This window comes from Medicago sativa, chromosome 7 (assembly GCF_051527215.1).
Source record: "Medicago sativa cultivar Bolivia chromosome 7, Bolivia_mono, whole genome shotgun sequence".
In the NCBI taxonomy this organism is placed as follows: Eukaryota; Viridiplantae; Streptophyta; class Magnoliopsida; order Fabales; family Fabaceae; genus Medicago; species Medicago sativa.
The window spans coordinates 76,975,852-77,046,976 of NC_140755.1; the positions used below are offsets into that span (position 1 = coordinate 76,975,852).

The 71,125-nt window shown below is 33.5% G+C and overlaps 6 protein-coding genes and 1 pseudogene across 52 annotated transcripts; 3 read left to right on the forward strand and 4 right to left on the reverse strand.

The window, feature by feature from the left end:
- The first annotated feature begins 5,335 nt into the window (after nt 1–5,335).
- Nucleotides 5,336–10,498, forward strand: LOC146908699 (gibberellin 20-oxidase-like protein). Of its 2 annotated transcripts, XM_085730272.1 has the most exons (3): nt 5,336–5,482; nt 6,254–9,139; nt 9,498–10,498. In XM_085730272.1, the coding sequence occupies exons 2-3, from the start codon at nt 8,781–8,783 to the stop codon at nt 10,105–10,107; spliced, it is 969 nt and encodes a 322-aa protein (XP_085586398.1). In that variant the 5' UTR covers nt 5,336–5,482; nt 6,254–8,780; the 3' UTR covers nt 10,108–10,498. The 2 variants fall into 2 exon arrangements, with proteins under 2 accessions (XP_085586398.1, XP_085586397.1); XM_085730271.1 differs by lacking the exon at nt 9,498–10,498 and having other exon boundaries at nt 5,344–5,482; nt 6,254–7,723.
- A 4,031-nt stretch (nt 10,499–14,529) lies between these two features.
- Nucleotides 14,530–17,489, forward strand: LOC146908700 (rop guanine nucleotide exchange factor 3-like). Of its 2 annotated transcripts, XM_085730276.1 has the most exons (8): nt 14,530–14,989; nt 15,182–15,301; nt 15,380–15,534; nt 15,690–15,764; nt 15,855–16,145; nt 16,263–16,418; nt 16,637–16,981; nt 17,138–17,489. In XM_085730276.1, exons 1-8 carry the CDS (start codon nt 14,656–14,658, stop codon nt 17,258–17,260), a joined length of 1,599 nt encoding a protein of 532 aa, XP_085586402.1. In that variant the 5' UTR covers nt 14,530–14,655; the 3' UTR covers nt 17,261–17,489. The 2 variants fall into 2 exon arrangements, with proteins under 2 accessions (XP_085586402.1, XP_085586403.1); XM_085730277.1 differs by lacking the exon at nt 16,263–16,418.
- A 679-nt stretch (nt 17,490–18,168) lies between these two features.
- Nucleotides 18,169–30,855, reverse strand: LOC146908701 (mediator of RNA polymerase II transcription subunit 12-like). 2 transcript variants are annotated; one of them, XM_085730275.1, is made up of 14 exons: nt 30,772–30,855; nt 30,473–30,533; nt 29,740–29,951; nt 28,301–28,363; nt 27,966–28,071; nt 27,648–27,716; nt 27,452–27,505; nt 26,999–27,106; nt 26,343–26,489; nt 25,911–26,255; nt 23,395–25,790; nt 20,274–22,886; nt 19,734–20,046; nt 18,169–19,130 (listed from the first exon to the last, which is right to left on the reverse strand). In XM_085730275.1, exons 3-14 carry the CDS (start codon nt 29,865–29,867, stop codon nt 18,702–18,704), a joined length of 6,771 nt encoding a protein of 2,256 aa, XP_085586401.1. In that variant the 5' UTR covers nt 29,868–29,951; nt 30,473–30,533; nt 30,772–30,855; the 3' UTR covers nt 18,169–18,701. The 2 variants fall into 2 exon arrangements, with proteins under 2 accessions (XP_085586401.1, XP_085586400.1); XM_085730274.1 differs by lacking the exon at nt 30,473–30,533.
- Nucleotides 30,856–32,415: 1,560 nt separating this feature from the next.
- On the forward strand, nt 32,416–35,277 carry LOC146908702 (uncharacterized). 2 transcript variants are annotated; one of them, XM_085724760.1, is made up of 4 exons: nt 32,416–32,570; nt 33,329–33,412; nt 34,472–34,551; nt 34,654–35,277. In XM_085724760.1, the coding sequence occupies exons 2-4, from the start codon at nt 33,341–33,343 to the stop codon at nt 34,913–34,915; spliced, it is 414 nt and encodes a 137-aa protein (XP_085580886.1). In that variant the 5' UTR covers nt 32,416–32,570; nt 33,329–33,340; the 3' UTR covers nt 34,916–35,277. The 2 variants fall into 2 exon arrangements, with proteins under 2 accessions (XP_085580886.1, XP_085580885.1); XM_085724759.1 differs by lacking the exon at nt 32,416–32,570 and having other exon boundaries at nt 33,323–33,412.
- Nucleotides 35,278–36,552: 1,275 nt separating this feature from the next.
- On the reverse strand, nt 36,553–40,331 carry LOC146908703 (PKS-NRPS hybrid synthetase cheA-like; annotated as a pseudogene).
- Nucleotides 40,332–49,372: 9,041 nt separating this feature from the next.
- LOC146908704 (uncharacterized) lies at nt 49,373–57,767 on the reverse strand. Of its 42 annotated transcripts, none has more exons than XR_015017942.1 (6): nt 57,476–57,767; nt 57,309–57,371; nt 53,564–53,665; nt 52,158–52,245; nt 50,139–50,271; nt 49,373–50,072 (listed from the first exon to the last, which is right to left on the reverse strand). XR_015017942.1 is itself a non-coding variant. In XM_085724149.1 (6 exons), exons 1-5 carry the CDS (start codon nt 57,734–57,736, stop codon nt 50,187–50,189), a joined length of 621 nt encoding a protein of 206 aa, XP_085580275.1. In that variant the 5' UTR covers nt 57,737–57,767; the 3' UTR covers nt 49,373–50,072; nt 50,139–50,186. The 42 variants fall into 42 exon arrangements, 13 of the variants coding, with proteins under 13 accessions (XP_085580275.1, XP_085580279.1, XP_085580278.1 ...); XR_015017946.1 differs by adding an exon at nt 53,330–53,431 and having other exon boundaries at nt 49,373–50,162; XR_015017945.1 differs by adding an exon at nt 53,330–53,431 and having other exon boundaries at nt 49,373–50,271.
- A 1,628-nt stretch (nt 57,768–59,395) lies between these two features.
- Nucleotides 59,396–64,891, reverse strand: LOC146908705 (uncharacterized). 2 transcript variants are annotated; one of them, XM_085728162.1, is made up of 7 exons: nt 64,278–64,891; nt 63,560–63,846; nt 63,169–63,236; nt 61,397–62,999; nt 61,141–61,280; nt 60,832–61,009; nt 59,396–60,647 (listed from the first exon to the last, which is right to left on the reverse strand). In XM_085728162.1, the coding sequence occupies exons 2-7, from the start codon at nt 63,708–63,710 to the stop codon at nt 60,055–60,057; spliced, it is 2,733 nt and encodes a 910-aa protein (XP_085584288.1). In that variant the 5' UTR covers nt 63,711–63,846; nt 64,278–64,891; the 3' UTR covers nt 59,396–60,054. The 2 variants fall into 2 exon arrangements, with proteins under 2 accessions (XP_085584288.1, XP_085584289.1); XM_085728163.1 differs by having other exon boundaries at nt 64,233–64,891.
- Nucleotides 64,892–71,125: the final 6,234 nt, after the last annotated feature.

Sequence of the window (71,125 nt, forward strand, 5' to 3'; positions counted from 1 at the left end):
ATCGGGATGGATAAGGTGCACTTCAATAAAAACACGGGCGGATTTTCCCGGTTCCACTTTCAACATGTTTGGGCCTATCAAGGTGGACCCCTTGAGCTTCATGCTACGATTGAGTGTGACGCAAGTATTTAAGTAGTTGAAGTTTGTATAAACATCAATTCTATAGCTGACATTTATACTTGAGGTTAGTCACTATATTTCAATTTATGAAATGAGTTTCTCAGTTATTTATGATTGCAAAGGTTCCCGTAGTCCAGCATTGTGTTTGCATGCCATGCTATTTTAGTGAGTATCTATGAGATGTTTTAGTATAAAGGTCAAATTAGAGATTAGTCTTGTAATAGAAGATATACATATTCAGATTCCGTCGACGGCGCCGCCTCTTAAGTGGTTGTGTTCTTGCTCGTTTGGTTTTCACGATCTGAAACTGCTTTGGATTCGGATTCGGTTTCTGTTTTATGATCTAGTTTGTGCATCTCTTTGCCGCTCGATCCAGGTGTTTCATATCTTATCATCGATAACTGTTTGTTCAAATCCAGTTTATGATATGGTATTTTCGAAGGTTTGCGGGTCGGTTTCTTGGAGATTGGTCGCGCCTTGTCATTGATATAGCACCGCCTCTTTCACGGCGGCGGTGGCTATTGGTGGTGCTATGGGTTTCAAAAACACGTCCATTCACGTCTGTGTGTTGTTACTGTTATTGATCTTAAATCCGTACGGGCTGGTTTGGTTCTCCGTCTTGTTTTGGTGGTTTTGAGCTCTTACCATTGACTCTGTTGTTCGGACGGCAAGACTCGAAAGGGTCACGAGCTAACTGTTTTCGTGTTCGAAGCAGAGAGTTGTGGTGTGTAGGTATGTTTCGTGTTGGCAGACTATCCATTCTCTGATGTTTTAGATTTGACTCTTTTAAAGCTTTAGGGTTGTTTTGGTTAATTTTACTTATTGGTATATGTCGTGGGGTCATGCCTTTGATTTCTCTTATTATTAGCCAGAGTTGTTGCGTTCTGCAGGTTTCAATGATATGGTGACATGTCGATGTTGTTTGAATATTTGTCGCAATCCTTGCCTGACTTCAGACTGCTTTGGAATCCTAGTCACTCGTATGATTGACATTAGACTATTGGACTCAAATGATTCGTGTTGCTTGTTGCCTCGCTGCAGGGAGTTGTTGGTTCTTGGACTATTTTGTGATAACGGTTGGTTCATACACCAGATAGCAAAGACCTTTGTTTATTTAGGATTAATCATTGGAGGTTGGATCATATATATGTGTGGCTTAAAATGTTTGTAATGCCTGTTTGGTTTGTCCTGCATTTGTGTGTTTTTACTGGGTTAGGCTTATGTCCCCCTAGATTATTATGCTCTAGCTTTATCAAAAAAAGATAAAATTTTACACTTCAATTATTTTTATTAATGAAATCGGGGAAAGAAAAAAAACACATTACATTATTTATACTATATATAAAGAGAATACATGAGTTTTGAGCTTCCTTGAAAAAAGAAAAATAGATGAGTTTTGAGCTAGCTTTTTCTTACCTATTTTACCCTTCATTTAGACTATTTTATTTACAATTTTATCCTTTAATAATATTATTTTAAATTTTAATTAAAAATTTAATCCCATTAAATTAGGATTATCCCAATAGAATAGGAACAATAATATATATACAATATATAAAGAGAATTGAGATTTTGGACTGACTTTTTTACTATTTCAATTATACCTTTAAAAAAATTCATATATTAATGTTATATTGTTGGTGTTATTACAAATGGTAAGAATTTGTATTATATTTAACAAAAAAAGAATTAATATTATATTTGTTAAATTAACTTTGTCAAAAAGGTAAACATATGATTTGTTACAATTTAAAAATAAATATTATATAATAATGTTATATTGTTGGTGTTATTGGAAAACATAAGAATCTATATTATATTTGTTAAATTATTGTTGTCAAAAAGATGAACATGGTTTGTTGGTTTGTTACAATTTAAAAGTCATAAATATACTTTTTTAAAGTAAAAAGTCACAAATACTTTTATTTATAATTTTAATTAAAATCAAAATTTCATATAAAATACATTCATAATTTACACACGTTAATGCAACAAACAGAGCGGAAGACAGACACGTAAATATAAATAAAACTAGTTTATATCCCTGGCGTTGCTTGGGTTAGATATTAAATAAGTTTTGTAAGTTTGTACGCATGAATACACGTGTAAGTATATTAAATTGAATTTATTTAAATTTACAATTATAATAATATCTTAAAAATATATATAAATGGTGAGATGAATGTCCAATGCAAGAATAAAAAGTGTAACAGAATCAATAATTAATTAGTCAAAGTGGTAAGAAATTTAGGTCCTTTTAAATATGTGGTCGTGGCCCATGCGTATGTGAGAAAAAAATTGATTGAAAGGGAAGAACCCACCTTTTGTGCCCCACCGATTCCTGACGAAGATTAGTCATCTCTAACGATGGTGGAATTTGTGAACCTATATCATGGTTACCCAAAAAAAAAAGTATAACGAATAAATAGACAAAAGACATATAAATTAACTCCTTAAAAAAATTATATAGCTTCATAATGGTTATAGTTTTATAAAATATTCTATGAATTTATATCTCATAACATATTACATCAATCAATGCAGATTGATCTTTTTTTTTTACAATAACATAGATTGATATTTTGGAACATTGCTGCTTTACATAGTGCATTGAATTTTGATCCCCTAAAATATCACCATCAAGAAAATTAAATAAATATTAGCATAGAAAAATAATTAAGTTAATGTGAAATCATGTTAGTAAACGTTCACAAAGAAAAAAATTTGATGCATGCTCTATCATCCATAAAAACTACATTGATTAAATATATGTGATCTCTATAAAATTCAGCATTCTTTACATTCTAATGATCCTAATATTGAGTCTCGATATTTTATATTTAGAGTGTGAATAATGTTAATAAAGTTTCTGCAAAAAAATTAATAGTATATGAAAAAGTGTATGAATTCTTTTTTATAGAAGTGATATTTGTCAAACCTGAAGAATGAGAAAGGATGATTTCAAATGTGAAATTCTACTTGTGCTAAAATTATGTGACTAGTTGTTTAGAAAAAATCCCTTAATTTTATAGACCTAAAAATATGTGAGTAGTTAAAATTTGAATTAGCATATGATGCTAAAAGATAAAGAAATAACAAATAATTTAAGCAATTTAAAAAATTAGGTTTTAAAAATAAAATATAACAAAAGCCTTTAAAAGAAAGAAAAAGATGTAATATATGTTGTTGTTTTTTATTTGCAATGGTCGGGTTTGAACCCCGGACCTTGCATATTTTATACATTGTCCTTACCAATTGAGTTATGCTCACGAGGACATAATATATGTAGTTTGTTGAGACAACTATGTTACATAAAAAATAATAAATAAAATATACCAACAACTTGAAAAATATTAAAAATAATAAATTTATTTACTCCTTCAAAAAAAATTATTGAAATAAACTATGATAAAGTAAAATATAACAACATTAAAAAAATGGAAACAAAACAAAATGAACCTAGATTTGTAGTTAAAGTTTGAATTGGAATATGATGCTAAAAGATAAATAAAAAGAAGTAACAGATAATTTATGAAATTATAGAAATTAGGTTTTAAAAGATAAGATATAACAAAAACAAAACAAAAATATATAATATATTTAGTTTGTTGAGATATTTATGCTACATAAAAAATATTGAATAAAATATTAAGAAAATTTAAAAAATAATAAATTTATTTAAATAAAATACATGATATTGTCAAAACATTAAAAAAAATTACATTGGTATATTCAAAACAATAAAATATATTCAAAACAAATTTGAAAGCGAGAAAAATATTGAATATAAAAAAAATAAACTATTGAAATAAATTATGATAAAATTAAATTATACTTTTAATAATTGTCCGGAAAAATTATTATTTAATCAGATAATGAAGTAACACACTACCAAAAAAAAAGATAATGAAATAACATATTTATTGGAAAATATCATTGTATTGTATATAGTTTGTTGAGAGAGAGAGAGAGAGAGAGAGAGAGAGAGAGAGAGAGAGAGAGAGAGAGAGAGGTTAAATGGAAAGAAGGTGAAAATCCTTTTGATGAAAAGAAAGAACTTGTTGAGATATCTATGCAAAATTAAATCTTCACGTAAAAATAGAAGACTAATAAAAAAAAATTGAGAATAAAAGTGGAGTCGAAACGTCATATAAAATATCTTACTTTATTTATATACTATAGATTGATTGACGTCATCAATGGAATTAAATTTTGTAGCCATACTTTTTTTTTTACTTTAAAAGACAATTTTATTAATGAAAGTTTGGCAATAAATTAAATGCCGAGACAGCATAAATACAAGGCGGAGTTTCTTCAATCCATATGTAATCTAAATTCTTAAGAGCATATTTTGCTAAATAATGAGCAGATTGGTTGGCTTCACGCCTAACATGCGAAAAATTTAAACTACGAAAACTACCCTTAAAACTAATACAATCTCGAATAATTGATCCAACATAGTTTGGAGATTGTTGGTGAGTTGTAGCCATACTTTTTGGAAAAGAAAAACAAAAAACTGAATGATGAAATTTATGATTAGGTTAGTTGGGAATCAAAATTGAATTAAGGTATTGTAAATGTGTGTATGTAAACATCAGTAGAAGTGTTTAAGATGTTTGAAAAGTTGACTTCAAAAATCAAAAAATAACAAAAAGATGAAAACATGTTATATTAAAAAGTCTTGTAAAAAAAAAGTTATATTAAAAAGTAGCATTAGAAAGTGGTTGAAATATACATATCAAAGTATATGTATGAGAAATAATAGGATTGGTGTTTTGCAAACCTGAAGAAGGAAAAAGGTTAGATGAGAAGAAGGTTTGGGGTTTCCGTTTGTGCTCAAAATATGTGAATATATGATTAACGAAAATTCATTTATTTATAGTTAACATTTGCATTAGGATATGTTCTTAAAAAAAATTGCATTAAGATATGCTGCTAAAAGATAAAATAATAACTAATCGAACTCTTTTTTGTCAAAAAAAAAAAACTAATCGAACTTTTTTTTCCTCAAACATATAAACTATTTGAATGATACACTGCTCAAAAATTACTTTTTTTTTAGGAATGCTAAAAGATTACTTGGTAACTAATTGGAGCTTCTTTTCCTATAAAAAAAAACTAATTGGAGCATTTTAATCGTAAAATAAGAAGAGAATAGAGTGAGAAAATAAATTGCATTTTTTTATTTGATATAAAAAACAAAAACATGAATTCTAACCGCAAGTCCAACGCTGTTGCTTTTGAAGAGGCCCATTCAACAATTGATTGATGAAACCCTAAAGCAAGAAACTATAAAACTCAGATGCATGCCGCGAAGAATCAAACCTATGCTTGCTTCCCCCTAAAGGCACCACCGATTCAGGTTTCTTCCTTTTCTTGTTTTTTTCTTGATTCCATTATTTTTGGCCTGTTTTTCTGTTCTTCACATGTTTATTATAATAAGTGTGTACCTTGGCAGTATATTATTTTTTGTAAAATTATGATCATCATAATTATATATTAATGGAGAATGATCAATTCTTCTTTCTATACAACTAGTACGGACACTCCTCGTATTAGGCGTGCCCTCCGACACCGACACATATAATTACATTGAATTATCAATATTTTAGCTGTGTCGGTGTGTCCGTGTCCATATCCGTGCTTCATAGTATACAAGTATTCTACATGCATATTTCAAAATTTTCTTCTATCTATGTATCAGGTTACAATCGCACATATACGATGCATCTGGACTTCATAGTGTATAAGATATTTCTATGATACAAGATAAACTAAAGTCAATATGTTTTTGTATCAGCATAGTGTATAAGATATTTCTATGATACAAGATAAACTAAAGTCAATATGTTTTTGTATAAGCTATAAGAAGTTTACATAAACTATTTTGGGTACTGCTTAGGGAAACAAGCCAAAAACAACTTACGGACATGTCATAAGCTATTTTCATAAGTTTTACCAAATAGTCCCACAAATGTTTATATTAGTAGATAAACTCAAATAAGTCAATCCAAACAGACCTGAATACTGATACATGGCTATGTTGGTAATGTAACATGGCTATGTTTCTTTGTCCTTGGAATTAAAGATTTTACGGAATTGTAAATGGAGTTATTGTCTATACATTTTGCAGGTAAAGCTATTCATGGTGGAGAGTTTGTAATTGGAGTAACTTACCTCAACGACTGCCTTCAGTTACTCCACCAGTCAGTTCTACTTTATCAAGTCAAGGCTCTTAGCAATGAGGAAGGTTGATTGGGCAAATTCAGAACTTCCTCTTAGGTTGGTTCTTGAAAAGTTGGAACTACAAACAGACTATGTTAGGTTCGGTGTTGTGTGTAAGAATTGGCTATCAATTGCAAAGCTTAACCATAAATATCATCAATTTAGGATTAATGTACTGCCTATGCTGATGATCCTCTCAAAAAAATTGTCGCATATACATACAATATCACAGACAAAGAAGATATCGTTGTATAATATCCTAAGTAAGAAAGAGTACCCTATTCAATTCTCCCATCCTTCCATCAATACAATGAAATTGTGTTTGGGCTGTAGCCATGGTTGGCTTGCATTGGTGGATGATAACAATGCCATAACTCTAGTGAATCCTTTTAAGAGCAGTATAGCTCCCATTAGTCTGCCACCTCTCGAATCTCTCAAAAAGGTTACCTTGTCTGCTGACCCCATTACAAGCCCAAGTGATTATGTGGTTGCAGTGATTTACAATTTTGGTTCTCTCGCTTTCAAAAGACCAAGCCAGTCATTTTGGATTCGTGTAGACACAAATGAATTTTCTTTCACTGATGTTGTATTTTATAAAGGCCTGATATTTGTTGATAGCACAGATACCATTGTATCCTTCAAGTTGAACAATCCTTCTTCTGATGACTCATTTGATCCTAATTTTTCCTACTATGAGAAGATGGCTAGTACTCCATATTTTTTCCCTCCAGAACTATATTCTTATAGGCGTCCTTATTATGGGCGTGCTTATTTTGTGAAATCATTGACCGGAGACATATGGATGATGAAAAGATTCTTAATCGGCGGAAATTTAATCAAACCCTGCATTTTCAAATTGGAACTGGATGCCCAGAGTGGAAAACTAGAACACATGAACAAACTTGAGAGTTTGGAAGACAGCATTTTATTTGTCGGAAGTGTTGGTGATTCAATATCTGTGCCAGCCTCTGCTTTCTCCAAGTTGGGAAAGGATTCAATTTATTTTGTTAATGGTATAGAGATAGATATCTATATCTTTAATGTGAAGGATGGAAGCGTTCAGAGATCACCTTCAGTGCTTTCCTTCAACTGCATGCAACAATTTTGGGTTCTACCACAACTTAAGTGGGATTGATCGGGTCACCTTCAAGTTAGGTTTAATTAATGACCCATTCGATTATTAGTTTTTTATGTTCCTTTATCATCAATATTGACAAATCATGTGTTAAGAGTCCCACATCGAATAGGAGGTGATCTGACAATTTATTTATAAGTGGGGGCAATCCTCACCTCACAAACCGGTTTTGTGGGGTTGTGTTAGGCCCAACCACAATTTCTAAGATTATGAAATTGTATTCAATCCTTTTATGCTTGCTAAGTTTGAAATCATTACTTGTTTGTTTATTGATTCCATGTGTACAAACTATTCTGGTAGGCAGTAGAATTGGCTTCTTTGTTATGTTATTGTCAACATCCAGCATGCATATGTACAATTATTTTTCACGGTATGGCTTATTGATGATTTTTTTTCTTTCACAATTCCGATTAAGGTGGCCGTAACAACCATACATGTGCAGATCATATGAAGATCTTCGTATTGTACCCTGCACCAGTAGTCATTAAGCCATATTTTTCTGACATCAGGATGGATAAGGTGCACTTCAATAAAAACACGAGAGAATTTTCCCTCTTCCACTTTCAACATGTTTGGGCCTATCAATGTGGACCCCTTGAGCTTCACGCTACGATTGAGTGTGAAGCAAGTATTTAAGTAGTTTTCATAAGTAGTTTTCATTAAGTCTATAGTTGACATTTATACTTGAGGTTAGTCACTATTTCAACTTATGAAATGAGTTTCTCAATTCTTTATGATTGCAAAGGTTCTTGTAGTTCAGCATGGTATTTGCACACCATGCTTTTTTAGTGTAAGGGTCAAGTTACAAAATTGGGGGAAATAGTAAATTTACATCTTACCAAAACAAGGGGTAGAGTACTGTCTAAAATATAGGTTAAATCCCAAATTGTCCAATCTTTAGTGATCCAATTCCACTTTAGGATATTGGAAATATGTTGGACTAACATACCCATTATAGAAAAAGCTAAAAAAAAGTGCACTTTCTAGTGACAGATTTTTCAACCATTGTATGATGCTTCCCTATTATCAATAGCCTTTTCAACATGGTAGGCACCTGATAGTTGTCAAGGTCATAGACTCATGATTGCCCATAATCATTCAGGTTTACACTTCAAAGAAAAGCACCAACTGTTTAGTTTTGCTTTTATCTTTTTGCAATATATATTTGGTGGCATATCTTTCACTCATTGACAAAAATAATATACCTATCTTTTCAATAGATTATGATCAAAATTTCTGCATATAAGTAAACCAAATTTTTGGTGTCAAATAAATTATATCACTTGTTAATTTCTTAGACATGATGTCTGATTCCAAATCTCATGCTGAAATTCCAATTTTAGACATGTCAAAAACATTAGATTCATCTTCATTATCCACTTTCCTTAAAGCAAGCAAAGTTTGGGGATTCTTCCACATAATCAACCATGGAATCTCCAAAGAACTTTGCAGTCAGCTTCATTCAATATCAAAATACCTATTCAGCCTCCCTTCTGAAACTAAACTTAGAATTGGTCCATTTTCATCTTTAAAATCTTATACTCCTCATTTCATTGCTTCTCCATTCTTTGAGAGCCTAAGAGTTAATGGACCTAACTTTTATGTTTCTGCTAAGAGCTCTTCAGAAATCCTCTTTGACAAACAGGATTCCAAATTCAGGTAAAACACAATAAGCACAGTGTTATCTTATTAAGCTTCTACTTTTATCAATTTGGACACTGTTTGGATAAACAACTTAATTAAACACTTATAGAATAAGGGTTTATCATATAAATGCCAAACTATTTTCATATAAGTAGTTTTCGAAAGCTATATCATGGAGAGTGCTTACGAAAATATGTTGAAAACAGCTTATGGACATGTCATAAGTTGTTTCCATAAGATCTTCGAGTTCCTCTCGCAATTTCTTATGCCAATAGATAAGCTCAAAAAGTCACTTGATGTCTTTTCCTATGTCTACTTTTATGTAATGGAATATAAGTTTATTTATTTATATTATTTTTTTGAATTTGATTAGTGTGATACTACAAGAATATGGAAATAAGATGGAGGAGTTGTCTAAGAAAATTGTAAAGCTTGTATTGATGAGTTTAGGGGAAGGTATTGAGAAAAAGTTTTATGATTCTGAGTTTAAGAACTGTCATGGATACTTGAGGATAAACAATTACTCTTGTCAAGAAATAATGGAAGATGATCAAGTTGAAGGGCTTGGAATGCACACTGACATGAGTTGTATTACTATTTTGTATCAAGATGAAATTGGAGGGCTTCAAGTGAGATCAAATGAAGGAAAATGGATAGATATATGTCCAAATGAGGGAACACTAGTTGTGAATATTGGAGATATGCTTCAAGCATGGAGTAATGATAAATTAAGATCTTCAGAACATAGAGTTGTTTTGAAGCATACTGTTGAGAGATTTTCACTAGCATTCTTTTGGTGTTTTGAGGATGAAAAGGTAATTTTGGCACCTGATGAAGTTGTTGGAGATGGAAATAAGAGGAAGTATAAACCATTTGTGTGTTTGGATTATTTGAAATTTAGAGAGAATAATGAAAGAGGAAGGTTTGAAAAAGTTGGTTTCACTGTTAAAGATTTTGCTGGGATTAATAAGGCTCACCTATAAATTGGTTACATAAGTGAAAATCTGTTCATTCATTACCCCAATGAATCATACAGATAATAATGTATTCTTGTTGCATAGTATAACTTGCATTTATGTTGCTGTCTAAGTTGTTGTTAAGTATATATAAAATAGGAAGAAAGGCTTTTTTGTCTTCGCTCGTGGATCGGCCATGAGTTTGTCAGAATCACGACTTTGGCAAAAACTACACTTTAGAGCTTCAATAAAATTACAATGTCATGGTGATTTCGTCAAATTCGCCTCTAAACATGTATGTGTTTGTTTTTCCCAATGTTCTCATTGTGAAAATGTTTAAGAAAAAAGAAGTGTGAAACTTAAATGAGTTTGAAAAATCTGGTAACGTATTGTATGAAAATTTTATGTTTTCTATTCATATTGCTTGTTTGATGCACATAGCATTTATTGAGTACATTATAATTTGTAATATTAAAATCATAGCTAGAACTGTGACAGGTATTGTATGGTTGTTAAGATAGTTATATTCACACCATTTTTTATTCCATTTTGGACTATGCAAACCTATGTGTTCTTGCTATTTTTCTATTGCGTCGAATAAAGAACAAACCATAACTTTTCAGATAGAGACAAATTTATAAAGAATTCGGATCCTCTTCTAGGCTGCAAAAGTTTTTTATAACCAAGACAACATACCACTATAGCAATTTTTTCAAAGATAGAATTGTAATGGTTTCCAAAATTGAAAGTGTGATAAATTGATAATTGTGAATTGATTATTAAGTGAAAGGTTAAATTGATAGATTAGACCTAATTAAAATTTGATGTTCTTAGTATATAAAGGAGAAAGGAAAAGATAGAAGAAGACTAAGTTCAAAGACTTAAGGCATTACTCTACTAGAGAGTACCCAAAAGAGAGAGGAGAGACTTCATCATTTTTCTATTTATCCGCATTTCAAGCTTCCTTGATTTTAAGATCACTAGTCACATGTCCATTTGCCTCAACCAGTTATGTTTGTCACAAGTCTATTTTCTTGTGATATTTTAAATCATAACAAGAATCCTTTCCCATCATAGCAGAGGATTCGGTTCGGTTCGGTACATTTATAAAGGATAGATATATAATGAAACACACGCAAAAGCTTTTTTAATTCTTATATAGATCAATAATAGAAAACACAATGTACTCACAGTTCCTACCTTACATAAGAACAAAGTGTTAACAATATAGAGAATCAGATATAATAACCATGATGGTTAGGGTTTTAATAATATCAATGACATAACTTATTAAAATAAAGATCACAAGCAAATATATAGTAAAAGCTAATCGACTAAACTAAAAAAAAATTAAAAAACTTAAACCAATGATATAAGCTCAATAACTTATTACTAACACATCCCCTCAAACTCGTGATGCAACAACAGGAAACATCGAGAGTTTGTCAAACAAAAAAACGAAAAAAACATAATAATATAAACTCAAACCATATGATATTCTAATACTAACCCTCAGGCAAAAACTTTACTAAGTTTTAAGCTTGTTATAAAATTTACATTGAAAATAAACCAAACCAACTGAAATCATAACCAGCTGAGATGAGTATCCCAAGGAGTAGCTATCATAGAGGAGAGGGACAACCAAAGAGAGAAATCATCATAAAGATGAGCAACAACCAAAGAGATGAAACCATTAGAGAGAAACAACAGTTAAAGAGGGGGAACCAACAGAGAGAAAAATCAAATTGAATCAATCCAAAAGAGAATAAGCCAAACAAAATAACTCAGAGAGAGAAGCAACCAAGCAGAAGAACTTGTAGAGAGAAGAAACAATCAAACAGAAGAATCAATAGGGAGATGATCGATCAAACATAAGAAACCGCTATGGAGAGAATCAACCAAATAGAATAACCAATAAGATGAGGATCGATCAAACGGGAGAAATGAATAGGGAGAGGAGCAAACAAACACAACAATCAATTGGCAAAGAAGCAATCAAACATAAGAAACCAATAGGAAGAAGCAACCAAAAGAGAGATAACCAAAATATCAACAAAAAGAGCTCAAAGAAGAACTAATCAAAGAGATGAATCATCATACCAACCAACTGAGGGGGAAACAACAGAAAAAAATTCAAATTTGACTTCAATAAAAACTCTTCGCAAACAAATTGTGAGCATTATCTTGACTCACCAAATTATCTAAAAGAAACACCATAACATGTGCTTCACATACAACCCAAGTAGTTACTAACCAAAATCAAATTAAATCAAAAAAAGCCAAGTATGATGTTAGTTATGGGAAATATATTTTGATATGTTATATGTCAACTTCGTGATGAATTCGGTTTGACAAATTAAACTTGTTAAATGTGCCCCCAATTTGAAGCGTCATAATATATTTCCAACAACTAACATCATATTTAATAGAAATCTGAAGAAAAAAGAATTTAAGATACTTATAACTAATAAAATAGCTATATTTAGGATCAAACTTGTAACATAAACTTCAGGTATACAACTCTCAATTTAACTACCCACTGAAGTAAACGCAAAATATCTAAAGAATTTGACTTTCGAAAATATATTTAAAACAAAAAAGATTCAAAGATCTAATACGAAGTCTAAAAAATTTAAGAGCCTAAAGTTTTTGCTTTAGTGGTAGCTCTTTTGGGACGACCCTACATACACTATGAGTTGTACTTTTTAGGCCCCTATAATATATCTTTATCCCCAAAAATGTCCTCCAAGAGTTATGGTGTTAAAATATATATGTCCTTCAAAAAGTATCTATCGAACGATTTTAAAGCACAATTGATACACTATTTTTTATTTTATTTTATTTTTTTAAAACTCGATATCCGATCTAAGGACCGACTAATCCGAGAGGACCAAAACAGCTGATACACTATAACGCTAACATTGGGTTTATTCTATTTGAAATGAGTTAGAATAAAACAGAAGAGTGTAACAAAAAATAACTACGAATAATATTATCGTATACTTTTTAAGCCATGTGAATGAGATGGCTGTAGATAGATATCCACATCATCTAAAGTTATTGTAACTTTTTAAATTTAAATTTGAATCTCGTAATTTATTTAAAAGTTTATTAGTAATGTCTTTCTAACTATTTGCAAATTAGAACTTTGCCAATTAAACAAGCCAAAACTTTAAAATGCACCTGAAATGCATTTAAGATAGAACTATCATATATTCTTTATGATGTTCATCAAATACTCGTGAATCAAATAATGTTCTGACAGACTATATTGTTAGAAATGGACTGCACGTTTTTGCACCATCGGGGAATTTTTTTCATTTTCAATATAACGAATAGCATATGATATGCTGCACAAACACTAAATAATTAGTCATACATTAACATACCTACTAGGCCTGGTTTTGCTGCTTCTTATTTTTGGAGCAATTATTTTGCAGAATTTTATATTGCTTATTTAAATGTGTTTTTAATTTTTCTCCGTAATTATAGACTGAAATGCTCCTCTAAGTGACCATCGACCAACTTACATTAAAAAACTTACATTAGAGTGCAAAGTAACTAATATCAATTATTAAATAACAAATCAAAAGTAGATATTATAGTTATATCATAACAAATCATGAATTAGTTAAAAATACAACCATTAATTTTTCACTAAGTCGTTTACCATTTTACTCACTTCGGAGGATTATAATTCGCAATTATAATAATCTGCATGAGAAGAAAAAAAATTCAATTATTTAGATGACATTTATTTAAGATACATTCCTTCAAAAAAAAATTATTTAAGTTACATAAGTATTATTAGAACCACATGCGCAAGTCTAAAAGAAAAATTCTCACATGTCAACTTCATTTTCAACTAATGCACACACACCTTGCATGCCTTAGAATCTACACAATAATTTGGCCATTACTGCAACTTGATCTTACTATATGATTAACACATTGTTATGTAGCAACATGAAAAGGCACATTATTTTGTTCAAATACTGCTTTCTTTCTTTTGCATGCAAATTCTTCACTGAAGAAGGTAAAGTTAGGAGGGAAGTGTTTCAAACATTGTTAACTAGTTACCTTAGTTAATGTTTAAACTTCAAATTCAAATATAGCACATAAAAGAAAGTAACATTAGAAAAAAGAATGTTTGGGACCGTTGCTGCTTTTTTTTACCAACCGTTTGTTTTGAAGTTCTAAAGTTCAGTTAGTTTCAATTTCAACCTCAAAAAGTTGTCCATTATTGCTTTTTGGCCTTCACAGTTCACAACCCTTTACTGCATTTTCATTGAATTATTGAGTCTCAGTAGAAGCAACATTGTTTTAAGAGCTTTTGCTTTTTTATTTTGTACAAGACAAGAACATTCAAATATTTTGCTTTTTCTTTTCAATCTCCTTTTTTTGCCTTTTGTTTTTCTATATCTATGGTTTGAATTCAATTAAAATTGTATAGTTTAAGCTGAGTTTGAGTTTATGTCATTCTTTATATCATAGTATGTGTCAAAGTGATTACAAATTTACAAAGTACTTAAATTTTTAGTGAAAGTTTCATTGATCACATATTCTTGAACTAAGATGGATAAATCATTCAAGTTTGGTGAAAATTCTGATGTGGAGTATCATCCTTCACCTTCAATGGATCATCATTTAGTCAGTGACACTCCTGCTTTTTCTAGATTGAGTGGTGATTCTTTCAGATACTGCCGAGTTTGGACGAGTTCAGATGCATCACACTCAAACTTCTCAGATTCTGTAGATGATAGCAGCTATGCCAGTGAATCTTCACCTTTGCCTTCGCCTTCACCTTCTCGGTGGAGAGAGGCTAAACCTGGTCTTTCTAGGTTAGGAATGAAGCTACGCAAGCATTCGATCGATGACAAACTTGATGATAATGATCTCTTGGATTCAGGTTTGTTTGCAATAATCACTTGACAACATTTTTTCATCTTAGAATTTAGTTTGGTTTGCAAAGTTAATTGTAAACTTTTCCTCGTAAATATGTACAATTCTATCTAGACAATAACGCGACCTAATGATGAAAATGTGACCCCGAGTCACAATTCTATGATGACAATAATGAGTTTAATTTTGTCGACATTAGGTGAGCTTGAAATGATGAAGGAAAAATTCGCGAAGCTTCTGCTAGGAGAAGACATGTCTGGTGGAGGGAAAGGTGTTAGCACAGCAGTAACAATCTCAAATGCCATTACCAATCTCTATGGTAATTCTTTCATGTCTTCATGGCATAGTTTGTCAAGTTATTTGTAATTGAACATGTTTGTATTTGGAAATTCTGTAGCGACAGTATTCGGACAAAGCTTAAAGTTGGAGCCGCTGAAGCCTGAGAAGAAAACCATGTGGAAAAGAGAAATGAAGGTTCTTCTATCTGTGTGTGATTACATACAAGAATTTGCCCCGACTGCACAATATTTAGAAGATGGCACAATTGTGGAGGTGATTTTTGTTTACCAAATGATATTCTTTTTATAGACAAATATTATATAATAGTTGTTATTATGTTCGTATTGTGTCCTTCGCCATCGAGCCAAATGATAACTATAACGTCGATGAAACCTGTTTGTGATCTCTAATATGGTGTTCTCTTTCAGATGATGAAAAGCAGGCCAAGGTCAGATATTTATATCAATCTCCCTGCACTGCAGAAGCTTGACACAATGCTTATAGTAAGAAAGACCTCATTTTCTTCTTTCATGCAAAAACTCAGTTTTTCATCAAGTTCTTGTGACTGATAAACATGAAAATGTTGTTTGCAGGAAATATTAGATTCTTTTGAGGATACTGAGTTCTGGTATGCAGAGAACGTATCAGCAAGTTCGCCTCGTTTACGCGCAGCCTCGTTTCGAAGGATTGCTCCAAGGAAAGATGAGAAATGGTGGTTGCCAGTTCCTTGTGTTCTCCCCGGTGGCCTCTCTGAGAAGTCAAGGAAACACCTTACGGAGAAACGGGATTGTGCTAATCAAATTCATAAAGCAGCAATGGCGATAAATAGTAATATTCTTGCAGACATAGATATTCCAGAAACATATATAGATGATCTTCCACAGGTTAGCCTTCATTGTTGATTGATCCCTATTGTTGAAGAACATTCCTTTTTTCAGAAAGTCTTGATCTAAAAGTTTCTGTTGAAATCTCAGAATAAGTCTGCATTTCTTTTTTTCCAGCTGAAATTCTATTGCCAAGTGATTGATGATTCCTTTAAATGTGACCCTATAAGGCAAATGTCTTGGAATTTATCATCAAATTTCATAAGCCTTTTATGGAAGCCAATAATAGCAGCTGAGTCTTGTAAAAAACGCGACGATATAATTCCATATAAGGTACTAGTAGCACGAAACTTCGATGATATGCATTAATTTTATGTTTATTCCCTTTTAAGTAGTAATAAAAAATTTAAACTAATCTAAAGTTAATGCATGAGAAGAACTGTTTTCATGCTACTAGTATAATGTATTCAATCTCATTCACATATTTTTATCAAAAATGTCTGAAATTTAATCGTACTTATTGTGCTCTTTTCAAACAATAATTTCTTCAGAGTGGACGAGGAAATCTAGGCGACACAATTTACCAATATATGTATACTGTGGACAAGTTCTCACCCGAACGCCTTCTTGACTGTCTCAAATTAAGCTCTGAACATGAAGCACTTGATCTAGCAGACAGGGTTGAATCATCGATGTACACATGGAGACGTAAAGCTTGTCTTAGTCATTCAAAGTCATCATGGAAAGAAGTAAAAGAGCTTATGGATGACACAGATTGGAAGGACAAAAACTACATTTTAGCTGATCGAGCAGAAGCTTTGCTGTTTAGCCTCAAGCAAAGATATCCTGAACTTTCACAAACTTCTTTGGACACATGCAAGATCCAATACAACAAGGTAAGTTTAGATTCTGTAATGTCACATCTTATGTGAAGCATTGAAAAATAACACAAAACTAAGATATAGTTGTCCAGTCCTAAGCTAGCATATGGAATGAAATTGGAGACATTTCTATTTAGGACATGAACTAAGAATGAAAATCATCTTTTGCAGGATGTGGGGAAAGCAGTACTAGAAAGCTATTCAAGAGTTTTGGAAGGCCTGGCATTCAACATTGTTGCTTGGATTGAAGATGTTCTTTATGTAGATAAATCAATGGCGAATCGAGAAGTCTAGAAATACAACTCCATCACAAGAATGTTTCTCTTCCATTTAACAGTCTTTTGTAAACCTTAGATTTGGAAGAATGTAGACAGTTAGTAGATGGTGTGTGAAAAGATATTCACTTGTTATCTGTGTGAAGCTTATTTGTCAGCAGTATATAGAATAGAAGAAATTCAACATTCAGTTGAAATATAAAGCATAACAGGCTCAAAAAATGAAAAACAAAACAAAAGTTTAATCAGTATGATTGTCTGCATCTAAAAATGGTTTGATTTTGGATGTTAAAACCAAATCTAATTACTTCAAAAATTTAAAACTCATTTTTCCCTATATGAACAAACGCAGGCTAAATTTTGCTATGATTTGACATGTTCTTATAAATTTTATTCAAGTTCCATTTTGATGAACAACCAAAACTACTTCCAAGTTACACTCATCACATCATTAAAAAGGCCAATATAGGGTGTGTTTGTTTAGGATTTTTTCAGGAAAAAAAATTTACAATTTTAATTAAAAAAAAAATCACTTTTGTCATTTTGATTGTTTAGAATTTTTACGAAAATCATTTTATTTCCCTCAAAAAACAACATTTGACTCTAAAATGAAAAGCAATTAGGATTTGTTGTTCCCCAAATCTATTTTTTTTTTTTTCAAAAATAAGAGGTAACACATGAACTAGTTAATTATCTTTCTTTTAAAAAAAAGGTGAATTGTTTTTTGTAGTAAACAAACAAATATATTCATATTTTTTAAAAATCTCCAAAAAAAAATCTAAATTTTTTGTAACTAACTCAATCTATTTATTCTTTTTAAAGCTAAAACAAATGCACCCATTATTGAATGAATATATAATACAGCTTATGATGTGTCACTCTGTATTTAAATTAAACTAATATGATTCTTTGTGATGCTCTATGGACTTGCAAGTAAACAATTGAATGTTGCTTTTCATGTAGATTCTCCATATGAAAGCATGGATAATTTTGATAATATGGATGAATATTACAAAAAGAAAAATTGGTTAGGTGCCCCCGTGTGTGCATGTGAACTCCTAAAGAAAGAAACATATATAAATCACTTGAGATATTTTACTCAAATAAATTGAAAAAGTGAAACGAAACATCCTATATGTACAACAAACCCCTGAACTGTGTAAAGAAATGCACAAGTCCGGTTTGAGAGAGGGTGGTAATTAACAGGTTAGAAGTTAACCAGGTCAGGACCAACACAGGATGGGACTAGTGACAACATCACCTTCCCTTTTCTTCACCAAAGAACCCATCCCTTTTACCTGTTTCTCAAAATGATGTCCCTTCAAGTTCAACACAAGGGCAAGCACAAAATGACGGCATTTTTTCGCCAATCATGCATCAAAAATAGATAATGAAACAACAATTACACCTGCTGAGGGGTATGCTTTCAATATTCCAAAACCAATCAAAAATCTTGTCGATCAGCTATCCTCATCCACAGGACCAACATAAGTAAGGTCTGTCCTTCTCACCCTTACAGCTCCTTTAAGCCAGCTGGCGGCACGAATATTAACACGGTCACCACTTCCAACATTGCTTGCAGAAGGGCAAGATCCAGCACCATCCTCTAAAAGTGTCCAAGGGTCAACTTCGAAATCATTGTCCTGTTGTTTTGATTTCCCTGATGCCGCAGTCCTTGATAGTGGAACTGGGCTCCTCTGAGGAGTAGCCAAACTGCCGGAGTTAGACCCAGAATTTTTAACGTTGGGTTGCAGAGATACAAGAGAAGAATTCGGAACAGATGGTGGCTGGCAAGAGAAAGAACACCGCGTAGATGGAGGGAGTACAGGCATTGCAGCTTGGATACGCAACCGTATAGAGTCTGGCAGTTGCATGCAGTCTAAGTGATTCTGCATTACACAATAGACAGTCAGAAGAAAAAAGCCAAATGTAGCCTAAATGCTTCTATCTAATCAACATCATCCTTAGAGATAATAACAAAATTGAAATTCCGAGGTTACCAAATAGGTTGAACAGAAATGACGTGAAAAAATGGCAAAGGAAAAAGTTCAGCAGTTGCAAAGTTTTAGTGATAGTGACAAAGATGAGAAAGAAAGAAAGAAAAAATAAACATTCATCACGGCTTTTCCAACTTATTCGTTAATTAAATTTGCTATAGTGAAACAATAAAAATTCTCTGATTGAATTAAGAATCTTATTAGTAACAGAACTTTTAAGATGACGAACAATACCGAAAAAAATTAAATAGAAAATAAAAGGGAACTGTGTATTTTATGTGAAAAAATTAAATAGAAAAAAATCCCCCAATACTTGAAAAAAAAAAAAAAAAAAAAGTGGTTGAGTCTTTGCACCAACCAGTTTTCTGTGCTAACAACAATTAGTGTTAAATCAAATGTCAAACAATGATAAAATGTTCAATGAAAGATCAAACTTTGTAGCTAAATTTGATCAATCACAGAAACTAGAAGCTATCAAAGGATGGAAGATCAAACCTGTAAAGTCTCCAACAACTCTCTTGTCGGTTCATTAGTTGTCTTTGAAGCAGGTTTCAACCTAAGCCAGCATGGAGGACTACTACTCAACAAACCATGCAAAATCAACAACAACTGATCAAAAAGGCCCTCAACAGAGGAATCTACAAAAGCAACACAAGCAACATCGGAAGGTGACTCCACATCCCTCTTTGAATGAGAAGAGTGTGTAGCATTAACCAAAATGTTCGCATCCTCAAGCACAACTTGACTACCAAGTAGTCGAAGAATTACAGAGGCAAGTGTGTTTCTCATCTTCCGCACGGAGGGCTCCCTGCAAAATTTCATCTAGTTAAACTGTCTATCTACAGCCTATAATGGATAAACTAATGCGGCCAGAAGTTAGTCGATTTCCAGCACCAAAATTTATTCATGAAATAGTTTTGATTTAAAAAACAAATTAATGAACTATCATCATCAACACATGCTCCAATCCAAGAAGAAGAAAATACTACGACATGGCCTAGCAGGCCATTTGAATAGAAAAATTGTCTTAGTTACCTGTCTGTGCAAAGAATGGGAAGGAATCTCATGATTAACTGCATACGTAATGACAATGAGGCTCGTAGAGCTGCAGGAGAAGGTGGAGAAGAATCTGTTGAAGATGTTGGTCGTCTGGCTAATCCAGGGCTGCCACCTTTTATAGTTTTGCGGGTATTTACTTTATTTTTCAGACCTTCAGTCACAGGTGAACTTACTGCTGGCTTACCTGGACCACGAGTAACTGCAGCTATCAGTTTCTCAATAGAACATAATTGATTGATCAGATCACTTGCGAACGAATAACGAGATTCATCGGAGCTTTGATCTATGCATGGAAGAATTAATTCAAGAAAAGCCCTCTTAGTCCCATGCAACTGCTTAATGGTTGAGCCTTCAGAGTCAAACACTTGAGAGAACCCTTTTAGGGGCCTTTTCACATCCACTCCTTCAGCAACTTCTCCTTCTTCAAGAGACAGAGAATCAACTTTCCTTTTATCCCTCTTTATAGTTATTGAATCAGTACATGGGCTGCACCAACCCCAGGGCTCCGAAAACTGAGGCTTAATAGAAAATCTTTGGCTATCTGCAATGTTAATTAGACGTTGTCTGATGGTCTTTCGACCAACGAGGACATCTTGACCAACGAGGAACCATTTAGCCTGCGACAACATAGAATCCACTAGCGACTTCCCAAAAAGATGAATCAACTCTGAGAAAAGGGGTGCAGCATCGGGTCTAACAAGTAATCTTGTGAGGATTATTTGAATAAAATCGTTCTCATTCTCAGAAGCAGCAGCCTTCTCAGGACTCGGTGAAGACAACTGTATAGCCTTAGCCAATGACATATCGTGTGTCTGCAGTTTTTCTATGAGAGACAGCTCGTTTAAAAGCAGCCTGAGTTCAACCCATTGCCAGTGGAATTTGGCAGGTTGCAGGGCCTCTAAAACATCTACAAGCTTATCCTCAAGCTTAGACTTGCTGTCGGTAAATTGAAATTTAGATTCACCATGCCCAGAAATCCGGCTTCCACCGTCCTTTGTATAAATAGACTGTGGCATCTTACAATCAATGATGGCATTTAAAAACAGTCTAGCCCGAAGCGGAACAAACGCCGTGGAATTTAAACGCATATCAGAGCCATTCAACTCTAGAAAGGTAGCAAACTCCAAATCACTTGTATCTGCAGCCATAAGATCATAAAGACCTTGAGAATCTCTTAAACATACATCTCGAAAAGGCAGATGTTTTATTGCATCGTTTATGCCCGTTGTTAGAGTCTGATAAAGTTGATTTGTGTCTTCGCGTATGGCTACATTAGCGTTCATAATGAAGGGCCGCCACATAACAAAAGCAAATATTAAATAGGCAGGTGGAAAGACCAAACTTAGAGGAAGCATACGCTGCATTCTTGAAAGAGCTACAATGGATGGTTCGCTCAAGAGATCCACCACTAAACCTTCACATATGGTTCTGCAGTTTCCAACAAGCAATCTAAACCAATGGAGATGTACTTCAACTGAACAGTCCACCTTAATAGCCCCAACAGAACGTGCATTTCCATTTGAATTGGATCTTGAGCTTCTTACAAATTGAATTACATCAAGGCCCTCCCTTAACCTGAGAACGGTTACCATTCTCTCCAGGCTGGTAACACCATATATAATTGCACCCACGACAAGTGCAGAAACAGAAGCAGCAATTTTCGTTGTTCTGGCGAGGACGATTTTAGTAGAGCTGTTTACAGCATCATTTGACATAGTAGCACTAGTATCGTGGGTTTCAGGTGACATTTGAAACTGATTTCTAGATGCTTTACTTGGAGCAAAAACTCCAGCAAGAGTATTAGATGCTTCTGTTGCAAGAGCAATATCAAATACACGGCTCTGACGTTCTCCCAAGGCCTCCTTAAGCAGACACAAGCATGTTATATGCATTCGCATAATGCATTTAGCATAACTCAATGAACTTGTTGCCAGTGATGCATTTGGATGATTATTACCAGCAGAAAAATCGGGCAACTTTGCTAAAGATGGCCCAACACTGCCAACAATGGCAGATACCGCAGACGTGACCAATGAGGGATCTCCTTCTTGAGCAGCACCACCAGTCTGCCTGATGCAATCCATTAGACCCATAACTATTTGTTGAGCAATTTGATATCCATTATCCCATTTTTCTAAAGTAGGACCTTTCGGTGTTCCGGCAGCAAAGAGCTTTCTGTCCTTTCCAAAAAGATAGTGAAACGCTTCTTCCACATTACGCTGTACAACATCTCTCATGCCTGAGGCTACCCTGGATGGTAAACGACCCCCACTTATCTTTTGACGGAAATAATCATCCGGGTCCTCAACTCCTGCAGGAACACCAAGGGGAAGCCCACACTCTCCATCAACTAATCGTCCTCCAGACTCAAGTTCAGAAGCAAGTCTCTTATCACATGTAGTTTTGAAAATTTTCTCCCACTCAATGACGCTGACCACATTGCTATATTTTTTCAACAAATAACGGGCAAAAGCTAGGGCACCTGAACCTGAAACTCGTCCATTAGATGCTATAATAGTTGTTGCCCGCTGCACTACAGATGACAGAGCTTCAGGAATAAGATCTGATGCAGCAAGAATGTTCTCATACCTGCATCATAAAGCACCTGTTCAGTGATGAAGGTTATAAAAAGAGAGAGAGGCATAACTTGGGAGCTCATACAAAAGCATGGCAAACATAATGCCAAACCTGCATTTCATTATAAAACTACAAACTAGCAACTGGCCCTTATAACAAGACAGAATGATTTATGTTATCAACCATTAGAAAAAGGATTTCTAATTGGGAAAGCCTGAATTATTGGAGGAAAAAATAATAATTAAATTATACCAAACTTGATTTATTTATTTTTAATGAAAAACAAAAGGAGCATATGAAGCACTGAGATACAACATTTTCCAACTAGTTCTTTAAAACAAAGTAATAATAATTCTAAGTATAACAATAAAAGGACCAATGTTATTAAAAAAAACCAGCAAAACACTAATGGATTAGAAGTGAAAGTTGGAAGAAGAGCACGTAAACTCATCAAAGAAACAAAATACCAAATTTGGCCGAGACAACCAATAAAACTACATAAACAAAGTCTAGTACAAACCTTCTCAGTGATGATAGCAGAAAAGCTTCTCTGACATTGCAAACTTGGTTATCCACATTTCTTGGCAGCATTGAAACATTTCTTCCACTATGACTTGTAGAATTCGGGCTACTGCAAACCTTTGGTAGCAACCACAGGAGGAACCTGATAGCTGGTACTAAATCATCGGAGATATCCATCAGATAAAGTATAGCCGCGAGTTCATCCTCCCCAAGTTTCCACCGTATTGAACTTCTATCATCCACAGTGGTTACAGGCCTGCCAAACTGGCCAACTTTACCAATACTTTTTTCAGTGTCTCCAATAAGCTGCCTAATTACGATCATCAGCCAAACTGTTATTTCCCTTTTCTCAACAAAGCGAAGGCGTTTTAGTGCTCTTCCTGTTGAAACAATATCCTCAAATTGACTGGTTTGGATTCCGTCAACAAATTTTGTCGTATCTCCATCCATAGCAGTTCTATGGTGAGGGCAATTTACCTTAATATCACAAACATGACTTGTTGATGCCCCTTGGCTACCCTCAATTCTAGAAGCAGCCAGTTGAGCAAGACTTTGGGTTTTGCGCACAGTCTTTTGCCTACTCTTAGTAACCTGCTTAGTTGTCTTAAGTGGTTGTTCAACTTTGAGAGGCTCCAAAGGTTTTAGCTCTTTCTTCACCCACCATGTATCTTCATCCTCAGATAAAACTGGAAAATGAGCTTGAACAAATGAACTTCTTTCCTCACTCAATTTTTGTTTCTTTGCTCTTCTACATTCTTCACACCCAGGTGTAGCCTCCATGACATCAATCTTGTTGTGGCACCTAAAAGGTCTTTTCACACTGCCTTGAGATTCACCCAATCCAGTTGTGGTCAAATTAGATAAACTTTTTGGTAGCTGTAACAATACTGAGATGGCTTTCTTCAGGTCGTCAACACCATAGTCATCCTTCTCAGCTTTATAAGACATTTTACTTGAAGGAATAGTTTTCCGCTGATCGATTGATACTGTAGAAGACCCGTCTTTTGCTGAAGATGTACAATGTTTTTGATTGACAGCAGAACTATTGGCACTACTTGCATTGTCATGGTTCTCACTAAAGGAACCACGAAGTATGAGGCGCCGCTCATTCAAGTAATCATGCAAGGCTTCAATAAGCAGTGGTCCTTCAATAATCTTTGATTCTTCCAAAGCATGACGAATGAAGTTCCCAGAAAGCTGCTTCACAATTCGACGGTGTCTCTTCTGTCTCTCTAGGTCAACCATATTTACACTGGTATCCATGATCCCACTCACTATCAGCTGGCGTACATAAGCCAAAGGGTAAAAAATGCCTGCACGAATTAGTTCCACTATAAAGAGATGCAAGCGCTTGAGGCCTTCTCCTTTATGCACGATATGCTGATCAATCCAGCAAACTATGATATCATGTAGAGGACCTGGGCTTTCAAATGCAATTGAAGACCGGATAATCTGATTCATAGTTTTTGAGCTAGATTTTATTTTGGATCCATAATTCCAATTATTCTGCTGACTTGAACATTTTGCTAAATAACCAGCTCCATGATGAGTGCTTCCATTCATTTGTGTTGATAAAGTATGCATATTCCTCAGCTTCATCTTTAAAATTCTAACTGCTATATGCACTTGGGAAATATCTTTCTTACCCGTGAACTTTATATCACATGGAGGAGCAGTCCGAATATTCCTAAAATCACATGTTGCCCATTCACAAAGAAAAAATACTGAATAAATAAGTGATGTATTTACATTTGCAAACCACTTCAGGGATAACCTTAAGCAAGGGCTAACTTTTGCAACCCAATCATCAGATGCAGGTTCATCATATAGGTCTTCAAAAAGATATTTGAATGCTTCACATAAATCACCAAGTACAAGAGATTTATCCAAGGCTTGTGCAGCTTTAGCCAGACAGTGACCTGGATACCCTGGGCTTACAGCCTTTGTGAGGTTTTCTGCATGTTTTTGAATGCACGAAATAACACGATCAAACGCCAGTGATTCATATCGCGCATCAAGGCCTTTACTTCTAAATACACACACATCTGCTGAACTACTTTTTATCTTATCTGCAGCTTCAATTGCTTTTGGTGCAAAATTACCATCATTAATTGCAAGTGAAACTACAGAGGATGGCAAAGGAAAGCAATCCAAAGCAACGAAAGTTTCTGGAACTGCAAGTATTAAATACCGAAGCATCTCAATCAGAGCCGCAGTCGTATATGCCCTCCGGGAATTATCTACTAGATCCGATCCACCTGGAGCAGGATCACGAATAATACGAAGAGCTACTCCAGCAAAAGTGCGTACATATGTTTGAGATAGAACAAGAATTTCTAAAAAGCCATATACAATAGGCAAAAGCAGCTGCCAAATCTCAAGCAATTGCTTTTCCTGAAAGAAATGGAAGAGTGAAAAATCAAAACCTGAAGTCTGAAGGATTGGAATCAGCAAAATACATAAAATGATCAGCTTTATTTGTATGAGCGCATAAAACTTGTTTTATGCGATTACCTGTAGTTGACGTAAGACCCAGTCAATGACAAGAGAAGGAAGAAGCAGTCCTTCAGCATGATGCCACTGCAGAAGTCGAACAACATACCACCATCTAAAATGTAAAGATGGTTCTTCACCATTAGAAACTGGTAATAATTGGTTAATTCTATGCTTAACTGACGTAGTATAAGGGATTTGGGGTGATCGATCTCGATTATGAATAGAATGAGAAGTATTTTTTGAGAAAAAATCATCCAGAAGAGTTTGCAAGTATTCGATAATATCTTTGGTCCAAAGCTCAGAACAAGACAGCTGTGTTTTGTCATTAGTCCCAGAGGGAACACTGGCAGAACCAGGACGAACCTGCAAATTCAAAGTTCAAACATAAGTTACCTTCAATATTGAAAAGGGGTGCCTTTAAGTAAATTATATAACATTTTGCATTCTTACCAAATTGAGGTATGTAACCTTTACAAACCAGGTTGCCCTTGGCAAAGGAACATTATTCCTAATAAGAACCTCTAAAACTGATTTCCGTCTATATTGAGGAACATGATCGGCCAAAGAACGCAATCGCTTGTGCTGTTGAGATAAGCCCTATAAAAACAATTAGCATATAAAAATGATATTACCAGAAAAAATATCCCAGGAAAATAAGCACTATCGAGTAATATCTACAAAAGTATTCAAGGATTTAACATCAATATCAGCCTAGACAACAAAAAGCCTATGCAATCTTTATAGGAACTTATAGAATAATGGATTTATAAACAACAGGTTAGGGTAAGTGTGTGATGCATGTAATATGTCTCACATCATGTTGTTAGCTGTTTTTCTTGAATTTCCATCTCTTTACCTAGAACCTACTATTTCAACATACAAGAATTATATGGTTAGGGGGAGGGACATAATGAAAGAAGGTAAACAATAATCAACTGAATATTGACTATTTACTTATACTAATAATTTGGTCTAATATCAGTACTACCGGTACAAGCCAACCTAACTAACAATAAACCAATCATCCTAGTATTCTGATAGAAACGAACAAGAAAAGTAATGTATATGGAAAGTTGTGGAAAGAATGAAGCAGAATTAATTAATACCTCAATCCATTTCTTCCGGAAGTCTTCAGAACATGGTCTTTGTTCAGGGAAAACACCTGGCTTCGAAAGTTGTGATCCTGAAAGAGCCACTCCATAGACTTGACCAGCCTGTCAAAGTAAGCACTGGATATTATGTAGACCAAATACCTTCCTAACAAACTGGGGTAGGAAGGACCCACCAATCCCAAAATAATAGAAATAAAACATAAATTTGGGCATATCTAAGAGGCAGACATAATGTTCAACAAGCACAATTATATAGAGAAAGGCTAGGAACACTCTTTCTAACACTCACTTTTTTATTTGGTGAAACTCATGTGGGTCTCACCACTTTATGTGGGATCCATTTCCAAAGTGTGGGACCCGTGTGGGTTTCACTCAATAAGAGATTGGGTGCAGAGTGTCCATAGCACTCCTCAATTATATAACATAATAAAAATAATCTGTAATCACCTTCCGCTTTTGAACACGAGATTCATTGATGGCCCTTAGTCGTTTTCTAATAGCCTGGAGAGAAGATGAAAGACAAAGTTAACCTACAAAGACATGCAATGAATACAAAAACCAAATGTGGAGAATTTGCACTAAATTCACAGCATAGTTATAGAAACAACAGAGGATAAATCTCTCACAAAGACAACTGAGTCACCTCTTTGCAATTAAGGACAATTGTCTTGTTAAAATGAGGAATTTGGGTCAGCAATATTTCTCTGGCTTCCTGAAGACATATGAAGTAATTCCATGTTATAAACAGCTAACTATCAGCTCTTTTGGAATAACTGATTGATTTTCAATGACTCGTCAAGGAAAACAATCAAGAACATACAAATGCCTAGATCACAATTTCAACCATCTTGAATGAAAGTTGACATACTCAAGTACATACCAGACCAAAAATCAATAAATGATGTATTGAAATTTTAAATCATTTATTTTATATCAACACAATTAAAATTTAATGATGTACCTCAAGCCCCTCAACTGTGTCTCTATATCCAGATTGCAAATATTCTTTGGTGAGAGTCTCCTCAGGGCAATTTGGTGTCTGAGGGTTAAAGTCTGGGGGTCCAAGCCTGAGATTAGATAGAAGTATCTATACTTAAAATTAAACAACTACATAATAAGGAAACATAGTAAAATAAAATACTGCGGAGTTCATATTATCACCACCTTAATAATGTAGAATAGCAAGATGTAAAAGAAAATACCAAGAAACAATGGCATCCAACCAGTGTATCAGCAAATCTTTTTGATACCAACAGTATACATACAAAAGTTTACATTAATGAACTAATGAACTACCTAGAGTTCAGGGGCTCTTTATCACACTTCAACTTGTACAGGGTAAATGGTGGTGGATGTCGCCTGAAATCACAAAACCATTGGGTTGAAAGTGATTAATAGCATCAGATAATCGATTTAGCATAACAAAACAGTATTCACACAGACCATTTTGTTACTGAGTGCCAAATTAAACAAACTCTTCATAACTGAAACAACTAGTGCAAAATTTCTACATTAGATCAAAGGAATGTTTCAAATGCTAAGTCGACATAAAGTGAGACCACAAATTTTACTAACTGTTGGTTGACTCAGAATATAACCTCCCTGTTTGTGATATAAAATTTCACAAACCTATGTTACAGCATCATGATTCAGGTCATTAAATAATTTATAAAAATGTGTAACAACACTTTAAATATCTCTATTATATCTTCAATCATTAAAAAAGTAGTTTTTAGAAAAGAAAAGAAAAACAGCACCCCAACCCCGAATAACAGGCTTTCATCCTTCATGTTTAACACAACTCTGAACCTATGATACTTCGATTTAATGGCATCATTAACAAGAAGTGGTTTTGCCAAAAAGAAAAAATAGAGTGGTAATAATTAAAAAATAAAAAGTTTTGCTTATTTAAATGGTAGAATGAGACCAAAAAAACAAATAATAGAAGACACACACACACACACACAAACAATATATAAATATATACACAAACTCCTCTTTATTATAAAAAAAGGGTTGGGGTTCGAACCCCATACACTCCACTTTATTATGGCGTATCCATGTAGCCGACCCAACTTAGTGGGATAAGGCTTGGTTGTTGTTGTTGTATACCCAAACTCCTGCACAATTGCTACCATTCTCTGGTTTTATATGGAAATCATATGATTATTACTCCTAACTTTTAAGTCAAAATACTATTTCAGACAGTACTTTATTAATTCAGCATAATAAAGCATTAAATTTCAAGAAGCAAAATCCCACATGTGATGCCATTTTCTTCAGTTATTAAACAACACGTCTGGGAGGTTAAATATTTGAACTGTTCCTACAAATTATAATTTAACAATCTCTAGTAAAAAACTGAGGCACTGTTTTGAAAAAATAACAGAACCTAAGATGAAAATATGGATTGATGCTTAACCATTATATAGAAATAGAACCAACATAATTAAGGAAATATACATTGTTCGATCCTGTAATAAATACTAAAACTAATAACTATAATATTCTAATTACTTGAGAAAAATGAATCAGCTTTGAAATAGTTTTCTAGTTTCAGAATGACATCAAGTGAATAAAATCAATCGCTATTACAAGTTAATAGCTAACAGACACAGAAGCATGAGAAGCTGTATCACGATTCAGAATAGGCAGTACATTATCGCATGTGGAACAGTCGCATTCAAAATTGTAAAAAGATTCTAAAAGGATAATGTCACTAGAGAGTATCTTACCTTGAACTAACAGGAAAGTTGGGTGGCAAGGAAGATGAATCAATTCTTCCGATGTCTCTAGCCGATGGCCCACCAATTGTACTGTTATTAACTGCACTAGTGCAGCTGCCAGCATGATACCTTTGCATTTCCCCCAACTATAACCAGCATACTGCCTTCAGCATCAAGACACTACAAGCAGTGCTAGTTGAACTGCTTCAAAGAAAATATTCCTGTGCCATTTCCAACCAAAGCAACTAAGAAGCTAAAAAATACAATGAAAAACTGTTGCAAAGAGATTTAAACAAATTTCTACTTTCCAACATTCTAATTACTGGAACAAAGGAAATCCATATGCCTAACAACGTAATACTATTTTTCTAAGAAACAGTTCAAACATACCAATGAAGTTAGAATTAGAAACCTTAAATACAAAGACACCTCCCCTATCAACCAACCCAAACATGATCCCAAGAATCTCATACAAATGAATTAAACTATGGACATTGAAACAGAATTTAATCATTACAATTGGAAACATTGCATTAGAATTAAAATGTTGCTACACTATGAAATTCGACAAAAACACGGAAAATTAAAAGGGGCAAATACACCCATATGAAGTGGAACTTGAACCATATCAGCATATAACATTAATAACACATTATGGTTAAAAAAAATGCCCTTTTTTTAAGCTTATTTTCCCTACTAGAGCTAAACAATGAAAGGGGCAAAAAATGAAGAGACAACCCACCAGCTGAATCGTTGAAAGATCTCAACTTTATGATCAGAAATCCAAGCAATGTCAAAAAAATCTACAAAATCGAATCTAATTCAACGAAATTCGAACTACTAAGCGCGATCCAAAAGCTAGGTTTTTTCGGGACGAAATTGAATAGTTGAAAATTGGGGAAATTGAAGCGTAAATAAAATTAGGGTTTTTGATTGAAAATTCCGCAGAATAAAACAAAAGGGGTTTCGTTAAAAAATAAAAAAATAATGGGAAATTTAAGGGATTTTGAAGAATTAGAAAGGAAAGTTTGGAGGGTATACCTGGAAAGAAAAAATTGCAACTTTGAGAGAAAGAGAGGGAAAGTGTGAGAAAATATGGGAGAGAAGAAGATGGTTCTTTGGGGTGCTGTAAGCTTTGAGGGCTTTGACTTTTTTTATTATTGTTGTTTTACTTTGTTATTTGTTATTTTTTAGATGATTTTTTTTTTTAACTTTGGTAATTCGGAGTTACGCCAGAGGTTAGTAAGTTTGGTCAAGATTTGCTTCTATCAAGAATCGGGTGGGATTGTTCCGAACAACTCATTAATCGTTTGAGTTAGACCATTTCGTTATTATTGTTGAGGTTTTGTATCGACTAGCAGAAAGATGATTATCTCTTCTTTATTGTACTTAATTGTATACATCACTCGATTAATATTATAAGCAAAAATATATATTTTAAATTCATTCAATTAATAATGTATACGATCTTTATTATAGACCGCGTACTTCATTTAACGAATGAATCTAAAATATTGATTTTTGTTTATAACAGTGATCCAAGGATGTATTTATATTATCGAATCGTTATAAATTTTCATCATGCAGTAAGTGAGCTTATGTTGATTAAGTTTCATAATTTGCTTGTTTGAGTTTTTTTAACATGATATTGTGTTGTACTAGGAGTGTGTACTACTCTCGATGAAAGGAGGTTAAAGATGAATGAATGTAACATTTCTCTCATAATATTACCATCAAATTAGTCCATGAATTATTTGAATAAATAATATTACCATCAAATTAGTCCATGAATTATTTGACTAATTATCAAATCGATCCCTACATTATATGAAAATGTCATCAAACATGTCCTTGAATTATATAAACAGATATTGTCCTTGAATTATAAAAACATATGTCTATTTGATCCTTGATGCATATATGTTTTCAAAACAAAGTAAAAAGTATAAGACACAGTCTAGGGCATTAATAAGTCATAATTAAATCATTGCACTACAAGTGCATGAAACAACAACCCAACTATGGGGCATTAACAAGTCATAAGTTATAGAATGAGGTTCTTAAATATTACATAAAGATGATTTTGGAGTGATGAAGATAGTGAAGGTTTAGCGGGAAGAAGAAGAGTCAAATACTGGTTTGATGTTTCTGAATGAAATGCGAGGATGGAATGATGGTGAAAGAGGGGTAAAAGAGGAAAAACAGAAGCAGAAAAAATTGGTAGTAAAAAGTTAAAAGTGAAATTTTAATGTTTCAATCAAAAAGTGGTCCTTGTACACGTGGATGACTGGATAACACGTGGACAACACATCAAATCATGCAGATTGACACATCAGCCTTACTGATGAAGATATTGGACGGAGGTATGGATTTGATAGATGTCTGATAAATTCAAGAACTAATTTAATATTTCAACAAATTAGGAGACGAATTTGATTAATCTTTGCAAATTCATTAATCTTTACAAATTCAAGGGCAAAATTGATTTTTTTTTTTTGAAGAAAACGACGGAGTTGACAATTCACATTCACTCAATTTTATTTCGACGAAAATTACAATTTCAAGGGTAATTGACTATTCACTATGGTTGTGGTTAAGTTTGGGTTAGCCAACAAAAAGAAAGAAAAAAGGTCAACTTAACCTAAACAATAGTAATATTTCTCTTCTTTCCTCGCGTATCACATCAGCCTTCCTCTGCGTATCACCAAAACACCTTCTCCACTTTCTCCTTTCCTCTGCGTATCACATAAATTCACCACGACCATTTTCGCCGCCGTCCGCCGCCAAACAGAACCACCACCGAGCCGCCGTCACCTCCCTAATATCTATCTAATCATAAGGTTTGTGTTTTTACCTTTATATTTTTATCTATCTTTTGTAATGGTTATGGTCATGTGAACAAACTCAAATCAAGATTAAAATAGAGAATTATTACACTTCAATGGGAATAGAAAATTCTGTAAATCAATTTCAATTCATTAAGATCAGATTTTAGGAAATTTAGGGTTTTATTTAAGGATTGTTTGTAATTTCACGTTGACAATATACATGTATTTTGGTGAAAGTCTGATTGAGTCTGCTAAGGGGTTTTCTGTTTCGGCCCTGTAGCTGTTATGGGAGGAATGTTGCACTACTGTTTCATGGTGCTGGGTACGGTTTTTGTTGTTTGGCTTTGTATTTTGGTGTACTCTGTTGTAACAGTTAGCCTATTACACAGGTTGTGCTAGGCATTTTTCTATGTAATTAAGCTGATTCAAAAAAAAAAAAAAAAATAGGGATTGAAATTGTTTGAATTGATTTGGGATTGAATAAAAAGAACAGGGGAAAAGAGGAAGGCAATGGTGTTGTTTTGATAACCGTTCTCCCTTTCCTGCCCTTTCAATCCAGTTTTTTTGCTTTTTTATTTTTTAAACTAAGCATTGCCACGTGGCAGTTTTTTACTGGTTTAAAGGCACATGCCTTTCCCTCCTTAAAGGCACTGAAGTGCCTCCCGTTTTCTTATCTGTTATTTTTAAAATCATGTTATCAGTTATTTAGATATTTATAATATATAGTCTGTAGTATATATTAATTGTTTCTCTTAAATTTATCAATGCAGAGGAAGCTTGAAATGAGTGTTACGGAAAATCCAAAGAAAACTGATGCTCCACCAGTTGTTAAGTTGAATAAGGCATTGAAATTGGTAAATATTATCTTCACTCATCTTGCTATTACTAGAGAATAGGGTTTATGTACTTTATGCCTAAGAAGTGGTTAGTGAATTATTTGATATGGTATTCATATGCATTCGTTCAGATTTCGGAGTATTAACTTACAGCGATGAATGTTTTGTTAGATCTGTTTGCTAAGTTTGCAGCAAGTAAGTAACAACATAGTTGTTTTCCGGAGCTTATTCTAAAAAATGATTTCCATGTCTCTCAAGGATTTACTCCGTTTGATTTATATTTTCTGAAGTGTTGATTGCATGTAAAATAAAAAAGATACCCTAGAAGGATGCATTTGAAAATAAGAAGAGTGTTTGAGCTTCAATAAAATGTAAAACTTGGTCCTAGTGCCTCTTAGCTTTTGATGTTCAATTTTATAACAAACACTGTTTTCTTTTACATAATGTTATTTATGAACTTGGCAGTGTTTCAAAAATTGGTAACTGTAATTTAACTCTTAAAGATTAGGAAAATTATTTATTTGTCATGAAAGCTCCCGGCATTGCCTCTACCCTCTAATTTTCGCAGACTCCTTTGTCGTGGCTCTTGATCTCTTTGAAATTTCGATTGATTATGTTGGATTTAAGTATGATACCGTTTATGGTTTATTTGGATTTGCATTTTAATTATGGGTAATGTTAACTGGTGCCCCCGGGGCACTGGTTAAGGAGTCAAATGTGGTAAGTATTATATTGGAACTTGTGCTGTCAACTTTTCAAAAGTATAAAAAGTGTTACTTTCATTTTATAACTTTCTTTTTTTAGTTTCCTTAACCAGTGCCCCGGGGGGGCACTGGTTAACATGACCCTTTAATTATTTATCTATATTCTCACACTCATCCTCAAAGAAAAAGGATGAGTGGAAAATTTTCACCAACTGGGGGTGAGTGGAAAATTCAAGTATTCCTTTCCTTCAAACTCCCTTTTCCTCAAAAGTTTTAATTTGTAATTTTAGGGATAAGCTAGAAGGGATTTTATTAAATATTGTAAATTTCTTGATGCTGCTGTGAGTTACTTGTCTATTGTTCTGATTGGCAGGCTGAGGTATGGGTAAAAAATATGAGCCAATCTGCTGATGATGAAACAACAAATGTGGATATGGAGGGTCGACCTCAAAGGTCAGTATAATCACCACTGCCGTTAAATTGTTGACCGTTTGCCTTCTGCAAATCTGTTTGGTATATAACTACTGTATGGTGTACTATCACGTGTCTCTGTAGGCTTGGTCTAGGTGCAAAAGTATCACGGCAATCCAATGTAGTGCTTTCAGATGATCCCGTTGAAAGGAGATTGCATTCCAAATTGGCTGCTGAAAAAAGAAAAGCAGCCAATATTGCCAAAGATGAACGCACTGACTCCTGTGGCGTTTTAGATGATGATGATGAAGACAACGAAGACGAAAGCAGGACTAATGCTTTTGCCAAGAGGAAGGCGCCAGCTCCGGTGACCCTATCTATACCGGGAAATAAGAAGCAGAAGTGACACTATTATGAATCCTTTTTTTATATGTAGGCTTTGCGTTGTCTCGCATATTTTGCATTTACTTTGCTGTCTGCAGTACTTTTCTTTTGGAAACCATCACTCATTAGCCATTTACTGGAATGTAGTTCTTCACTTGAGGAGAATATTCAAAAGTAACTTAGCTCATCACCTACCAAATTGGCAACTTAGCTACCTTAGGAATTCCTAGATGAGTGATTAATCCTGGTTTTAGTGACCACATTCTAATTATCCCCTCTTAGTGTTGTTAAGGATCTTCAATGTAACAAGGAAAATAAACAGCATTTTTCAAAATGGAAACGATATGTATTGTGGTATATATTTGGTCTGTTTGTCATTGTAAACCTTTAAACTAAGGGGTGCGTTTGGTTTGCAAAACAGTAAGTACTGGACAAAACAGTACAAGGTAGAACAGCACAACACAAGGCAGAACAACACAGGTCAAATTTTTATGGTATTGAATAATTTTTTGTTTTATATGATTTTTGGGGGACGAAATGCTATTTTGGTGTTTTAGACAACTTGTACGTGGGACAAAAAGTTGTGTTGTGGTTTGGTGAGGGACAAAAATTTCAGTTTTTGTCCTGTCCCTTGCCTCCAGTTTGTCCTGTCCCTGAAACAGTTTTGCAAATCAAACACTGGACAACTGAAGTTGTTCTGTCATGTCCTTCATTTTTTAACAAATCAAACGCTTTAGCAAATGATTGGTGCGTCCTGTTGTGGAACATACATCCATATATGGTTTCTGTCTGTTGTGGAACATACATCCATATATGGGTTCTGTGTTTGCATATTAACCCGATGACTATAATTTGTGGTCGAAATTGGACATATATTTTGAAGGGTGCATGCTTAACGGAACCATGGTAGAAAATGATACAACATATAATTTTTTTTTTTTTTTTGATGTTTAGAACATATAATTATAAATGACAGAAAATGTTTTTTTTTTCCTTTCAAAAAAACAACTCATTTAACTAATTAATTTAAGTATTTGGTGTACAGGTACACTCGAATTATTGAGTATACCATAGAATTTACCTTCTTCTATGGCTCAAATTGACTTGTTCAAAATTTGAATCAGATAGATCAATTTCTTTGATCGAATTTTGCTTATATTTGAGATGAAACTTCGAAAATAATAATATTTTAATTTAACTTGGCGGCTATTAATAAATCAGCTTATAGAATCATTTCTCATGCCTGTGTTTTGTGATCCCAATTGGAGATGAGAAAAATAATAAGAGTATTACTTTTTCCACCCTATGTCTTTCCTCGCGCGCCCTATTTTTTTCCAATTTTACCCTCGGGACATTCCGGATTATATATTCCGGAATGCACCAGTGCACAGAACTGAAACAGATTTGCATGTCATTGTGGTTTTTATCATTTTTTTTCAATAAATCATTACATATGTTTGTATAAAAGACAATTAACTTAAATATTATATCAAAAAATGATTATATATATATATATATATATATATATATATATATATATATATATATATATATATTATATATATATATATCATTATAACAAAAAATAGTTGAATTTATATCATTACACATTTCACCTATTGATATACATTTCAACTAAACTAATGATATATATCTAATCTATGACGCTGAAAGATCAATGGGACTATCATCCATTTCAACCTTCACACCAGGAGCAGGACCAGCACCAACCCTCTCATCGGGATCAAGATTTTCAACAATGTACAATTCCTCATCATCTTCTATGACCGCTACACCCGCCGCCCGACTTAGCTCATTATAATCTGTCATCCGGCTGACATATCTATCAGGCCAGGTGTCTGCATCCTCTCGATGGTATTGTCTCCATAGAGCGGAAGTGGGAGGAATCGGACAACCATCCTTCAATTTCAATGCCATAAAATGGTTGTCATTCACATATGTCAGACACATCAACGGATCGATAGTTGGCGGCTGGGGTGGACCACATAGAGGGAAAAAGGTTTCTGATTTCCCAATGGACAACACAACAACCGTTTGGCTGAATTTCTGTGCGATGAGGAACCCCATATCCGGCATTGTCATCCATTTATCCGGTGGTGCATTGCCAATACCGGAGTAGGATAGAGCGTCCAAGACCTCGTTATACCGCCTATCATCATTAATCATCCTCCGATAGCGGCCATTTTCTACACCGATAAGCTCTTTGTAAAGGTTGTATCGGACTAATACGTGATCATCAACAGTCAAGTTACGTAGGACCGCAACTGCTCGGAACCCACAATGACCATCACCGGGTACATCCGTAACCTTTTCAGTAAAGTCATGCATCCAAATTGGGATTTGGTCTTTGTTTGGTATGTGGACTTCAACGGGTGTTGGCTTCTTCGGATTTTTTGGAATTGGCTTAGGAGGAGTAGGAGACATGTTGCTTTTCCGTGCTCTTTTTCTACTTGTCCCTGTTGACCGTGTCTGTGAACCCTGTGTTTCTTGCTCCTGGGAGTCAACAATCTCCCATAGGGAAGGGGACCGCCTTGTCGATCGAATGCTTTGCTTATCTTTCTTTGGAGCTCCTTTGGTGGTGACCTTATTTGGCGGTGGACGCATAGAGGTGGTTTTCGGTAAAACAAATTGTTGGAATTGTTCTTTCAAATGCACCTTCATGTTGTAATCGGCGTCCTTGAACCGGGCCTACAATGTGTAAAAAACTGTCATTATTGTTGTTGATGGAAAACAGCCAGAAACATGCACTCTGGTACCACTACTGATACAGTCCGGATTTTATTTTCCGAACCACATAAGGTAATCCGGATTATAAAATCTGGAACTTCGCAAAAAACCCTATGCATGAGTCTTAAATGCACTTGCATGGGGCGTAAATGCTACCTCTCCGGATTATATTTTCCGGAACCCATCAATTATGTCCGGAGTATATAATCCGGATTGCACCAGTACAGAATACAGAAACAGAAATCCTGGGCAGAACTTAAACATAGACAGTTTTGAAAAAAAAATACCTGGAGATATCCCATTCTGGCAATAAAGAGATGTCTTCTTTTTGAAGCTTCGGGTCAACCTCGTACTCGAACCTCAACCTCTTCCAGTGGGTGTGAATTTCTTCCAAACGGATGGCGGTGCCGTTCTTGATCTTCAAAGCTATCATACACGAACACGGTAATCCGTAAGTGATCAAACTCAAACAACCACATCTTGATTTATCCGTACCAATTTCAAGTGCTTTATTGTACTCCACTACGAGATGATGCAAAGCTTCCCTTGAAATGTTCCGGATCAACCTAGACCACAATGCCTTGTCTTTGAACCGATGTTCAAGCATGATAATGCTCGTCTGAAACGAAGCATGTATTGCGGTATATTGCAACTCTAGCATGTCATGAACGGATTTCCAATTTGTGCTCAAATCACCCATACTACTACTCAGATACTTTTTCAACCGAGCATGTGCAGATTCAGCTCTGTTTGTTGTAGTATTCCCCATATGAAGGTTTTTGTCAACCCAAAACCTCACAAACTTCTCCTTAACCGGATCCAAAATTGTTTTTTCAACATATTCCAAAAACTTGGGAAATTTTGCGCATACAACTTTGAACCGGGTCCAATTATCAATATATGTTTCCTCCGTTTCGGAGTCCACAATATCCATCCATGCAGCCATCACAGTCTTCGCCACCGAAGCAGGCTTGATCGCGTGCCCATTCTTTCCTTTGAGATCCGTCACTTTGCACTCACATTTTGTCCAATGTGATATGAGCACAACAAAGTAGTAGCTTTAGGGAAAACCTTTTCCACAGCATTGATCAAAGCATTGTCCCGATCACTGACAACTACTTTGGGATAGAGATCTTTGGAGTGCAACATCTCACGACACCTCTCAAGAGCCCAATAAACATTGTCTTGCCTCTCAGACAACATATAGGCAAAAGCAATAGAGTATGTTTTCATGGTAGAGGTATTACCGACAAACTCAAGCAATGGAAGACGATACTTGTTTGTCTTGTATGTTGAATCCAACACAAGCACCGTGGAGAACGTGTTAAACAACTTGATAGAATCTGGATGTGCCCAAAAAGATCACTGACTTCATTAGAATCATGATACTTCCTACAATGATAAACGTAACCATTATCAACCAAAGACTTCAAGAGATGTTTCATGTCATTCCTCGTACCCCTAATGGACCGCCTATACTTGTAAGTAGTATTATACATGTGTTTGATGGTAGTTGAAGTGGTACGGTTCCTCTTCTTTAAGTTGGTAAGCATTTGCCTCGGAGGCACGTTTGATTCCACCATCTCTTCAAGGTGAACACGTTCATTTGGGTTTAGACGACCGGCGGTTTTATGACCTTTCAACACATCTGTCATGCCATGGTTGTGTTTACCATCACCAACTTTGAGGCTCCAATCACCACCAGTCAACAAGTAACCTCTCAGCCTAAACGGACACTCGCATTTAACCGAACCAGCTATCTCGCACCAACTCTTTCTCTTGTATTCGGTGTATGAACCTCCCCTTTCACATATCAAAGTAACAAATGTGTTTCTTCCGTTGCCACTGTTATCGGATTTACCAATAACAGTGGAAAATCCAAGCTTCCTAGCTTTCTCTCGAACCCACTCCAACAAATCATTGCGTGTTGCAAACCTGTGTTTGGTGGTAAAATGTTCTCGCTGGTCAATACAAACAGCAACAACTGGAGGTGGTACAACAGGAGGAATAGGAGGAGGAGCATCCTCTACTTTCGGGGGTGGTGGTGGGGAATTCTCGGATTTGGCATTTCCGGAATCATGCACATTTTCAACTAAAAGAAGCGGCGACACAACAGGAGGTTCATTTTGAGGTAGATCATCATTTGGGGGATCAACAGGAACATTCATGACTGAAAACAGTGTGAAACAGAGTCAGAAAATGAACACAGTTTCTGCACTGGTACAGTCCGGATTACGAAATCTGGAACGCATGAATGCAATCCAGATTTCAAATTCTGGAAAAGTACACTGAAGATCATACAACATGATCAAATGTTAATCGCCTAAAAATCGACTAGGGAAAGGTTTATATACACATTACCTTTGCATTCAGACGAAAATGATGATTTTAACCCCCCTTGATGGCCAGATTGTTGCTCCAAACCATAATTTCGCCCAAATGGAGTGTTTTTTAGAGGTGTAGGGAGCGTTTTTGATAATGGTGGTCTGCTTCAGCTAGGTTCTGGAGAACTATATATAACCTAGCTGTCCGGATTACGTTTTCCGGAAGAAAAAAAAACGACTACTTTTCCCGCCTGGTTTAAATACAGGGTGTGCGGATTTTCTACTCCGGAATACAACCATTGTGTCCGGATTATCTTTTCCGGATTGTATTTCACCCTGCCCAAAGCCAAGTTTCGCAAGTCCCATGGGGCAGGGTGATTTCCAAATCATTTCGGATTATATGATCCGAATATTGTCTGAATTACATAGTCCGGATAAAGGGTATTTTGGTCAAAAAAACAGGGCGCGAGAAGGCCATAGGGTGGGAAAAGTAATACTCAAATAATAATTGCACGGACTTGTTCAATAACATACTTTGAGCACCTATAACATTAATTTTTTAATTAATTTTTCGAATATAGATTTTTGGACAAAATTCTTCAAAGGCTTTTACTACAGGATTGTTTGTTGGGATTTTGTTTCCACCCTTTAATCCTTTTTTTCCACTTTATAACTATTCATTGCTTATAAAGTTTGATAATATTTCAATCAGATTTTCTATTGGCCTTCTTGGTTTTAAATGATCCATTTTTTTTATGAAATTTGATTTTATATAATTACTTTATAATCATGTTGTCTTGTTTGTTATTGTCTTGCTTGTTAAAAGTATATTTGATACATTTCTTTATTAACTGCAACATCTTCTTCTGCATTCCCCAACTTCACATTTGGATCAATTGGTGTACTTGCAGGCTTGCATGCTGTCTTTCCAGTCTCTTGCTGAAGATCTGTAATGTATTTCTGTTGAGATATGAAAATTCCTCTCTTAGAGTGAGCCACTTCAATTCCCAAAAAATACTTTAATTTTCCCAAGGTCTTGATCTCGAACTCTTTGGCTAAGTGTTGGCATAACAGTTTTTGCTCCTCTTCATCATCACCTGTCACTATAATGTCATCCACATATACCAGCAACACTGTTACTCCCCTTGTTTCAGAATGTTTGACAAATAAAGTATGGTCTCCTTGACTTCGTTTGAAGCCCAAACCTACCATAACTTTAGTGAATCTACCAAACCATGCACGTGGTGATTGCTTTAGCCCATATAAAGCCTTTTTTAACATGCACACGGTGTTGACAGTAGCATGTTCACCATATCCAGGGGGCACATTCATGTAGATTTCTTCTTCAAGTTCTCCATGAAGGAAGGCATTTTTCACATCAAATTGGTGCAAGTTCCAGTTGTAGTTAGCTGCTAAAGATAATATCACCCTGACAGTATTCATTTTTGCAACTGGAGCAAATGTCTCTGAGTAATCTACTCCATAAGTCTGAGTGAATCCTTTGGCTACCAATCTTGCCTTGTATCTTTCAATAGAACCATCAGCCTTGTATTTTATAGTGTATACCCATTTGCACCCAACAGGTTTCTTTCCATTTGGTAAAGGAACCAATTCCCAAGTATTGTTCTTATCAAGTGCCTCCATTTCCATGTCCATGGTTTGTTTCCATTTCCTGTTAGACAATGCCTCAGATAAAGAGGTAGGTATAATGGTAGTGTTTAGGTTGGTGAGGAAAGCTTTATAGGTAGGTGATAATTGTTCAAAGCATAAGTAGTTGGATAGAGGGTAGAGTGGTTTATTGGTACAAGTTCTAGGATCTTTTCTAAGGGCAACTGGAAGATGTAAGTCTTCAGAATCTATTGGTGGTACTTCTCTGGATTTTCGCTTCTTACGCTCTATTGGGCTAGATTCTGGTTCCTTATGTAAAGATGGGTTAGATTATGGTTCATGTACATGAGAAAATTCAGAAATTGAATCACAAGAATTTGAAGGGTCAAGCAAAGTTACCTCATGTAATGTCGGATCAGACTCTTGGACATGAGTAGATTCAGGAATGGTCTTTCTTCGTGTATAAATCCTTATATTTTTTCCATATCTTACATCAGCTTCAACATTTACATGATTTTCAGAATCAACTTCCATCTCAACATTGTCACCTCCAATTTCAACCTCATTTTCTGGCCCGAAAGTAAGGTCAGGAAGTAGAAGAGACTCATCTTCCTTACTTATATTCTCCCCCTGAAGATGAGTTTGACCAAAATAACTTTCTTGTTCATGGAAGGTGACATCTCGAGAAACAAAATACTTACGAGATGGAGGATGATAACATCTGTAACCCTTTTGAGTGGAGGAATACCCTATAAAGACACACTTTAAGGCTCTAGGATCAAGTTTACTTCTACCATCACTATGGATATGGACAAACAACGTGCACCCAAATATTCTAGGGGTGAGATTATTGGAGGTAGGCATATGAGGATAGAATGACGATAGAACTTCAATAGGAGTTTTGGAGTCAAGGACACTAGAAGGTAAACGATTTATGAGATAGGATGCAGTTAAAACCGCCTCCCCCCAAAATCTCTTAGGAACCTTATTTTGGAATAACATAGCTCGAGTTTGATCTAACAAATGCCCATTTTTCCTCTCAGCAACCCCATTTTGTTGGGGGGTTTTGACACATGAAGACTCATGAATAATACCTTCTTTTTGACAAAAAGAATTAAACTCGTGATTAAATTAATCTTTGGCATTATCAGACCCGACTCTCTTAATACTTACTCCAAACTGAGTTTTAACCATTGCAAAGAAATGTTGAAACACAGAGGTAACTTCAGACTTTTGTTTAAGTAAATAGACCCAAGTAACTCGACTACAATCATCAATGAATGTTACAAACCATCGACTACCTGATATATTTGCAACATTTGAGGGACCCCACACATCAGTATGAATTAAACAAAACGGTGAAGTACTAATTTTATTACTGACAGTAAAAGAGACACGTTTGTGTTTAGCGAGTTCACACACCTCACAACAAAGACTCTCAACATCTAAATTTTTGAAAAGTGAAGGAAATAATTGTTTCATGACTCTAAATGAAGGATGACCAAGACGACAATGATACAAAAAGACTTTCTCCTTGTTGGTCTTAATTGATTCAGAAAAAAAAAAGGAATTGTTGTTGATGAGATTCTGGTTATCAAAATTATTAGAGGAGCTGATGGGATTCTGGTTATCAAAATAATAAAGACCATTCCATTCTCTACCATTTCCAATCGTCTTCCCCGAATCCTTGTCCTGAAAAACACAAGCATTGTCACAAAAAACAACATTACATGATAAGTCTTTTGTGAGTTTTTTAATAGAAATTAGGTTAGTGGACAATTTGGGAATATGAAGGACATTTTCTAGGATTATAGTTGGGCTTATTTGGACATTTCCTCGACCTGCTACGGTTAGAAGGGAACTATCTGCTATGGATATTTTCTTGTTGCTAGGACAAGGTGAATAAGTGGAAAAGTGTGTGGGTAAGGGTGTCATGTGGTCAGTAGCTCCAGAATCTAGTATCCAATATTGGTTAGATGGTTTATCCGAAGCATTAAATCCAACAGAAAATTGAGACTTACCAAGTGAAAGTGGAGAAAGAGATGTACCTGTGTATGCCCGAGATCTACATGTTGGTTTATCCAATTCCTTAAGAAAAGATCTCACCTTTTTTATTTCATCTTGAGTAAGGGGTTGAACCAATTCTCTTTTTGACATATTGATTGATGTCGTGGCAAACAGTGAACAGTGTCTGCGGTATGAACAGTACCGCGATGAACAGTGGTTTCTGATGAACAGTGTTTTCAGGATCTCAAAGAGTCCGCAATGAAGGCGGAAACTCACAATAAATCGCAATTAAGGCGGAAAAAAGAAAAAGTAACCGCAAAGACGGCGACTAGGGTTTATGCGGAAGCAACGCCCCCCATGATCGGGAGCTCTGATACCATGTGAAAACTGAATATATTTCAAAGTTCTGAATAATTTACAACCACTAATGTGTTTATATAGGCTAATGTAACTTGATGGGCAAGGCTAATAAACTAATGGGCCCAAAACAACTAATCACTAATAATAATTAAAATAAACTATTTCCAACATGAATTAATTAAGAAAGTTGAAATACTGAAAGTAACATGTAAGGGTTCCAGGCTAAATTGGCTGACAATTACAATCTGGATATTCAACAGCTACATGGTTCTGGGCAGCAATGTGAATAACAAGTTGTTCCTGCAACAGTTCTTGGTTCTTGTAACAAAAGTTGCCTATTGACATAGCGTTTGTTGTAGTTTATCACCTTGTTACGTTACGATATGTGTTAGCAGACTGTTTCTAAGCTCAACCTGATAATGATACTCAATAGCATCATAATCATTGCCATAATCTCGCCCAAGGTCAGCGCTTCTGTTTTTATTTTTAGCTTAGTTGAAACCAAGAAACCATGACCTTCTGTACAATGAATGGATCAAAGATAAGGAACAAAATCAACAAATATATTTCCTAATATCAATCTCGAAATAAACAAAATAGAATGCAAATCGATGACTCAAATAAAATTCCAAAATATGACAGAAATAGAAATTAAATTTGTGCAAAATTTGTAAAAACCTAATAACTAAATTATCACAAATCATAAACAAAAAACTAGATAATGATTTTTGTGTAAACTTAATACCTAAATTATCGCCTTGTATAAAGTTATTCTTTTCGAATGTCGTTACACGCCATTTGTTTGTTTTCTTCAGTGTATGTGGTGCTTATGGTGACGAGTGATTCACATGAAGAGTCATTTACAGAAAGACACGTGCACAAGACGAGTAATTATAATTTGAATATGGGATCAACTATCTTCCATCAATTGTAAAACATATTATAATTTCAATTTTGTCAAACAAAACAGAAATGGTTCAGTTGGGTTTTACTATTGAGCATGGACAATAAAATTTGCTCGTCATTTTTTTTTATTTGTTTTAACCCACAATTTTTGCTATTGAACCTGGACAATTAAATGAAATTGGAATGCACGATCAAGTCAAATTCATGCGACCATTTCATTTTTATATATATCGTAGTTTTAATATTAAATTTTATAATAAATAACATTTACATTACCACAAAAAACATGGATACGTTAACATGAAATTATTATTTTTTGTCAAGTAATCTAGTGGTTAAAAATTTATCTCTTAACTTAAATAAGAGGGAATATGGGGGTTCGAACCACAATTCATGCATATGTAATGTAATATTTTATCAACTGAGTTGACTTCAGGAGGACTGAAATAATTTGTTTTAAAATCTACGAAATAATTGTTTTAGCATCTATAAAAAAAGACTAATTTGACATTTTTATTTTTGAGGGTTAAGACTAATTTAACATATATTTAAGATTTTAATTACTAATTTGAATATATTTTTTTCTTATTTTGATTTTAGAGTAAAGTTTTATTCCACTCCTTAAGAAAGCAAAGTTTCATTCTAATCTCTAAAAAAAATATATTAAAACTCAAAATATACAAAAATAAAAAGTTAATAAATAATAATTTGTTTTAAAATCTATGAAATAATTGTTTTGGCATCTATAAGAAGACTAATTTGACATTTTTTTTAGGGCTAAAGACTAATTTAACATATATTTAAGATTTGAATTACTAATTTGAATTTTTTTCTTATTTTGATTTTAAAGTAAAGTTTTATTCCACTCCTTAAAATAAAGTAAAGTTTCATTCTAATCTCTAAAAAAATTAATAATATTTATTAAAAATCAAAATATAAAAAAAGAATTAATAAATATTTTTTTGACCAAAATTTTTAATAATAAATATATTTATAATGTAAATAGTTCGAGACTAAAAATGTTTGGTACCCGCAAAAATTTCTTTTATTTTGATGCATATGTGAGAAAGAAGAAAGAAATGAAAATTAGAAAATACAAAAGAATAAATGAAGGCACATCAGAAGCCAAATAAGTAATTAACTTATTGATGTTGACAACTGATATTATGTATAATTTGTTCATGACATAATAGAACGTTACAAAATTTTATATGATTATTAAAAAAAACTAACTATTTGATTATTTGATAGATAATAGATACATAATACATAAATGTGACATGAGTTTTTTTTTTTTTTGAGCAAATTTTAACATGAGTTAAAATTTACAATCACTGTGTATTTCTAATATATATAATATTATTCTCACATGACATGCACAACTCAAAGAGTCATGCCTAATACATGAATAATAAGGAAGATATGTATTATTTGCAATATATAGTTAAAATTTACAACAATACATGACGCCAAGAGTCACATTAAATTCATGAGAATGAGAGAAAATTAGTTATGTTTAATTTATCTAACAATTAAACTTGATTTTTTTAATTTAAAATTAATGATATATTGATTATGTCTTTATATTTTATTTAATTAATAAAACATACATTCACCAACCATTATAGTATTGTATATTTTCTTCAATTTGTGTTTACATACTATGATCCTTATTGTAGATGGAAAAAAAAAAATACTTGCATGGACTTGTTCAATACCATATGTTGAACACATTATAAACATTCATTTTTTATTTATTTTACAAATATATATTTTTTGACAATTCTTCGGAGATTTTTTTTTTTAATATTCTTCAAAGGTTTTTGGTATTTATATACTCCCAGAATTACAATATGTAATTGTCAAAAAAAAAAAAGAATTACAATATGTAAAACACTCTAGAACCATTCTTCTTTGTATTAAAATACTCAACACTTTATTTACAAATTGTACTTTTTTTAAGAATTATAAAATTGTACTTGATGTCATGCTGCAATATAAAGTCAAATTTTACTTGAAAATTTAATGTAATTTGTTTTTTTATCAGTCATAGGTTTAGTGAGTTGAATTCTGTTAACTATCAATAATATATTAAAGTTTATTCACTTTTGTTGATATTTGTGTTAGTTTTCAATTCGATTGATGTTGAACATCCCATTCCCTTGTAGAAAGGTACAAGAAAAAGAAGCCAAATCTGTAACTATAATTCACATAAACATATTCAAAGTATCCTACAGTCATCTAGCTGCTTTACTGTCACATATTATTCATACTACTACCTGTTCTTTTGGATACTATGTTAAGTTCAGTTCGAGTCCACATTTCATTATTTCCACACACACTCAATATAAACCAAAAATCAAATATACAAACTTTATAAAACACCAGATAATGTGATCAACAAATCAAACTTTATAAAATCTACAATCAAACATCTTTAGACCTCAAGGGTGAAGTATGTCACACCCAGGCACGGATCTAGTGTGGGGGCAATGGGGTCAAGCGACCCCACTTGCCTCCACATGGGAATTGTATTTTTAACCCAAAATTAGATATATATCTAGTTTGACCCCTCTTTATATAGTATTATTGTCTTTGCATAGTCTATTTATTACACTATAAAAAATTACAAAACTAAGAAGTATTCTAATTAGTGTTCTAAGAGCACTAGTTAATAAATCAAAAGAAGTAATTTTTTTATAAAAAGTTGTTATAATTATTATATCGATACAAATAATGCTTATTTTTAAGATAAAATTTTCTTTTATGAAATCTTTAACCAATTATCTCATAGCATATCGTTGGCAAGACCATACAACTACTATTATAATATAAATTATTCTTATATTTGTTGAAAAAGGTTGTGACTGACGCTACGTTGGTAGTGAAAAAATAATTAATTATGGTTATATTTTTTATACTCCGCTAGAAATGGACAAATATTTTAAGAAAAATCAACATTTTAAGGCAATTATAAATATAACTTGTATAATTTTCGCACACTTACACGTTTATAAAGTTTTATATAAATTTTTATGATATAACTTGATCCCACTTATTAAAATTTCTGGATCCGTCACTGATCACACCACATAAAATTGTTGCATATTGTCTGTTATCATTGAAAACAAGCCTATTTAGTACTTTTGCAAGAAGCAAGTGCCACTAGCTATAGCTTCCTACATTTTTCTTGTGACTTCATGATTTCTTATTGAGTATCCTCATTCACATTATATGTTCCATCATGTATGATTAAAAAAAATAGTTCCAAAGTCCATTCATGCCTTAAAAAGTTTAAGACACCTTATTATTCTTCCTGCATAATGTAATTTTTTTTTTTACCTCCCTTCAAATTGAAGTACAGAACATTAACTTTCTATAAGTTAATGCCGCTCTTGATGCCCTTCAATTCAAATTGAAGCAAAAAACATTAACTTTACATACTTTGACTCACAAGACTCGATATGCATCTTCCATAAATTCTGCAAGAATGGTGTTACCAATTTCAAAACCAATTGTTTCAGCATCAAGTCAAAGGTCCATCCACATTCCATGTCTCGAAATATCTTTCCAAACAATTTGCTTGTGTGCGGTGGGGGCAAAGGAAGGACAAGCCAACACACTCCTTCCCAACCTTGAGAATAACCTTTAACCCAAGGTGAGATCCCAAAGTAATGCTCACAAACCTCCATGAGAACCTCGTTGATACAATCAAATAAAAGCTTCCATTGGTGGCAAAGAATGTCCGAGAAGAACTCTTCCTGATCAAACGAACAATGATCTAGTATCTTGTATGAGAAAATAAATTTCATCAATAGTTGATCTAGTGTCAAGCCGGTGGCGTAGAAGACAACATTTATGTAGTCATACATCAATTCATTTTCTTCAAGGCTACATTTCTTCTATCAAATTCAATCTCGGTGAAGAGTCATGCTCCTAAAATCGAAAGTGTAGTGGTTGTACTATTACTTTAAGGCTCTGTTTGGGAGTTTTGAAGGGGAGGAGAGGGAAGGGTTTGTAGAAAAAGGAAGGAAAAAGTGGAAAGAATGGAGAGTTATGAGAGTGGAGGGCTTTGGGGGTTTATTGGACAAGGAGTTTGGAGGGTTTTGGGAGTTTGGATAGGTTTTTCAATTCCAATTTATGTTGTTATAATACTTTCAAAATTAAAAATACATTAATCAAAGTATTAATTTAACATTCTCTACAAAACCATTTTCTCAAAAAAATTGAAAGATTTTTCTATTTTTTCCTTAAATTTCATCTCTCCAAAACCCTCCCCCTCCAAACTCCCAAATAGAGCCTAGCCGAATACCATGAATGAATGTGTCAGGAGATTAGGGATCAGCTGTTATTTTCGTTAGTAACAGGTTGCCTTTTTCTTGTTGTATATCTCAGCCTCATTTTAGCTGTTGGTTTCTGAGCTGCCATTTTTTGTGGGTTGCCTCTAAGGTTTTTTTTTCTATGGGGTTTTTGGTAGTTTTGTTTCTTTGTTTTGGTGACCCGCATATACGGCACCTGTTTGTATCTTTGTTTTTGGTTTTCTTCCGTTGGTTGTGTTTCTTGCACAAACTTGTCGAGAATTAAAAAGTATGTTAGTTTTTGAAAAAATTCTTCCAATTTTTCTCTATCTATAGGATTCTATTTTATCCTTTTCAAAATTATTTTAACTTTAAGTTAGATTTGATCCCTGAACCTTAGGTTGCAAAATCAATCTTTAATTGCTGCACCAACATTAAGTTTATGATAACAACATACATAACATCTCATCTCATCCCATATCCTATCTCGCATCTCATCCCATATCCTATCTCGTATACATACATTTCACAATAAATATAATGTCTAACTGCACATGACATGTCTCCTTAACAATCTCAACAAACTTTAGACGTGACATTCATTGACTTTAAACAAGACATTCATTGACAATTGTTTAATCACGTGCAATACTTTAATAAATTTGTTTTGATCCATTGACAATTGTTACATTAACTTATTCATTTATTTTAATTCATTCCTTTAAAATGTTCATTAAACATTCATTCCTATAATACAGCTAATGATAACAATTAGCAATGCAATTGTCCCTTACATAGTCATTCTAAGGCTAGCCAATCATCATCTATAATGATTTTTAGTAATGACTTTATATCCTTTCCATCGTCTGTGCCATGAAAATCTTCCTTCAACGATGTCCATTGCTATCAATTCAAATCTTTCAAGCACCTGAGCAAAAGATTTAAGTCTTACCAAGAGAAAGTTGCCCCCTATTTGGTACCCTGGAAATCATACCTTAATGAAATCTCCCACTGTAGTCTGCAGATCCCATGCACAAGAACGTCAATCACAAAAGTAGTTTCGAAGAGCACAACAGTTTGATGGCGAGACTAGCATAAATACCAATGCAAGCAATGAATCACGGGTCCTGTAACATATTATGGATGAAAATGATTCATATGATTGAATTTTGAAAATTAACTTTTCCTTAAATTGAGACAAATGCAAATCTAGTTAACTTTTTCATTGATATCGTTAAACTACTCCCCTCATTGCCAGCAACTATGATGAATTTGACATATAGTTGACAACAAGTGCTAAACAATTTCAGCAATGTCAACATAGAAAAAGTAAGGTATGAGGGCAGAAAAGGGAAAACGATTGAAGCCCTTCATGTAGTTTTCAAATAATGTACCTTACAAATGAAATATTAATTGGATACCATGTAGTTTTCAAATAATGTACCTTACGATTGAAGGGTCATGCAAATATGTAATATTGAGTTTCTAGCAGGCAAGAAGAAATTCTCTTCTGCAGAAGGCGTTCCATTAAAATAAAAGTTTTGCCAATTGTAAGACTATATTGCACAAGTAATCCCATTCAGTCATTTTTTTCACAGCCAAGGAGTAAGTAGATACATTTACCTTTAATTATAAAAGCGCATCTTAAAAATTAATTTAAAATGATTAAATCCCCTCAAAATAGCAAGAATACAAACCTGCAATATTTCTATGGCTATACAACTTATTGTAAGTTACTCCCTTAACTGAAGGACATCGAGGACACTTAACAAATATGATTATGTTTCTGCTTCTCATGCTAAAAACGTAAAAATATATTGTCAAGGAAACAATAAATTAGTATTCTATTGTCGTGTATGCTACAATTGGAGCTTGAAAAATTGTACTAAAAATGCAAATAAAGGATGGTTACTTGTTGATAGAAAACTGGTATATGGTAGTCTGGTTTCAGGTGTGAACATAGTCTGCTAGATCTGGTTTCTGGTGTGAACATAGTATTTAGCAAACAAAAACTGTGGGAGAAAACCCCATATCAAAACCTTTTTTCATTTGAAAATTATCCCATTCTGAAGTTGAGCTTTTTTTTACACGATTTGGTACATACTGCAATGTCAGTTTGAGTTTTACTTAAAATTTGACCGAGATTTTGTGTGCAACTCTTTTCAATATTTATAGATGGAATAACAACAAACTAACTTATTCCAAATCATATTTTCAAGTTTGAGTTTGGTATTTTCTCACAATTTCAAGGCAATTACCTAGCACTACCACCTTACTTCATCTCCAATTGATCTGTTGTGTACCAAGGTTGATAACACTCATATTTAAGTATGATTTCTTCATAATTATGCAGGAAAATAACACTCATATTTAAGTATGATTTCTTCATAATTATGCAGGAAAAAAGAGAGCCTAGGCCTGGATTTCTAAGCTATCTAGCGTTACTTGCCCTTTTTCAAATGACCTATTTTTAGACTTACCAGAACATAATAAATCAATTAAAATATGTGGTGATAAACACACTTCCAATATCTAAAATCAACCTTACCCCAAATCTCATGAATTGATCGAATTTCAAACAAGCATTCAAAGCATATTATAACAGAACCTCTCATCATACAGCAACAATTATAATCATATTTATGGAGGGATATCCCAACTATGCATACTTGTAGAGCAGAACAAAATCTCAGATGTACAAAAACAAAGCATGTAAATCTCAATAACATGTTGATCATTCACACAAGACTTTTAACTCATGAAAGTTCCCTGCTATCTATTATACTTGAATTAAGTCCTTTCAAACAGAAAATTATGTCACGCACAAACCTCACAATGCAGCATGCAGACAGCATTTCACATACCAATGTACATACTTAAAGAACAAATTTAAGAGTCTTTGACCAGGGCGACCTAGGATCCTTAAATTTTTTCTTTTTTACTTTGTGCATATTTATAATTCATTTCAAAGATCACTCCCTTAAGTTCGTTGATTCAGTTTATTCCTCCCTACCGTTTTCTAACCCTGAAATTGGAGGGAAAGGAAAAAGAGAACTTCCTTCCAATGTCGTCTTTGCTTGACCGCCAGCAAGAATCCTCCTCTTGATTTAGTATACATGCATGATCACGGAATACAAAAAAATGGTTAGAAAATAATAGGATTAAACCATCGCATGAATGATTCATGCAAAGATCATCAACAAAGATGATTACCACCTACTGCATCAGACTCTAAGATTGTGAAGATTTTACGCATGTGAGCCACCCGAGATCTGGGCTTTAGCCCAAATCAGCTTGTACAACTAAAAATTTACCTTAGCTATATATAAATCTCAAGTTAACAACCATCAGCTTGTACAACTGAAAATTTACCTTGGCTATATATAGATCTCAAGTTAACAACCAAAGTATTTAATTGAAAAATTAAATTTACTTTTTCAAAGAGCTTCCACATGTCATATTTTATCATAAAATAATTACATTAAGAAAAGCTTCAACATAATTCCTATTGATAAATCACAGTTATTTTATCCCTATGTATAACCTCTCATGAAGTTAAGGGTAAGGGCCAAGGGGCATTAGAATCACTACTTATTCTCATGGAATCTAGAGGCACACTTCTACAAGTATATTAAAACACATTTGAAATGAAAAACCAGCACTTCATGACTTGGGTCGCTGCAGTGCTAGGACCCAATAAAGGGAGTAAGAAATAGAAGGAAAAAAACACAATAAACTTCCCACCTTTGATGTCCCACTATTCTGCTAGTTTAGAAACTCAGGGGAGGGATACGACCAATCGGTTAACAGCCGACCGCTCTACCACTGAGCTACTGAGGAACAACGGACTTAAGTTAAGGAAGCCAACTCTTGTTCTTTTGACACCAACCTATAACCGAACAACCTATAACCGAACAAAAAAGGTCCATCACTCTTTTTCACATACACCAGGATAAAAGGTTACGATAGCGAGCCCCTCCTCGGCCGGAGAGCCTCCAGGACAAGGGGGCAGCGCTCAGCGGTCAACCATCCACTCTCGAGATTCATATTGATCAATCGATCTCCGCGTCCACATTTGTCAATATTTGTATAAAGCAGAGGATTGAAGGTTCTTGTGAAAAAGGTTAGCCTAACAACATGTACCAATTATTAAAAAACCAAAAGGGTTTGTGAAAATTCCATTACCTAGGGTTTGTCAAAATATTGGTGCCAAAAGGGTAAAAGCAGAGTTTGCTGAATCATTCCCGTACTACCAATTCCACCGTTAAAAAATTCAAGAATTAAAACCTAAAAAGCAAGATAAAGTGTTTCATCTTCTTTAAAACACATCAGAACCTTCAAAGACAAAAACAGAGAAGCATTGAGGCAACTCATATAGCACAGTGGCAAATCACAATATAAAAGTGAATGGGTACAAACCTTTATATTACGAAAAAAGCACAACAGTAACTTCATGTAGCATATAAAATTCATATATCTCTTTGGATCATTGAGGCATCCCATGCAATGACAAATCACGGTCTAAAAATAAATTAAGGTCATTAAAGCACAACGAATACAAACCATTATATTATGAACTCAAATTCATATCAATATTGCATGTAAAACACCATCAAACTTTAAATTATGATTGAAGTGTTCATGATGTTCCTTTTAGGGGTCAAAATTTATGGAACAAATAATATCCATGATTCATATTCCTTTCGAGTAATCAAGGCATCCTATATTCCATCTCATTGTGGCAGTTTACAATTTAGAATTGCATTTAGGGTCATAAAAGCACAACAGATCCATCCCTTATATTATGAATAATACCAATATCACATTTAAGGCGTCATACAACTTTTACACTATGAATGAATTGTTTATAGTGTTTCCTTTAGGGTCATCGAGGCATCCAAACTCTTGCAACATTTATGGAACATATAATATCCAATGATTCATTTAGATCAAGGCATCCTACATCCAAATCATAGTGGCAATTCATAGTCTATAACTGCATTCAGGGTCATAAATGCACAACAGATCCATCCCTTATATTATGAATAATGATTCATATCAGTATCGTATTAGGGTCATCGACTTTTACGCTGAGTAATGTGGACATAATATTTCCTTTAGTGTCATCAAGGCATCCAAACACTTGAAACATTTTTGGAACAAATAACATCCGTCAATTCCTTTCGAGTCATCGAGGTATCTCAACAGTTTCAAAGTTAAGGCTCATATTTCATCTTTGGATGACAATTCATAGTCTAGAATTGTAATCAGAATTATGAGTAATAGTCTAGAATTGTAATCAGAATTATGAGTAAAGTGTTCATAATGTTTTCTTTAGGGTCAATGTCATCAAGGCATCCAAACCCTTGCAAAATATATGAAACAAATAACATCCGTCAATTCCTTTCGGGTCATCGAGGCATCTCAATAGTTTCAAAATTAACGTTCATATTTCATCTTTGGATGACAATTCATAGTCTAGAATTGCATTCAGAATCACAGAAGCCCAATAGATATCATCTCTTATATTGTGAATAAAATTCAAATTCATTTTGCATTTAAGTCACCATCAAGCTTTAAGATTATGAATAATAAAGTGTGCATAATGTGGTTCTCTTTAAAATCACTGAGGCATCCAACCACTTATAAAATTTAAAAATAAAAATAACATTCATGCATTCCTACCATCGGACTTGGGTATATATCATTCCTTTATCGGATTAGAAAAAAGATTTCAACTCACAGGGGGCAATTCAAATTTAAGAATTCATTCATGTCATAAAAGATATCAATCAACTTTTACATTATGAATATAGTGGCCACGAAATTCCTTTTAGATTCAGCATCCGACAATAAATTTCTACAGATTCATTCATTTAGGGTTGTCAAGGCACCCTAACCGTTTTAAAATTTAGGCTCGTATACGAAGGATTTGTCTATATTTATAAGGCAGAGGATTGAAAGTTCTTGTGAAAATGGTTAGCCTAACCACATGTACAAATTATTAAAAAACCAGAAGAGTTTGTGAAAATTCCATTACCTTGGCTAACGAATAAATTGTCTTTCAAAACATCGGTGCCAAAAGGGTCTTCATACAAAAGCAGAGTTTGCTGAATAATTCTGGTACTACCAATTCCACCGTTAAAAAATTCAAGAATTAAAACCTGAAAAGCAAGATAAAGTGTAGAAATGGTACCGTTGAAGGTGAAACTGCAATTTTTTTTATAGTGCGTGTTTAAAGAAGATGAAAGGAGCATGTTTCATCTTCTTTAAAACGCATCATAACCTTCGAAGACAAAAACATAGAAGTATTGAGGCAACTCGTATAGCACAGTGGCATATCAAAATCTAAAAGTGAATCCATGGTCATAAAAGCACAATGGGTTCAAACCTTTTATTACGAACTCAAATTCATATCAATATCGCATGTAAGACATCATCAAACTTTAAATTATGATAGAATTGTTAATAATGTTCCTTTTAGGGTCAAATGAGGCATCCCAATACTTCAAAATTTATGGAACAAATAATATCCATGATTCATATTCCTTTCGGGTCATCGAGGCATCCTATGTTCCATCTCATTGTGGCAGTTTACAATTTAGAATTGCATATATAAGGCAACATGCAACTTTTACAACTATGAATGAATTGTTCATCGTGTTTCCTTTAGGGTATCGACTATCGAGGCATCCAAGCACTTGCACCATTTTTTAAACAAATAATATCCATTAATTCCTTTCGGGTCATCGAGGCATTGTGAATGAATAAAAATTCATATAAATATCACATTTAAGGCATCGAGGCATAATGTTTGCTTTAGGGTCATCGAAGCATCCAAACACTTGCAACATTTATGGGACAAATAATATCCATAAATTCCTTTCGGGTAATCGAGGCATAATAATAGTTTCAAAATTTAGGCCCAAATATCATATGATATATGTGACAATTCATAGTCTAGAATTGCACTCAAGATCATAATATCACTGAGGCATCCAAACACTTGCAACATTTACGGGACAAATAATATCCGTCAATTCCTTTCGGCTCATCGAAGCATCATAATAGTTTCAAAATTTAGGCCCAAATATCATATGATATATGTGACAATTCATAGTCTAGAATTGCACTCAAGATCATAATATCACTGAGGCATCCAAACACACTTGCAACATTTACGGGACAAATAATATCCGTCAATTCCTTTCGAGTCATCGAGGCATCATAATAGTTTCAAAATTCAGACCCATATACCATATAATATATGAGTGACAATTCATAGTCTATAATTGCACTTAAGATCATAAAATCACCGAGGCATCCAAACATTTACAAAATTGAAAGAGCAAAAATAATATCCATCAATTCCTTTCGGGTCATCGAGGCATCATAATAGTTTCAAAATTTATGGCCATATAACATATAAAATATGAGTGAAAATTCATAGTCTAGAATTGCACTCAAGATCATAATATCACTGAGGCATCCAAACACATTTGCAACATTTACGGGACAAATAATATCCGTCAATTCCTTTCGGGTCATCGAGACATCATAATAGTTTCAAAATTTAGGCCCAAATATCATATGATATGAGTAATAATTCATAGTCTAGAATTGCACTCAATATCATAATATCACTGAGGCATCCAAACACATTTGCAACATTTACGGGACAAATAATATCCGTCAATTCCTTTCGGCTCATCGAAGCATCATAATAGTTTCAAAATTTAGGCCCAAATATCATATAAGTGACCATTCATAGTCTAGAATTGCACTCAAGATCATAAAATCACCGAGGCATCCGAACATTTACAAAATTTAAAGAGCAAAAATAATATCAATCAATTCCTTTCGGGTCATCGACGCTTCATAATAGTTTCAAAATTCAGGCCCATAGACCATATAATATATGAGTGACAATTCATAGTCTAGAATTGCACTCATAATAAAATCACTGAGGCGTTCCAACATTTTCAAAATTTAAAAGTAAAAGTAATATTCATCATTTCCTACCATTGGTTTTAGGATTATATCATCCCTTTTCATATCAAAAAAAATTGATTTTAACAATCACAGTAAAAATTGATGCCTGTATATCGTGGAAAAAGTAAATTATCATGCAGCGTTTCTCTCATTTATAGGGTTTGTATATAACCTGTTTAAATTTGTTGTTGTTAAAGCAGAAGATTGAATAAGCAAGAATGATAGAATGGGTATCCTGACAACAAAATTCCCAACACGTACCAATTGTATAGTATAGGGTTTATGAAAATTCAAAATCAAAACCTGAGAATCAAGATAGAGTTAGAAATGGGTACAGACCTGAAATTCAAGAATCAAAACCATTGAAGAAAAAAGAACCCGGCAACGCATCATAACCTTCGAATTGCCAGAACGCAACAAACCCCATGATCCGAATTCAACCCTGCAATCGTTAAAACTCGGCATCTTCGGCGGCGGTGGATCGAGTTTGAAACGGTTTATTGGAGTTGGGTTTTGTGAAACATCGATGAGGGAGGTGGGGAAACCAGTCTGAACCGCGTTTGGATGATTGAAGAACTGTTCCTCCCTCTGAAGAATCATAGTCAAAACCTTCGAATGAAAGGAAAGCAGCGTGTCTCCAATTTATAGCTTTTCTATTTTTTGGGCCTAGTCATTGTAACCCTAATTTTAAATATTACTATTACTTTTTTACTTATATGTACACCCGTTTTTACTTTCTATTTATTATATTATACTACTTTATATAAAAGGGTTAAATATGTTTTTCGTCCCTATAAATATACCAACTTTTTATTTTAGTCTCTTTAATTTATTTTTTAACTTTTAGTCCCTATAAAATTTTCAATCACTATTTTTGGTCCCTATTTTTAAGTTAATTTTTGTATTATTTTAATAAAATTGTGCAGAAATATGTAGAATATTGTAAAAATCTCTCCCAAAAAAATTAGAATCTATTAACAAAACACAGATTAAATATGAATTTTTAACTGTCAAAAATATAAAAATTCATATTAAATTCATGTTTGGTTAAAAAATTCTATTTTTTTTGGGAGAGATTCTTATAATATTATGAATTTTTCTGCAAAATTTTATTTAAAAATATGAATTCTAAATATTAGTTTACTTTAAAGGAGGGACCAAAAGTGAAGATGAAAAACTTTTGGGGGACTAAAAGTTGAAGAAATTTTTTAGAGGGACTAAAACGAAAAGTTTACATATTCATAGGGACCAAAAACATATTTAACCCTTGTATAAATTATTTATTGTAGAGACAATGCGTTGCAATGTGTCGGAGACAAAGTTCGAACCTTGAATTTATCGCTTATTCACTTTTAAAGGGTAAGTGTGTGTGTGTGTATATATATATATATATATATATATATATATATATATATATATATATATATATATAGCCTACAGGCAATTATTTGAGAGAAATGATTTTCTTTAAAAAAATAGTAATTTAATTATGTGTAGATGAGAGAAAATTATTTGTTAAAGTAAGTTTGACAAACAAAAATTAGCTTATGCTTTGATATAAAGATATCTAAATTTAATGTCTAGTTTATTTTACTACTATTGCTAAAATAAAAAGATTATTTTACTATACCGATGATAAACAAAGATTAGCTTATGCTTAATATAAATTACAGCTTTTGTTTTAATCTTAAACAAACGAACTATTCCCCTAACAAAAACAAAAATTGTTGTCCAGCTTTGCAACGTGGAGATATGATATCAATTTTTTTTTACAAGATATTAATCATATAATTTTTTTACTGGAATAATCGGATCGAGAGATGAAAATTTGTAAGATCATTGTTGTCCTTTTTAAAATGTTCTAATGTGTGCTTATATTGTAGGTCAAATGTATCTAACAGTTCTTTCCTACAAAGTTTTTTTAGTATGGTTTTAATGAGACATATCGATCTTTCATGGACATCCAAAAGAGAGTGTTATGAGTAATATTAAATATAAGTGTGGATGTCCATTTTCCCTGGACTTTTCTATATCCTTTAATTCCTATTGAGTGAATGCCTAAATTAATTTGTTGACATTTTGTCTTATGGCTCTTATAGGACTTATATTGCAATATAAATAACACACTTGTGAAGTGAATAATATTCAATAAAGTATTAAAGCTTATTCTCTTTAGTTGATATTTGAGTTGGTTTTCAATTCCATTGATGTTGAACATCTCATTCCCTTTGCAGAAAGGTACAGGAAAAAGAAGCAAAATCAGTAACTATAATTCACATAAACATATCCAAAGCATTCTACAGTCATCCAGCTGCTTTATTGTCACATTATTCATACTTCTACTTGTTCTCTTGGATACTATGCTAAGCTGAGTTCACATTTCATTATTTCCACACACACTCAATACTATAGGTTAACCAAAAAGCAAATATACAAAGTATGGTGTCAAACCAAAAAATAACACACCAGGTAATGTGATCAGCAAATCAAACTTTACAAAATCTACAATCAAACATCTTTAGCCCTCACAGGGTGAAGTATGTCACACCAAATAAAATTGCTGCATTGAAAACAAGCCTACTCTAGTAGTTTTGCAAGAAGCAAGTGCAACTGGCTAGCTTCCTACTTTTCTCTTGGGACTTATGATTCCTTATTGAGTATCCTCATTCACATTATATGTTCCATCAGGTATGATTAAAAAAATAGTAACAAACTCCATTCATGCCTTAAAAAGTTTAAGACATCTCATTATTCTTCATGCATGATGTATATTTTGTTTTACCTCCCTTCAAATTGAAGTACAAAACATTAACTTTCTACAAGTTAATGCTGCTCCGGTGCATGATGTTCCTCTGAGTTGTCATCTACAAATTAATGCCGCTCTTGATGTCCTTCAATTCAAATTGAAGCACAGAACATTAACTTACCGTACTTTGACTCACAAGACTCAATATTGTATCTTCCATCAGTTCTGCAAGAATGGTGTCACCCATTTCAAAACTAACTATTTCAGCATCGAGTCGAAGGTCCATCCATGTTCCATTTCTCGCCATGTCTTTCGTGACAATTTGTTCCAAAGTGTGCGGTGGGGGCAAAGGAAGGACATGCCAACACACTCCTTCCCAGACCTTGAGAATAATCTTTTTCATATTTGGAGTTGGCCTTATACTAGAGTTTACAAATGATAGCCAAGGCGAGACCCCAAAGTAATGCCAACAAATCTCCATGAGAACCTCGTTGATACAATCAAATAGGAGCTTCTGTTCATGGCAAAGCATGTTTGAGAAGAACTCTACCTGATCAAACAACGAAGGATCTAGTATCTTGTCCGAGGAAAGACATTTCATCAATAGTTGATCTTGTGTCAAGCCAGCGGCGTGGATGACAGCATTTATGTACTCATGTATCAATTCATTTTGTTCAAAACAACATTTTCCTCTATCAAATCGATCCACTGGTGAAGATTCGTGTTCCTCAAAACAAATTTGCAGTGGCTGTACTCGCAGTTTAACTGAAAATCATGAATGAATGTGTTACGAGATTAAATTTGATATGGTAAGTAAAGAGGTTAGTTGGTTTTTCTAAAACACTTCCAACTTTTCTCTATCTGCAGGGAATGTCTTGTTTTTAAAATATTATTTCAACTTTAAGAACATAGCCAGAGGGTCCTCAAGGTTCTAGTGCAGGAATTTTACCAGGCTGACATGCGGAGTAGCCAGGGTCATCATCGGAGAACGGTATATCGAGTACAGATACAGGACTTGGTCGACCAGATACATCTGTACTACTTTCTAGCTCTTCAGTTTTATTTGTGATGGAAGAGTGAGAAGGGGACGACAGTGGAGATGATGGTTGATTCTCTTCTTTTACATCCTGTAAAAGAATCAAATGATAGTTTACTTTAAACAAAATCTTAAATTTAAAGAGGCTTTGAAAGCAATCTTAGCAAAGATATCCCCAAATCAGTGATTTATATTAACGTATATTCAAGTGAGTGAAATCACCTCATTCAAGCACTCAGAACATCTACCATCATCATGAATTTCTGCAATATCATGATTTTGTTGGTTCGTCCCGGCAATACAACCATTTGGATTCGAGGAAGATTCCAAAACATTTATATCTTTTGTGAATTCTACATTACCTGCACAAAAATTAAGAAAGGGTAAATGAAAGAATATAAGTAAATGTACGCAAGAACACATAGACAGAAGTTTATCATAGTATCTATAATTTGAATCATGTACTTTGAACTAGTACCTTCAGCAACTATCTCATCTCCAACAGGATAACCGGCTTCAGCAGTATCAACATGACCAGGATCATGCGAGAAAGTTGACTCTGACTCGATTTCTAGTACTTCATTAGATCTTTCATTTTCACCACAAACACTTGACCGGTTTGCTGAATTACTAGTTTCCTGATCTGGTTGATCAATAGAGGTTGCTTCCTTGGGCGACAAGTGATCCTCATTATCATCCAAAGTTTTATCTGAAGATGAAAGTCTTGAATGTGCAGTCACAAGATGATGCTCCAAATTCCCTCCAGGACTCCCAAGAGGAGAGAAGTTGTACTCAGGAAGAGATAGTATTCTGCCAAGGGTTTTAGGAATCTGGCTGCTAGAAATGCCCGTGTTATCATCTCCATTATCTAGCATCTCAGATAAATGTTTCTTTGCCTCAACGTATATGTTTGAAACCTTTCCCTTAGTAGAACCGCTTTCACGTTCTGAATTAAATTTGGAGTCTTTCATTGTACCAGTCTTGTCTCCTTTTACAACATCAAACATAGGCCTTGCAATTTTTTCAGTGAAGAAACGGTCTTTATTAGGAGATCTCATTTCAAATTTATCGTTACCAACGGTTTTACCTCTGGAGCCGTTGTTTTCACGTTCAGCATTGCGTTCGTGGTTTCCATGCTTCTCCTTTCCTATAACATGTTTTAATTTCCTTTTTATCTCTGTAAGGGAAAAATGTGAACCAACTCTTACAGAAGAAGGACCTTTGTAATGGACAATATCACGAGAATCAACATTGCTTTCACTTTTTGAATTTTGCATGCTTGTTGGTGCGGGTTTCAGAATGACAATTCTATTTGGAACCTCAGTTTCTGCATTTTTATTTGTTGGAACTTTCGATGGAGACTTTACCTTTTTCCAGAAAAATTTACGATGCTTGCGGCCGACAATCTCCCTAGTTTGTTTTAGATTGCGAAGGTCTTGTTCGGTGAAGTTGGAATTAGCAACAGAATTGTACTCTTTTTCAGTTTTCCCTTGAGCATTCTCCAATTCCTGAATATATTTCAGTAAATGTGAATTTGGATCTTGTAGAAGTTTTAGAAACAATTCCTTATCCGAGCTTATAACCTGAAGTGTTTCCATTAGTTCATTTGAACAAAGGAATTTTTTATCCTCTACCATATCTTTCCCATTCAATATCTTTTGATTCACAAAATCATGAATTGCATCTCTTGCAAGCTCTTCAGAACTGACATTCTTTTGGTTTGATTGATCGTGAATTTTGCTATTATCGTCGTCATGCATCAAAGAGCAAGCACGTTCAATTTGACAAAAATCTTCCATTATCTTGTCCAAATCAATATTATCTTTTGATTGTTGGTTTGAGTGCTGATTATGTGAGAATTCTGATTTCAAAGTTGCACTCGGATCATTGGTGTCCATATCTCGGCTTTTCTTGCGAGATTTTCTTTTTCTTTTAGAATCTGGCTTCAGGGATTCTACAACATTATTACCTTGATCCTTTATTTCATCCTGGTCAATGAACATCTCTTCTTCTATGAGTTTCTTCACACTAAGCTTCTCAGCATCAATTGCAACTGTTAGTCTCTTACTCTCTCCTCTGTCCTGAAACATAAACGATACCATTGTATCAGCACATGACTATGCATAATGTAAGGAAATCATAATCCAATGCAACTTGTGCTGAATTTTCGTGTATTTAAACCACAAATTTTTGGCTGAAAGAAAGAAAAAAGATCCAGAGTTGGATAATCGTATAGATTAACAAACTTACCAAATTGTCTTGATATTCTTCATCCAAATTACTCAATGCCTCAAACTTGTTCTTGGTAAGTACAGCCCCTATAGAAACAAAAAGGTGAAAATTTAATGATTGTTATGATTATTCGCAATGAAAGCATATTATGATGAACGATATGAACTCAAACATTGAGCGATACGCAGACATCACACATGGCACAATTACTTCTAAAACATAATGTATTCCTGAAAAGATATGCGGAAAAACACAAAAGTATATCAAGATTTTCAAGTCCAAATTGTTTAGCACGGCCACATTTTTATTATATATTTACAAATTATTTGGATATAGACATATGACAAGAGCAAAGTTGACAAATTATTTGGAAGTAAAAAGTTAGACATTGATTTCATCAAAACATTACCAAGAGCATGCTTGTTGTTGTGTCTCTTATCAGCAATCAACCTCCGAGTAAAGCGAGCATGGCGAAAATCAAACATACTAATAAATCCCCACATACAACCTGACTGATCTTTCTCATACTGCACAGGGAATCTTTGAGACCTCTTTGCCATATTGAGATGATTTGGATTTGGCACAGTTGACTTCCTTCCTTAGAATCTGTTCTCTTTTCCTTTTCCTTGGGATGCTAATAAGGTAATCTTAGCCTTTTGCTATCTATGTTCATACAAAACTCCTCAATGGCATAACCTGATAGATGGAGATACACATTCAATAAACAAATGCTTTTAATAAAAGTCTTAAAATTTCATAATGCTACATAATCATAATTTGTGAAGAACAACCTAACAAGAAGGGACAAATAATGCAATAAATATCTTGTCACATGATTAAATAATTTAGGCTCAATAACATACTCCCTTAGGACTTGAATATAAGCAAAAAAGTACATGTATCCGATCCATATCCGGTCCATATTTGACCGAATTCTGCTTATATTTAAGTCCAGAGTAGTATATAGTTTGGTCATATCAATCATCAACTCCTCAAAACATAAATTTGGGTTAGAAAATGGAACATGATGAAACTAAATCAAGTTAGAAAGACTGAAAATTATGGCATATAACACTAAGTACCTATTGTTCAAGCTGAAAGAGTAAAAGCTTGATGAGTTCACTTACAAAGCATCAAGGAATTCCAATTTCATTCCCCAAGTATCACAATTGAGTGAAGCTATCTAGCTGGAACAATACAAACTTCCTTTGGAGAGAAAGGTATCAATATTCAATTCCTTTTTTCTTCATGCACAAGCCTTAATTAACTCAAATTTCAAAGAAAAAGCTGAAAACTTCAATTATCCGATCTTTGCAACAGATTTACAGCTCAAAAGTTCAGAGATTCCAACTCAACTTTCTTCAAATATTGGAGTAAAAAAAAAAGCAATGATTAAACTTAATGGAAAAGTTTTATAATCACAAAATAGAAAAAAGCTTCAAATACACACAAAAGATTGGCACCAACTAAGATAAAACTCAATGATTTTTGCATAACAGAATTGATGAATGCAAAAGCAATGAAAAATATAACTTTATGGTGGAATTTTGCTACAACTTTAGCAGAGACTATAGACAACAATAAAAATGAAGGATTTTTTCAACTGGGTTTGTTTTTTACAGCGAAAAAGTGAAGAAAAATGGAAAGTTGCACCGACCCAGCATTGAAAAAAAAGGAAAGAGAGAGAGTGGAGGAAGGTGTTGTTGAAGAAGACAGGGTTTGGTTATGTTGAAGGACAGACAGAAAAAGAAGAAAGAAGAAAAGAGACACTAAACACCAAAGGTATCCTACGTATGTTGGGTCCACACTCCACATATAGTTTTTGTATTTTCATTCATGTCATTGTAATTTGATTCTACTCAACAAAAATGTTTATTACATGATGCAATTATGTATATTTTGGTGTAAATTAAATATTATGTGACTAGAGATTTATCGTATGAATTGGATAAGACTGCAATCGATAATAATTTTTTTTTTAAAACAAGCTAAAATGAAATATGATATTAAAGTGGGAGTGAAACATCGCGTACAAGGCATGCAAGAGATGAAACACCCAAAAGAGTTACAAAGTCATTTGGTGCGTAATCAATGGAGCACCATCCTATGGAAGAAATAACAATGAAATAATTACACAAAAACACTCATACATGATAGAGGGTGTCGCCACCAGTCATGATAGTCAAAAGCAAAAGTGAACAAATTTGCCTTCAACCACAAAAAGAGTTTAGCTTGACTTTGTCGAGGATGGTATAAGGATCGACCGCCTTATTATTGAACACCCAGTTATTCCTCTCCTTCCAAATGACCCGGACATTGAAAGATAAACATTCCTCATTGCTATGACTGTTTGATTAGAACTTGATCTTTGCTTAAGCCTCTTATCATCTTATTTAAATGTTATTGGGTATGCAATGTGTATACATAATAAATTTTGAAGATTATTATTAGAAAATATTTATGTTAAAATACCAAAAATACCCCTAAATACTCTTTTTTTCATTTATATATTTTGTTTTTATTTCTCAATTTCACCCTTAAAAGACACTAGAAATTTGGATTTCATTCATCTGGATAAGAGATTTTTTACTTTAATTTAATGAATATAAAAACAAATTATACGCGTATCTAATTATCGGGAGGAAGCTCCTAATATGGACCTCTTTTTTAGGCCCACTTATCATCTATAATGAATGGCCGACAATATTAGGGTAGAAATCACTTTAGTTTTTTTGTGGTGTACAAGATAGAAATCACTTATAATCTTATACCTAAGAAGTGATTTTCATTTGTGTAATTTTGTACGTTAACTATAACAAAATTGATGGTTTTGTCAGTGTTTTCTCTGTTCTCTAATTAGAGGAATTAACCTTGGAAGTTATTATGCACAAAAAATGTCATAGATTGATGGTTCCAAAATCAGTGTGGAAAAGGTGACTGGAGATGGCGGCAAGAGCAGAGGTCGTGACTGATTGAGGATTCAAAGCATATTGGCTTTTTTAAACTAGATTTCTTGAACCTGCACCGATTTTTAATAGAGATAGATAAGCCAAACGAGAAAATTGGTTTCAACGACAAGGGAGGAAGTTTGCAATGTGAAATGAAGATTTAAACCAGAAAGAAAGTGTAGGTAGTCACTCTTGTCGGTGATTTGGTAAGGACCATGGGTGGACCCTTAAAAAAGAGGAACATATTAGAGACTCCCCTAATTATCTCTTATATCTTATCATTATATTAGTTTGTAAATTATCTTGATGACTATTTACATGAAAATATATAATTGAGTATATGTGTTAGACATGTTGCAACTATTTTATACCAACGATACATATCAATTATTCTTTTTATTATTAGTGAAATTAATGTTAAAAAGAAAGTGTTCATAACACTCTTCTCGTAAGAATTATCGAGATTAGAATATAGCCTCTCCTTTAATTTTTTCTCTGTAAAAACAGGTTTAAGAGGGGAGTAAACTGTAAAAATGAACGCCACTTTTAACCAAATATGTGAGCTTTTGTGCTTTTTATACCTTTTAGAGGGGGACACTATCATTATAATTTATAGATCCATATTCATATAAGGCTCCCGAGTCCCACCATATGCTAAACTAAAAAAAGCATGAAATCTGTCGGAAAAAAAAACTATTAAATGAAACTCAAAAGAAGACTAGAAATAATAAAAATTAAACCTTTTTTTTAAAACTTATATTGATTCCCTAACTAACTAAAGTTGAAGACATATGAAATTGTTTCCACACCAGAAACAAACAAATGTAATCATAGATCAATATAGTTTGATGCTTTTATTCTATTTATTTAATCATTTTATAAAAGACAATTGATTATACACATTATAATAATTATTAATGTTTCAATTAATAGTTATAATTTGCACTTTATCTTTAAATTTAGGTGAGATAGATTTTAAAAGTGGCTCATACTTGATTGACTTTGCCTATAGTGGAGGATATCTTTTGTAATAAGAAAGAAAAAAAAAGTACACGTGCTTATGTCTTCAAACAATTAGTTTTACACACGCAACTTATTTGTTAATATATGATAATTAATTAATTCATCAATACCAAAATTAAACTATTTTGTTCTCAGAACTAAACAACAAAAAAGAACTAAATCTATTTAGTTCACTCAGTGGAATAAATTTTCAATCAATTTATGTTAATTCAAAATATAAACAAAAAAAGAAAGAATTTATAATTGAGATTTCATTGACTAATTCATGCATGATATGATGTTTTCCCTTTAAATTAACTTTTTATTTTCATTACTTCTTGACAAAGGTAATTCTATTTGAGGTATGTCTTGTACTCTTCCTAGTAGGATTCACAGTAAGTAATTCTTTGATTTCTATTATTTTTAAATCCGATCATTTAATTTAAATTTATAGTCCTCCACTTATCTACAATTTATTTCATTCAATAATTTTTTAACTCAATTTTTGTATTTTATTTTACTCTAATAATAGTTTTATTCAAAGATGATTTTCAACTACATATCAAACTTGCCTAAATTTTTAGTCGACCAAAAGAATATGTTGAAAATCATATTAGAATAAAAAAATTTGTTAAAGTAAAATAAACAAAAATGATTTTCAATTACAGATCTTTTTGGCGAACCAAAAATTTAGGCGACTTCGATCTCGAGGACTCATTAATGATTAAGAATATCGTATCTTTGGTTCCATTTATATAAAGACCAAAATTGATTGTAGAGGTATATAATTATTTATGTCATGTTTGACTGTCTTTTAGTATAATTAATTCAGTACTGCTATATACTGCGAGAAAATCTATCCTGAGAAATCACGAAGGCACAAAGTTGGTTGTGAAAATACAGGAGGCGGTTTTCAAAAGGAATTGTGCAGAAAACACGGGTGGTTATCCAATAGAAATGCATTCGGGATAACGTCTGGATAAATAATTCGCTTGATCTAGCATTATTCTAATTAATTTTGTCTCTATAATTGATTTACTTAATCTAGGATTTGTAGTTTTTTATTTTAGAATTGATTCACACACAAATTTATAGTTCAACCCACTTTTATACGAATGTATCCAAACACAAATGACTTTATCTTCAACTCACTTTTAGTCAAAATCAATTTTATAGAATCAATTCATTCAAAATCAATTCTCAAACTCAAAGATCATTGATAGAGGCATTAAGTGATTACCAACTAACGATGTTAAACACCAAAAATATATTATTTCTAAAAAAATGCTTCATATAAATTTTTGGTAAAGTAATCTAGTGGCTGGAGCGCACACATTTTAAATGTGGAGTATCTGGAGTTCGAACCCCGACCCTTGCATATATTATACATTGTTCCTATCAATTGAGTTAAGTTCGTGGGGACAAACATTCCATATATTATAGGGTGCAAGAATTAATATTGATAATTATAAAAAATAAATAAGTTAAAAGTTTGTAACATATAAATATACAATTCAAATTGAAGCTGCCATGGTACTCCTACTAGAACCAGGTTTGGTGGAGTTCTCTGAAATGACACAGGTTTATTCCTTGCAGGCTTTTCTCGTTTTATTCCAGACTTAGTTGATATCTTGCTGGCAAACTTTCTGCTATATATCACGGTATAAACCATATGGCAAATGATTTGGGTTATGCGGAGTTTGCTTGTCCTTATCCAAGACATAAAACAATTGCTCCATAAAATCAATGTGACGGTTTCTCACGCTCTTAGAGAAGGGAAACAATGTGCGAACTTCAAAGTTTGGAGCTTTTTCTGATGTTGATCTTCTTCTTCATGAGTCGCCCCACTGCTCTTATCCATCTTCTCAGAAGCAATGTCGATGCACTTTGTTCCTTCAGGAGTAGTTACCTTTTTTCGTTTTGTTTTGTTGTTTCTTCTTTTTATCATTTTAAACAAAAAAGTATACAATTCACAACAAATTATAGGCAGGCCTCTTAGTGTGTGTACACCTTCCGGTCACAAATACAAGCAAAAATTCATGTTTTAAATTCATTCAATAAATTATGTACATGGTCTTTATTGTAGACAACATACATCATTTATTCATTGAATCTAAAAGATGAAATTTTGCTTATATTTATGACCGAAGGAATTTTCATTTATTCTCGACAAATTATCAACTTTTTCTTTTGAGCAAATTATCAACTTTTTCATCAACAATTACATTTACACATTTAAAACACACATTTTATTTTGGTGACAACTGTAAAGTTCATTAAAAAAAGGTCCAATGCTGAAAATGATCAATGACCAATAGTAGTAATCTGTGTTAATTATATTTAATTGTACTAAACTGTTTAAGCACGCCATAGTCAATAATCATGAGTCACAACTCAAAATTCATTTTAAAATTTATACATACTTTTTTAAAGGAAACTATATACATACTTTAATTGGCCTTAAATCCATTATTTTATAGTGTATCATTTTTTTTTTAAGAAATGGTATAAAATAAGAAATAAAAATAATATTTATGCAGGTCATATAAAACCTATCTACTCAAAAACGATACAATTTTTTCTCTGTTTGGTAAAATTAGCTGATAGCTGATAAGCTAGCTGATAGGTTTTAGCTGATAAGCTAGCTGATAGCTTTTAGCTGATAAGATAGTTGAAGTGTTTGGTAAAATTAGCTGATAGCTTTTGCTTTGAATAATAAGGGTAAATATGGAAGAAAAAATGAGAAGCTAAAAGCTATAAGCTCAAAAGCTACTTGAAGTAGCTTCTGAAAAATAGCTTATAAGCTCCTGAAATAAACTATAAGCTCGTTGTACCAAACAGAGCTTTTGTGTTACCAAACAAAGCTTTTTTTGTCAAATGAGCTTATAAGCTAAAAGCTAAAAGCTAAAAACTCTTTTTGGTGGTTTACCAAACAGAGCCTTATATGAAAAAACAATAGTAGTATTCTGCTTCTGTTACAAAAACATATCTTAATACCAAGTGGGGACATGTTTTTATAGGTGTGAGGCATGCTGCAGATTAATTTCTGGTTTTGCAACATGTGAGAAGCAGTTGGGCCTAGAAATAGCTAACTTTGGGTCCACATTTATTTTTCCTTTTCCCAAACTTCAAGGGTAAAGAAAATGTTAACGAGTGCCCCCGAGGCACTCGTTAAGACCTTTAAAAGGTAACTTTTTTGAAAAGTAATGTAATCAATGCATTGAAAATTGAAATTTTTAACTTTTTTATGGAATAATTTCTTTTTTTGGAATGCTTAAAGAGTGCTCCGGAGGCACTCGTTAACAAGACCCATTAATTAATTGTTCAATCTATGCCACTATGAGACAAAAGTTAGTGTTACTTGTATTGTAGTAGTATTACCTCCTCTACCAGCTGGGGGCACTTCAATTAATATTATGCAGGGTTTTCATAATGATAATAAAAATCACAAATATCATATTAAATAAAGGGTGCAATTCTTTTTCATGTCTAATTGTACTTTAGTGAGGCATATACATGGTGGTTAATTAGTCATGAATAAATTAAATGGATTGAATAGTACTTAACAAGCAATCAATTATCTATGTGTCATATATATTTTGTTCTCACATGTAGCACCCGTATCATAGTTCTGGAATCTATTGGAGTGATCAATAGAGCTTTTGTTTTGAGTAATTGGAAAAGGTCTCAAGGGTTATATCTTAGGGACCACAAGACATGGAATCTAATCTTATATCTAACTCATTAGTTACACATATATTGCGAAATCATGACTTGGAGAAAGGGATGGGATACCTTGTTTTTGCATACAAATTAGGCAATAATTATTTTCTCAGAATCTGAAGTAGAAATTCTTGTTGAATCCCTTTTTAATACTAAGGAATGCTACGTACTCACTTCATTTTATCATTATAGTTAGTTGGTATATGTGGCTGCCATGCCACCTGTACATGTGTATTGGAATGAGAGATAGGGGAGACATAGTGAGGGAGAAGAGGTTAGGGAGAGGTGGTAAAACCCTGTTA

What these genes read in the sequence shown, in the direction of transcription:
- LOC146908699 (XM_085730271.1), top strand. Translation starts at nt 6,362, where the DNA reads ATGAGGAAGGTTGATTGGGCAAATTCAGAACTTCCTCTTAGGTTGGTT.
- LOC146908700 (XM_085730276.1), top strand. Translation starts at nt 14,656, where the DNA reads ATGGATAAATCATTCAAGTTTGGTGAAAATTCTGATGTGGAGTATCAT. An exon ending in TAATGATCTCTTGGATTCAG is followed by an intron (nt 14,990 to 15,181) that starts GTTTGTTTGCAA and finishes TGTCGACATTAG; the next exon opens with GTGAGCTTGAAATGATGAAG. An exon ending in AAGATGGCACAATTGTGGAG is followed by an intron (nt 15,535 to 15,689) that starts GTGATTTTTGTT and finishes GTTCTCTTTCAG; the next exon opens with ATGATGAAAAGCAGGCCAAG.
- LOC146908701 (XM_085730274.1), bottom strand. Translation starts at nt 29,867, where the DNA reads ATGCAAAGGTATCATGCTGGCAGCTGCACTAGTGCAGTTAATAACAGT. An exon ending in GGGTCTTACGTCAACTACAG is followed by an intron (nt 25,791 to 25,910) that starts GTAATCGCATAA and finishes CATTTCTTTCAG; the next exon opens with GAAAAGCAATTGCTTGAGAT. An exon ending in CTGCTATCATCACTGAGAAG is followed by an intron (nt 22,887 to 23,394) that starts GTTTGTACTAGA and finishes TTTATGATGCAG; the next exon opens with GTATGAGAACATTCTTGCTG.
- LOC146908702 (XM_085724759.1), top strand. Translation starts at nt 33,323, where the DNA reads ATGCAGAGGAAGCTTGAAATGAGTGTTACGGAAAATCCAAAGAAAACT. An exon ending in TGAATAAGGCATTGAAATTG is followed by an intron (nt 33,413 to 34,471) that starts GTAAATATTATC and finishes TCTGATTGGCAG; the next exon opens with GCTGAGGTATGGGTAAAAAA. An exon ending in ATGGAGGGTCGACCTCAAAG is followed by an intron (nt 34,552 to 34,653) that starts GTCAGTATAATC and finishes GTGTCTCTGTAG; the next exon opens with GCTTGGTCTAGGTGCAAAAG.
- LOC146908704 (XM_085724149.1), bottom strand. Translation starts at nt 57,736, where the DNA reads ATGATTCTTCAGAGGGAGGAACAGTTCTTCAATCATCCAAACGCGGTT. An exon ending in ACAACAACAAATTTAAACAG is followed by an intron (nt 55,309 to 57,308) that starts GTTATATACAAA and finishes CTTGCTTTTCAG; the next exon opens with GTTTTAATTCTTGAATTTTT. An exon ending in CAATTTATTCGTTAGCCAAG is followed by an intron (nt 52,246 to 55,184) that starts GTAATGGAATTT and finishes TACTAAATCAAG; the next exon opens with AGGAGGATTCTTGCTGGCGG.
- LOC146908705 (XM_085728162.1), bottom strand. Translation starts at nt 63,710, where the DNA reads ATGGCAAAGAGGTCTCAAAGATTCCCTGTGCAGTATGAGAAAGATCAG. An exon ending in CAACAACAAGCATGCTCTTG is followed by an intron (nt 63,237 to 63,559) that starts GTAATGTTTTGA and finishes TTGTTTCTATAG; the next exon opens with GGGCTGTACTTACCAAGAAC. An exon ending in GTTCTGAGTGCTTGAATGAG is followed by an intron (nt 61,010 to 61,140) that starts GTGATTTCACTC and finishes ATTCTTTTACAG; the next exon opens with GATGTAAAAGAAGAGAATCA.